The sequence below is a fragment of the Melitaea cinxia genome, chromosome 10 (assembly GCF_905220565.1).
Source record: "Melitaea cinxia chromosome 10, ilMelCinx1.1, whole genome shotgun sequence".
Classification (NCBI taxonomy): Eukaryota; Metazoa; Arthropoda; class Insecta; order Lepidoptera; family Nymphalidae; genus Melitaea; species Melitaea cinxia.
In genome coordinates, this window is record NC_059403.1 from 10,103,191 (window position 1) to 10,175,279 (window position 72,089).

At 34.9% G+C, this 72,089-nt stretch overlaps 4 protein-coding genes across 4 annotated transcripts in view; 2 read left to right on the forward strand and 2 right to left on the reverse strand.

Annotated features, from left to right (window-relative positions):
- Positions 1 to 1,825: 1,825 nt before the first annotated feature.
- LOC123656912 (ubiquitin carboxyl-terminal hydrolase 7-like) lies at positions 1,826 to 27,338 on the reverse strand. The gene is made up of 23 exons (XM_045592524.1): positions 26,912 to 27,338; positions 26,710 to 26,839; positions 24,252 to 24,373; positions 23,493 to 23,821; positions 23,247 to 23,410; positions 22,806 to 22,923; positions 22,329 to 22,470; positions 22,074 to 22,248; positions 18,106 to 18,298; positions 17,620 to 17,773; positions 17,004 to 17,140; positions 14,886 to 14,982; positions 12,120 to 12,356; positions 11,523 to 11,796; positions 11,188 to 11,279; positions 9,742 to 9,899; positions 8,685 to 8,792; positions 8,186 to 8,348; positions 7,976 to 8,097; positions 7,312 to 7,447; positions 5,520 to 5,678; positions 4,696 to 4,789; positions 1,826 to 4,422 (listed from the first exon to the last, which is right to left on the reverse strand). The coding sequence occupies exons 2-23, from the start codon at positions 26,786 to 26,788 to the stop codon at positions 4,307 to 4,309; spliced, it is 3,369 nt and encodes a 1,122-aa protein (XP_045448480.1). The 5' UTR covers positions 26,789 to 26,839; positions 26,912 to 27,338; the 3' UTR covers positions 1,826 to 4,306.
- Positions 27,339 to 29,566: 2,228 nt separating this feature from the next.
- On the forward strand, positions 29,567 to 45,482 carry LOC123657143 (integrator complex subunit 13). The gene is made up of 13 exons (XM_045592722.1): positions 29,567 to 30,058; positions 30,160 to 30,234; positions 31,566 to 31,711; positions 32,359 to 32,505; positions 35,462 to 35,552; positions 36,308 to 36,436; positions 37,287 to 37,397; positions 39,356 to 39,516; positions 41,330 to 41,470; positions 42,099 to 42,249; positions 42,645 to 42,787; positions 43,745 to 43,893; positions 45,054 to 45,482. Exons 1-13 carry the CDS (start codon positions 29,843 to 29,845, stop codon positions 45,284 to 45,286), a joined length of 1,893 nt encoding a protein of 630 aa, XP_045448678.1. The 5' UTR covers positions 29,567 to 29,842; the 3' UTR covers positions 45,287 to 45,482.
- Positions 45,483 to 47,271: 1,789 nt separating this feature from the next.
- On the reverse strand, positions 47,272 to 53,142 carry LOC123656985. Its single transcript, XM_045592591.1, has 6 exons — positions 52,828 to 53,142; positions 51,669 to 51,765; positions 51,052 to 51,363; positions 50,612 to 50,801; positions 48,071 to 48,212; positions 47,272 to 47,919 (listed from the first exon to the last, which is right to left on the reverse strand). Exons 1-6 carry the CDS (start codon positions 52,974 to 52,976, stop codon positions 47,811 to 47,813), a joined length of 999 nt encoding a protein of 332 aa, XP_045448547.1. The 5' UTR covers positions 52,977 to 53,142; the 3' UTR covers positions 47,272 to 47,810.
- A 14,784-nt stretch (positions 53,143 to 67,926) lies between these two features.
- The window catches only part of LOC123656846 (mitochondrial uncoupling protein 4), a 22,728-nt gene continuing 18,565 nt past the window's right edge, over positions 67,927 to 72,089 (forward strand). The window contains exon 1 of the mRNA XM_045592465.1: positions 67,927 to 68,234. The gene's annotated coding sequence lies outside the window, so the exon portion shown is untranslated. The remainder of the gene's footprint in view (positions 68,235 to 72,089) is intronic.

Sequence of the window (72,089 nt, forward strand, 5' to 3'; positions counted from 1 at the left end):
CCAAGTCAAGCGTGCGTAAAGAAATTTTAATAATCTGATTTTTCATTAAAGATCGCTTAAAGTGCGTTCAGCGAAAGGAGATACCAGACGTAAACAAACCAAATGTCCAATCATTCGTCTATGCAGGGTTTTGTAAACTTTTTTACAAACACAAATTTTTAAAATGCAAAATAAATTTATATTTTTATAATTATTATTCAAAAGCATTAAATCTTATATTATTATATTACCTAAACGTACAATTAGTTATTCTTGAATGTATATTTATTCTATGTATCGCTTCAGGACACGGAATGAAATAAATAAATGCAAAATCAAACAAACAAGATAGAAAGAGACAGACTAATTTCGTTTATTCCGTCGTCGCTAATGGGCATTGTTTACGTCTGGTATCTCCTTTGGTTGAACACACTATGGTATAGTTAAATGGTAATTTATTTTAAACGCAAATGTATATCAGTGACGTTTTACTGCAGATAATCAGCAAGAATACAATGAAAGTTTTCCTGAATGTAGCCAAGCACTATTTACGAATATAGACGAACATTGCTGCTTTATGGTTACGGCAGAAAAGAATGTAGCCACCCCCTCTCTTCCCATGGGTGTCGTAAGAGGCGACTAAAAAGCTGGCCGATGACGGGATAGCCATCCAACTGCTGGCTTTGAAATACACAGGCCAAAGACGGGCAGCAGCGTCTTCGGTGCGACAAAGCCGGCCCTGCAATCACCAGCGTGGTGACTACGGGCAACACACATGAGTTCACGCCATTTTTGGCGCAAACTTGTGAAGGCCTATGTCCAGCAGTGGACTGCGATAGGCTGAAGTGATGATGTGGCCTTGTTGTGAGCGAGGGCACCCCACCATTGTGCCGGGGCCCGGAGGTTTCGCCCAGGCTTACCGCCGTGGCGAGGTGGCGAATGCTAGCGCGACCCCCTCCCCCCACTCCCAGGCGGACGACTGCTCACACGCGGTTGTTTTTTTAGTCAGAAGTCTGACATGACCCTCTGGCGTCCCCGCGCCGGATGGTATCCATGATGGATTTTCCCCACAAAAAAAAGAAAGGCTGAAAATGATGATGATGATGATGATGATGATAATGATGATTGTCAGGAAGATAGCAGTAAAGAAAATGCAAGTTTTTCTGAATGTAGTCAATATTGCAAAACGTTACAATGAAAAGGAAATTTGAAAGTTCGCGTGCTGGTCTAGACAGTTTCAGAATCAACAGACAGTAGCTAACTATTCTACGATTTATTTTGGTAGATGTGCCTGCAAATGGATCCTGTCAGTTGATGAAGGTACTACTAGTTTGTTTACTGGACAAGAAATTTTTCAATTATTTTTAATCAAAAATCATACAAATTTATCTTATTATTATATTTAAATTGTACAAGAAAAAGAGCATTGATGAAATTGATTTGAATAATTTGTATAAAAAATTTTTTATTCCATCAGAGTGATTTATGTTCTGAACAATAATAAGTTAACATTAATTTGGTCATGCCTGTCCTCTGCTCTCATATATTTATTATATTTGATTTGGATTTTTTCTTTATAACATTTCCATATTTATTTTAGGTTTCTTTGTAGTCACGATAGTATATGTTACGAGCTTATGAAACAACTTTTCCTTTTGTATTCCATTGACTATGAAATTATTATTATTGTGCATAATATGTACATTTTTACAGTATACACGTAGCTGTCAAGCTGTCATGTTAGAAAATATGTAAAATTTGAACATTTTAATTTTATACATGCTTTCCAACGTGATATGTCGAGATCTCCGAGGGTTTAAAATCAAGACCTTTAAAATAAACCAAATTAAACAAATATAGGATTATATTCAGAGAAACATTAAAAATCCAACATTACAAACATTGGAATAATTTCCAATAGTTTGAGTACAGACTTGTCTTACATGGGGATCTAGATGGATAAGTAGTAAACCAGCTATGTCTATAATCCCATTTGTCCTAATTTATAAGGTTCGGCACGTATTCTAAACCGCTATGATTCTATATTCATCTCATAATACCTCAAACCTTGTTAATGAATTAGCGCAACCGACACACATAGTTAAAATTAAAATATAGTATTTTTGTATTGACGCAGAATATCAAATTAATTCGTATCACACAAATCATCTCTTACATAATGCAAATAAGTTATTTTTTTTAAGTTGTAAAAAGACAGTTAAAAAAAGGGTATAAATTAGTTGGTATTATCCCAAATTACTTAAAACGTCTAAGGCATCTTTACGAAAACTTACTGTAGTTTCTTAATTTATTACATCATATATATACATAATTTCGACATAATCATTTATTGATAAAGTAACATTTCTGGTCAAGTAAAAAAATTAAATAGTAACACAACTTCCGATGATGGGGCTCTTAGCCAGAATTACCAATATGGGCTTAATGTTACATCTATTATGTGCATGAATATGTACATTCAAAGACACTACCAACTTATTATCTATTCTATTTGTTATGTATTCATGTCTCCTTAAATGTACATGATTAGGTGATTCGGCAACAATATATAAACATTTTTAGGTTACATTATTATATATAGACTTAAAATTTGATAAAAAGCGTCAAACTACACAAGATTTCGATTTGTAAATCCGCCCTAATACATATCACAATTTGTTCATACACATTTGAATCGATATAATAAAACAAGTACTGTGAAGACATTATTGGCTAAACAAAAATAAACAAGTATTACTTTTGCTGCTATTGTTAAGTATAGTAAAATATCATTTTAGAAAGTGTTAAAAACTAGTTATTTTTAAGAGATGAACACTGTGAATTTTTGCTGTGAAATTGCAAGTACTACAAAAAATTATTAAATTCTAGTTTACTTGTCAAATGTGTATGTATTTAGATAATAGTGGTATTTTATATAGTTTCATTTTCTTTTGTTAACTTCCACTCAAGCATGACACAAACACCAAATTTTATATAAAAGTTCTATCGAATCGCATCACGTAATCTTATAAGTCTAAGTAGTACTATTATTTATGAATATTTATAAAAATGTTTTAACTTTGCCGAATACCAATCGATAAAACAGCGGCACTTAAGAGTAAAAATGTTGGCAAAGCCAGCATGCATCTGTATTATTTTAACTAAACCAACCAAATGATATTAAATAAGAAAAAAGTTATGATCAAGACTTTAACTAAATATTAAGAAGGCCATCTCACGCTTTCAACTGAATATGCTCAGGAATTACATAAATTATAAACATTAATGACACTGCTATTTTCGTCTATAAGCCATCCTTTTACTTTCATATAAAGATCGTCGTGAATGCTATTATTGCAACGGCTTTGCACTATGAATGTGAATAAAATAAATATAATTATTAGTACTAAACTTTTATACTTTTGCTAGCAGGACTATTGCAAGACCATATCATTATTATTATAAAGTGGTTCCAACCACATATTACGAGGAAAGCACTAAAAAAAGTCAAATATTGGTGTTATGGCTTAGATAGAGGTTATAAGGCTATTTATTATTCCTGGTGTTCACCCAGTAGTAAAATACATTTTCATATAGTTTTGCTCATAAGATAAATTACATTATTTTTTCATTTATTATAAATTTTACATTAGCTTTGTCGAATGACACCACCACTTGCATCATATTTTGTACAAATTACATTTTTGGTAAAAAAACGACACTTCCGTATAAAAATATAATATATGATTAGAATTCCCACCGGACTGAGAGAAATATGTTATTACCATAATGAAGTCAATATTTAAATATTTAATTTATACGAGAACCTATTGAAATATTTCATCATTCAAATTATATAAATAAAAAATCAAATTAAATCTTTTCATTAAATATTCACATTTATATAAAACATATGCTGTAGTTTTCACATTAACATACATTACTGTTTGAAAATATGAAAATATTAACCCACAATGGAACACCAATACGTACACCAAGAAAAAGCGTCGCCCCACGTCGTCGTATAAAAAACGACTACTGCAGGAAAATTGTTCAAAACTGTTACTATATTAAATCTATCGCTTTTCTGTAATCTATACGTAAATTACCAAAGAGACAGAAACAGTGCGAAAAACCATAACGTAAAGAGAAAAAATACAGTTAGTATACAGTGGGCGAATCGACAGACATTTAGCGATGGCGACACAATTTCTTGCGACAATCTCAAACAACGAAGCACGGGTCACGAAGGGCTGCGGATCGTCGGCGACAGAGCGTACTGCTATAAAGTGTATTTTACTGGGTGCGGGGCCAGCGCCAGCGCGGCTCAGTTGTATATCTTGATGGCCTTCTCGAGGTAGTTGACGCGCGAGCGCTTGGGCGTCTTGTTGATGTGCTCCAGGCCCAGCCACGGCCGCCCCGTCGCGTCTGGCAGCGACAGATCTTTATTACATTTTAGCGCGAGTTCCGGCGGCGCCGAGGACACGCCAAACTATTTATTATTTCGTTTATACGATGTGATTTTTAATACTTTTTTTAGAGAAATATTTACCTTTATGCCCTCATTAAACCATTTTACCATTTAGAAAATGGCTATTATTATAATATACATTTTTATATATTTTCGAACGCAAAAATGTTTTGAATCGAACTGCTAAATTCTGAAATTAGCGTTAAACAGTGTCTATGAATACATTATATGATTTGCATACTCACTTGCATTGGTGTTTGGTCTAAAATCGTTTATATTCATTATTGCTCCTTCACTTATGTGGTTAGGTCTGCCATTAGTTACTATAGCAAAATTGTACTGAAACAATTAAAAAACCAAACTTAGCTCATAATATCAATAAACAATTACAATTATATATTTATCAATAGCAAATACGCAAGTTTTTAGTTTTTGTTTTGTAGCTTTTAAAAATTGCAAGCCGTTGTATAATCACTTGCTCTGATTAGGTCTGATTTAGGTTAATACTGTCATATTAGTGTCAATTAATTGACAATGCAATGTAACTATAGTGCGTTCAACGAGCAGAGATACCAAATGTAAACAAACCAAATGCGAGGTCATTCAACTATGCAGGGTTTTGTAACTTTTTTTTTTTACTTACACAAATTTTTAAAATGTAAAATATATTTATATTTTGATAATTACTGAATTAAATATAATTATGTATATAAGATTTGATACTTCTTAAATAATAATTATCGAAATATAAAAATCACCTCGCGCGTTTCAGGTCACGGAATGAAATAAAAATAAATAATACAAAATCAAAGGTCTGCGGTCCGATTGTTTTCAAGGCCAGTTAAAATATCGTTCGACCTTGCAGAGAGACGTGCAACAGATAGCAAACAAACAAGATAGAAAGAGATAGACTACATTTTGTTTGTTCCGTCATTGCTACGAAAAAATGATGGGCTTTGTTTACATTTGGTATCTCTTCTCGTTGAACAGACTTTAAATAGTACATTACGTATATTTATAATTTCATTGGAGTATAAAAAAATTACAAGTATAAAGAGAGCATGATAACCTTTTCCCATTCCTTGTCCGGTATGTCGAGTTTCTGCTGCAGACGATCCTTGAGCGCCTGGAAGGGCTCGTGGTGCTTCACGCGCGTGTAGAACGGAATGCCGAAGGTCGCGTACACTTGTTTGTGGAAATGCGCGCACGGTACTAGTATCTCGTCCTCCTTAAAAATTATTCAATATACAAGTATTCTTTGAATGAGTTTACCTTTTTACCTTTACTAAATATTTTTTTTAATATTAAACAAAGTTTAAACATTACGATTTCAAAATGGAACTTAATCTTTCGTTATTCATACTTTCAACAACGTTTCTAAATAAATGTTAACAAAAATTATTAATTTTATAGTTATCACCCTCACGGATATTGAGCACTAACCTTCAACAATTTTTTTTTTTTATTTAAAATGTATTTATTTTTTAATTTCAGTACTGAACAAAACTAATTTGCGACCCCTACTCGATACGTAAAATGACCCGACTCAGACACCGCGCACTCAATAATCCTTCTCGACCTTAGCTTAAACCTACTACTAACTACCTACCTACATTCCGTTTTTTTAAGAAGAGTCTTATTTGGTAAACAAACCCCTATCAATCATAATTCACGTTTTTCCCACATTTATCACTCACTTTCACAACACATTAGCTTACGGACATTTGTAAAACTCCATTTACTATTTATTTCACTAAAAACAAATATCAATTTACCATTTTAAACACATTAAAACTACTAAAATACGAATTCCGAAAGTACACATAACTAATATTTTTGAATATGACATTTCAATATATTTTTTTAAAAGGCAAATAGGGCTGTGGTCATAATATTTTTAGAGGTGAATGAGTATAAGTGAATGAACAGCATGAGAGATAAAATAGGCCATGTTCTTTACCTATATTTTAAATTTTCACGAATTATAATTTCTTAAATAATGTTACCGTAAAGCGATTTGTTATTAATTTGTTTTTTGTTATTGTTTTCTTTTTCTTTTTTTTTTACGTTGAGCGCAAAAAAAAAATGCTTACAAAATATTGTAAATGTCAAACTTTTATGGTAAAGTGTTCATTGTAAAGGTTTTATTTTACAATATGAATATTTCTGAATATCAATTTCACCCTGAACATTTTTAACGCTATCCCATATAATATTAAAGTATACCACATAGCAATGCCATAAAAGTTTACTGTAGTTCACAAGAAAAAAATTTGAGACTTTAGGATGAGACTTAGGATTACCCAATGAGAGCTTCGTGAAGAACAATGATATTATTCCTTTTTTTTTAGATGTTAGAGAGTGTGCCGCCGGCGGAAGGTTTTTTATTCATAGTAAATACCATATAATGTGACAATAATATTAATAGGGTCGACTTTTTTTTTCTAGACACAGGCAGCCCATTTTGTTGTAAATTTTATTTTTAACGAAATATAAATTTGTTGCCTTTTATGCTCGATGCTCGATATTTATATTTATTTATTTTTTTAGAATTCTGTACCTCCACTAATTCTTAGCAAAAATATTCAATATATTATTAGGTTTTGAAATAATTTTAGCAATATGTTAGCGTTAAATATTTGAACATAAAATAAATTTTATATTCATCTATGGCGTATTAATATTGTTCATTCATTTGCTCTTTGTGTCACTTTACTATACTTAATAATAGCTGAATATTGCTCTATTGTCTGTGGTTGGAAGTACGTCATATTTGTTCACTTTTTAAGACTATTCCAAAAAAATAGAATATACAATACATCTTACATTAAAGCACGTCACCATCAAATATTAATTTATACCTGTAAGTTAATCTCATCCCGAGGAATTTCTTCTATTCTATACAGTCTGGGCGGCGATATGGTCACCTGATCCAGCGTGAGCTCGGGGTCTGGACCGGGTAGTACTTTATGACAAGATACTTCCACGATTCGTAATCTAAGAAGAAATATAAAATAAGCTTTTGTAATATAGTGTAACAGCTATGAAGGGCACATATTCTACCACTGAGCAAGTCTTTACAGTACTTTGATCTAAGATTAAGAACTTAATATGCTGTGTTGACAACCACTCTGTTGTAGTGGTACGAGAAGGTGCCTAAACATCAGCGGTTACATTTCCTGTCCGGGCACCTGTCCTTGTCTTCTTGGGTCTCTCCACCGTGCTTCAGAGATTGTCATGACATGTCAAGTTATCAGTTCCAGTTATTATCATAGACACCTGATAACCATCACTACTCGTAGTATATATATACTCATAGAATATGAGTATGTGGTGGTGGATAAAGCTCTGATCCTACTCAGTTCTCGTATATGGAGAAAATGGCCTATGCCCAGCAATGGGATGTTACATGTGGCTGTATCATTCAATCAAATTTCGCTGCCCCTATATGGATCGACAGACATACTATTCTTGCAAATATCTTTATAAATTAATGCACATTTATATAATAAACAAAACCATTACCTTCCAGAACCCTCTGGAGACATTTCTACAACTTTTGCAGCCTCTTCTAAAATATCCGCTACTTTACCACCTTTATTAGGATATAAAATTAATTCTTTATCTTCTTTATAATTCGGGCCAACCTGAAATTTCAAACAAAGTAATTTTATGTCGTGTCTAACTTATTAGTATTTCAACAAACAAACATATGTATATAATATATAAACTTACCCATAAACATTTAAATTGTTTTTTGTTGTCTAATTCATTAACTTTAATAGATAAAATCTGATAAAACAATTTCTTAGGGCACTTTGGTTTACAGTACACTAGCAAATCCTTAAGTATTCCATCATAAGAGTATCTGAGAGGCAGTCCTGGAGTATCTTTGTAACTGAAATAAAAGATTATGGCTTTCATAAATTAAAAGAACATAATAACTATGTTTCCTCTTTGTAGAAATAGTAAAATAGACATTGAGTCATAATTATTCATGTCCAGTTTCTAGCTTTTTGACATAAAACCCTAATTTATTTAATAAAATAAAATAGTCTTAAATACTCTTCATAGCATTAATTATGTACCAGAAAAAATGCTGTCAAACTAGATCCAGCCATTCGGGTATGATTTGGACAAAAAGAAATATCAATCATTATTGTTATTTAGAGATAAAATTGTCATGACCTATAATTTCAATGTCATTTATATGTAAAGATGAAAAACTACTTACTTTTGACACTTGAAAAATTGTATTAAGAAAGGATCTACATTAAGCCGTTGTCCGACCGCCCGCGCCATCTGATCGTAACGCATTTGCATGGACAACTCCATTGTAAACCTGTGAATTGAAGCAGATCAATGTTATAAAATTTGTAACTACAAACTAATAATAATTATATTTAAAGAGACTACCTTAATATTAGTTGTCTTTATTATAATAAAATATTTTAAAATTTAAGTTAAATTTTTGTAATAAAAATTTAATTTAAAAATGACTGTATTCCGCTACCTTTTTAATATTGTCTAAATCAGTAATAAATTAAGTCTATGAAGGAATGCGACAATTACATTTTTTTTAGAATAGAGGCATCAGGTGTAGAGGTATTGTAGGCGAACGGCGTATGAGCTACGGTAATCACTAATATCATCAGGTTGGCCGTATCTTGTTTGCTGACTTAGTCGTACAAAAAAAATTAAAAACCCAATTAAGTACTTTTAACCATATTCGTGGTATCAAAGTTATTTCATTGGAATAATAGGCTTGGTAGGCTACGATCAAAATCTCGGACATTTATTACATTTTATATAATAATAAAAAAGTAAAAATTATACGGCCAATGGTTTGTGGTTGGTTTTGTGGCTGTTACGCTGGCGGTTGCGGGTTCGATCCCTGCACATGACAAACATTTGTATTGACCATGTGGATGTTTGTCGTTGTCTGGGTGTTTGTGCTGTCTTTGTGAGTCTACCCACTATGCCTCGGAAAGCACGTTAAGCCGTCGGTCCCAGTTGTTATCATATACATCTGATAGCGATCGTTACTCATAGTAGGATATATATCCCCGCCAACTCACATTGGAGCAGCGTGGTGGATTAAGCTCGGATCCTTTTCCTACATGATTAAAGAAGCCTATGGCCAGTAGTGGGCATTACAGGCTGAAGTGATAAAAATTATAACACGCAACGTCGTAAGCGAAATTTGACTCAATAATACAATAAAATGTACTCCATCAGGTGAGCCATATGCTGTTTGCCGACCTATTTTATGTAAAAAAAAAACCACAGACCCGGGGTCGTTGGGCACGGTCTTGTCGACGAACTGCACCTCGACCTTGTAGAATATGTACTTGAAATAGTCCTGGCACGTGGGCAGCTCCAGCTCCTCGTGCCGGTTGTCGGCGCGCTCGAACACGATGATGTCGCCGTCCATCAGCTCGTCCAATACCTGGCCGCGTGCACACGACTCAACCCGAGCGACGGCACGATTTACGATGCCGCGGAACGGAATGGAAGCGTTTTTGTCATTGAATCCCTTGTTGGGCTTAGGTAAGAGGCATTCTAAATACATCGAATGAAATTGAAAAAGCTCAGCGTGTAAAAATGGAACGTGTTCCAGTGAGATTAGCTTTTATTATATTTTTTTATAAACGATTAAAAAAAACATATCGCGTTATACGAATATAATATATATTTCAGATAATATATAATATAGATTTTTGAGTAACAAAAAAAAAAATTTAACTTCCATTCCATTGTATACCGCAGTAATGTAAATCGAGACTTTAGCCAAAATAAGGCGGATAGAACCAGTTCATGCCGAATGATACATTATAACTACATTATATCGCTATTGTTTTAAAAGTAACGTACATAATTTGTAAAATAAATTAAATTTTTAAATTAATATATGTATTCATCTTATAATAGAATGGCCGATAATAATCTAAATAGACATTGTGTTTTATTAGTAAACCTTATAGATAAAAATTAAAATCTAGAGAATATTATGGTTTTATTTCAAATAATTTAAAACTATAATTTTAAAAATATTAAATAATCAAATAATTTTCACTTAAATAAATGATTTTATTTGTTATTAGTTTATGTACTGAATTATGAATTATAGAAGTAGTATTCTAAGAAATAAGAAGTTTCTAAAATGTAATGAGAAAACTTTTCATACAGATTTTAGGCTGATTGATAAAGCAATTTATGTGGCAATTTATGTGTGCACTTTAGTTATTATTGCGTATTATTAAGTATATGCAAGGTATTTAACATCAGCCATACCAATATAATTAAACTAAAATGTATCAATGTTCAATTTTTTTTTAAATTATATACCATACCTCAGGCATCTGGTTAGGTAGGCTAGAATCAGTTAATTCTAACAAAAATGAACATTAGCCTATGCAAAAGTATAGCCAAATGAAATTTAACATTATCTAATATGAAGAATAATGTTGAAATTTATTTGGCATTTTAGTACCAGTTACTAACCACAATATTTATATGGCCTTATCAAACAAAAAATTATAATGGAGCAAAATATGTGATAGAAATACTATTAAGTATTTATTTTTATCTAAGTTATTTTAGAACTTTATTGGATAAAAGAATTAACTGCAGGTTTATTAAACAACTTCTATATCTACAATTTAAATTATTTTGATAAAAAAAAATGTCCTTAAATCTAGAAAAAGGTTTGACAGAGTACAACTGATAAATAATACCTTTTCCAGGGGATCATTGTAGTTGTTGATTTTCTCGACAAAGTCTGGTTTGATTTCTTCATAGAGGACAAGTGGTGTGTCAGGTGGAAAACCTTGTATAGAGTAAATTATATTATTTTTTCTGTCTTTTTAACAGATAAATGTAGATAGAAATATAAAATAATACCTTAAAGCCATTTTTCTTTGTATGAGTAAGTATTGATAAAATTAACAAGCTTAAAAATAATACATTCATTTTATTGTAATAAAAAAAAATGTATTTATAAGCCTCTTGCCAAAAGTACTTGTTATGGGTATGTATGATGTTAAGGGTATCTTATGGTGGCACAACTCACCAGCTCGTTTATTAAGTATCGGTATGAGGTCAGTTGGTTTGCTAGCTATGGGCAGGTAGTGATGGCCGCAGTAGTGAATTCGCTTCTGCTTAGGGTCGTAGTACTTGAAGAAGAGGACCACGTCGTTTTCCTTGTCGAACGGTGGGAGTGCGCTGAAGCCGGAGTCAGGGGGTAACATTTCCAAGAAAATGTTCCATGGATTCATATTCTCTGATATATCCGCTATAGTCTTGCTTTGATCGTTAACCAGGTCAAGGCATGTCGGTCTACATGTCTAAAAGTTATTTTCAAATTAACATTTAATAGGTAAATTTAAATCTACTATGTACATTTTTCTACAAAATGGAAATAATAGCTGTCTCACTCAAAAGTATAATGATACTACCTTTTTGTGTATATGAGAGCAATGTTATCGTTTGGAATAGAGCAAATATATATAACTAGCTTAGTATAATCTTACAAAATATGTAACAAAAATCGAAGCGGCAGTTATTGTAATAAATATACATCTGTATATTTCGTGTAGTCGTGTTCTTCGCCAGTAGCCTACGGTTACGATAGCGCGCCGTCCCGGTAGTGGACGTGCAGCAGACGCACCTGGTTGGAGCGCGCGGAGAAGGGCCAGGGCCGCAGCTGGCGCAGCGGGTAGCGGAAGCTGTCGGCCAGCGTGTCCAGCAGCTCGGCCACGGTGGCCTGCTTGCGCACGCGGAACACGCGGTAGTGCGCGCGCTCGGGGTCGTACAGGTCGTTGCCCTGGTGGCCGTCGAACGCCTCCTCCAGCACCACGTTCACGTTCATGTACAGGTGCGCCTCGTTGCGCTCCTTGCGCCGGATCTGAGGAACAGTCGTCGCTGTTGAAGGCGCTGGCTCGCGAGCGTAACGGGGACGGGGCGGGGTTGTTAAACACTGACGGAGATTTTTAACGCACACTTACCGTGATATCAATTAATTTTAAGTTTTTATTTTTATACGGTGGCAAACAAGCGTACGATCCGCGTGATAGTAAAGAGGCGTCCATAAATTACGTGAGGTGTTTTTTTAAATTATTTGTCCCAAACTGGTGAGATGTCGTGAGATTTTATTCAACCCCCTCCCCCAACCCCCAATCTCACGTGAGATTTTTCAAAATGTGGGTTTCTTACGTAAACGCGTTGGATTGTTATTGTAAAAAGAAAAACATTGCTTCGTGCTTTTATTTACAACTAGTTAAGAGCCATTTCACAAAAATCGGTAACAATCCGCGAAATTGTAATATTTTGACGTCGTTAATCTCAGTGTTGGATGCAATAATGTAATTTATATTCTTGAAATATAATAGAGCAACCTTTGTTGTAGTCCATAGTCAGATCAGAATTTTGATTTATATTATGTGTATAAAATTATTAACCTTTTCATCAGCCTCCTCCCTGGGTAAACGGTCGCAATGTATACTTTGAAGTCCTACTTTTCAATAACCTCTACATTGAAACCATTTTAAAAAAATATCATAATGTGGAATATAATTTTGTTGTCCACTATCATAGATTTTTATTCCATTTGTATCTCTATTAAACGATAAAAAAAAATTAAAGTTACGAATATTTTCCAAATAAGTACAATTTTAAAAGCGATATTTCTCTTAGAAAACTAAGAAATTTTAACGAACTATCTTCATCAAAGTAAACTTACATCATTAAGGAATACAAAAAAAATAATTAAAAGATGTAATTATTTTTAATACATTTTATATTAAATAATAAAAAGATAGTATATATTGCCACGCATCAAGCCCGGTAAATCAGTCGAGCGCTAGCGCTCTTAGAGGTAAGGTCCACGCCAAATTCTGCGCAGCCGTCTCTTTCGCTCACACGCGCCAAGCGCCTGTTGTTATAGCGGATAAAACGAATTTGATACTTTCATAATAAAATATAAATAAAATAAACATATTACGAAAATGACTGTAAAATAATATAATGATAATTTCTGTAAACAAATGTATAATTTAATTTTCTTTTCTCACACTATCAATACAAATAGGCATTTCAATCTGTTTGTCTTGTTATTTGTTAATTAATATGTTTGTCGGTGTCGATGTCATTAAATGCTTTTTTATTCATATCGTAAATATTAGATTCATTCGTAAACTGAAAAAACTAAATCAATTTAAAAAAAATTGTTTCATAAAATTGATTTTTTTAATTTTATTTTAAATTTATTGACTGTTGTTATATAACATACTTGAAATTTTTAACAAATTAATTATGTAAAAAACATTTTATACCATAGTTATAATTTTTATTATACATCAGAAAATGATCACGATGGTCTTTTGGTTGTCACACTATACGTACTAGCACAAAGATTGCGCGGCTCGTACGATTCGCGCGATGCGACCAAATTTACCTAAACTTGCAGAGCGTAAAATTGTGAAATGGCTCTTAAGACTAGTTAAATTGAGCTAGTATTTGGTATAAAACAAATATAATGGTTTGACAGTCAGTCGATGTATAACGTCAAAGTATTAATGAAACTATTTTCTCTCGAATGAATTATTGAATGATCTTAATCGTATTACGATTACGCTTAAGATTAAATCTTAAGCATGTACAATCTGGATTAAATGGACCAAAATAGTATATTTTTTTTTGTTTCAATCAGGAAAAAATTGCGTGATATTTGCCGAGGTCCCCTCTCTCCAAGAAAGATTAGATGAGATTTGATTCGACCCCCCCCCCCCCCCCCTTAAACATGTCACGTATTTTATGAACGCCCCCTAAGCAGATATTGTAATCTATGGATGGACGGCTGCAACAACTGCTTGTTGCCGATCTTCCCTAGGAGCTCGGGCTTACATTACTCATCAGAGGAACAGAACACTCCTTGAGTGATTTTCTGTAATATTAAACAACTTACTCTATCGGGGTACTCCAAATTTTGAGCAAGATATCTCTGCAGTGCCCTAAATCAATAAGGATTTTTTTTTTACTTAAAGCTAATTACCTAAATTTATTTCCAACTTAAGAACTAAATATTTACAGATAATTATGGTACAAATCATGTCCGCGTGGAATTGTGCCAAGTATGCTGGCAGCATTTCCCTGTTGTATCGCTATGCTGCTTTACTGTGCAAAAAATGCACTGGCCCTCTTGTCACCAATAGAGGCAATGCGGCGAGGAGTTATCTCATTTAAAAAATTTTTAGCACTGCTACTCCAAGGTCCAAGTGTTTCGAATGCAAACGGCACAAAGATTTAATTTGGAATTAGTGACGAATATTTGTGCTATTTAGTCGTTTCTGCTTTTTCCGCTGCGGCTTCCGCTTTTAAGACTATTACCCTGACATGAGACGGAGCAAAGAAATTAGGTTCACAGTTAACTACGTACGGTTTCAATTCTTTTTTCCTCCGCTAATCTTTCGCTAAGCTCCGTCGGTATGTCTGCCTGCGTGACTTCCTGTAAAACAGTCTTCAGCTGGGAATCTCTGTAATGAAAAAATATTTCGAATATAATTATTGTAGCCTCACACGATATTTTAGTATTAAAATAATAACATCAAGATCCCAAAAGTCATCTCAGCATAGGTTCAAAATCAATAATAACAAAACGCGCACAACATACAATCTCGCTAAATGTTGATGACAGTATGAGATAAAGTTCTATCATTTGTATAACTAGCGACCCGCCGCGGCTTCACACGGATGCAATGTTGATACTAAATATAAAATATAAAATAAATATTTCCAGTGTAAGCGCAAAAAAATGTGTTTATTAACGGCATCACATTAGGAACCTCTAAAACTATAAGTGTTCTTCTACTATATTATGAATGTATTATACACATAAATCTTCCTCTGGAATCACTCTATTTATTAAAGAAAACCGGATCAAAATCCGTTTCGTAGTTTTAAAGATCTAAGCATACAGACAGCGGGAAGCGCTTTGTTTTATACTATGTAATGATAAAGAAATACTTGCTAGTTACAACTTTATCTTTCTTTAAAAACCAATGTCTTTAGTAAAAACTAGCTGTGCCCGCAACTTCGTCCGCGTAGAATTTAACAATAAGTTATTGTTCAGTTTGTAGAGATATAAAATCAATGAATTTTTTAAATAAAAGTAGCCTAAGTTACACCTTATTACAAAAGATATCTGCCAGTGAAATTCCCGTCAAAATCGGTTGAGCCGTTTCAGAGATTAGCCGGAACAAACAAACAGACAGACAGATAAAAATTGTAAAAAATGTATATGTACCGTGTATACATCCATATGCATTTAGTAAAAAGCCCTTATATAAATAGACACTCAAATTTTATTTATTTGTATGTATAGATTTTATTTGTATAAATCAGTGCCTCGTGTGGCAAATGATATAAGTCAAAATATAATTCATTCAGATATGCCTCTTTCGTGATTTTAACATGAACATTATCAGAAAAAAAATAACGATTTTGAGAGTTAAAGAAAAGGAGAGTGAGTTCAAATGTCGTCTATGATTGGCCGGAAACAATACAAAATAATTCCAGAACCCATATGTGCAATAATTCTCGGAATAGTTGACTATCTGATAACTTTTAAGTTTGAGCGCTGTACGCCAATTTAACATTTTTTAAATACTTTATACCACAGAGTTATACCTTTTTGTAAATTGTATGAGATGTAGATGTTTTTAAAATAAAGTTTCACAAGGTTACCATACATTTTTTTAAACCAGCTTTTTGTTTTTGTACCTATTTTTTAGTCTAATTTTTTTGTTGTTGTTGATAATTCTCGAGTATCATTTTAATTAGGAAGACTTACGTATTCTAAACTATCTTGAACAAAAAATAACAATAAAATAAAAAAGAGATATGGTGAAATTTAATATTTAGCTTACGTGGATGATATTTTCACCACATTTTGAAAAAAAGCATTACTCAAGAACTACAAAGCCTAGGACTATAAATTTTAGTATTTTTGTTCGATAATAAGTCTCACTACCCCCCATAACCCGTTGGTCTACTACTTATGGGACACCCTGTATATTCATATATGTCAAGTTGTATCCCTTTATTAGTAATCAATTGCTCTAAACCGTCCCGTAAAGCCCTAAATCAGTCCAATCTTAATGGACATCTGGAAAAACAAGAGCTAGTTTTTCAGTCAGATCCCAGCTTCAAATTCCCCTCCATAGATACAATACTCCCCTCCAACACGTTCGAGGCGTCCCTGCATTACTATAATGCTCCAGATCCCAAAGCATAACACCAATTTTCTACTTAATTCCTTCACTGTATGTGCTGCGACTCTTTGGAACAAACTTGTTAAAACAATGCGACAATTAAAGCACTTCAATAAACAACTTTAAGAATAGCTTGAGGAATCACCTGGAATATTTTCCAGTCACTTCTAGTGTTTAAGACCTAGAATATGTATTTATTATTTTTGTTTTCGTGTTGGATAGTCCATTTACCAAGCGAACCACTGCATATATGTGCAACAGTGCAGTCGGCGACGCATGCTCACCGGATGTAGACGAGCATGTAGGCGTTGGTGCAGTGGCGCACGGTGAGCGCCATGTCCTCGTCGTGGCCGCCGTAGTTGTACTCGATGGCCTCCTGCTTCGTGCAGCGCGACACCACGTCGTCGTCGAACTTGCACCACTACAAACAATCAAATTTTACTATAATGCACTCCGTCTCATCTGAGGCGATTAAAATGAGAAAGTATTCCAAATTCCTCCTAGATGAACTTGTGCAAAAGGTGCATACTCCTTCCGATAAATAGTTACCATGCAGACGAAAAGGAGAAAGGGGGTGAACCGTAAAGGCCTACTCGTAAAATAATATTAAACTCGCAATTCCTCAGTCACTTTTTTTTTAGCCTTTACCATGGTGTCTGCAACGTCAGAATATATTATCTGATTTTCAATGTCATAAAAAAGTAAACCACGTAAAGGTAAAAGTACTGATGTACTGTAAAGTATTTTGTTTAATTTGACGACTTTCAAGAAATAAACCATGTATATGATTGTGCATAAACGAGTATATTGATGACCGACACGAGATACAAAGAAAGTATCTTTAAGAGCGCAAAATTTGCTTAACGCGTAACACGTATACAGTCCGAAAAAGAGACACACCTTTCCGTCGCCCTTGGGGTTGATGAAGACGACGTAGTGGCCGCCGTGGTTGTCGCCCGAGTGCACGAGCACGGCGTGCAATGTGTAGTCGGCCGGCGTCTCCGGCTTCTCCTGCAGGTACGCGTCCAGGTTGATGTGCTCGTAGAACTCGAACCTGGGGAATGGGTAGTTAGCGTTAAACTACAGTGACACACGCTAAGAAAAACTTGAAAGATAATTCTGTACGGCTGATGAGAAGTATGTAATGGAAACTTAAACTTGTGTTATCTAATCTGTTCAAAAGACTGATCTACTAATCAACCAATATAGATCTGACACATGATGCATTATTTTTCACAGAATAACCCGCCACCCGTGACCATGGTGCCAGCGACGACAGCGCGATCGGGAGTTTAAAAACATTAGTCTCAGCAAGTCCAATAGAATAAAAAGTGTTCATAGTGACCGTGAAAGTTTTAAAAGTTAAAGTAGATCAGGCGGAGGTACCTGTCGTTGAACTTGACGGAGCTGTCGGTGATGGGGTCGTACTGGAAGCGCATGAGGTGCAGGTGCAGCACGGGCGGGAAGGTGGCGAAGATCACGCCCTTCTCCGCCTCCTGCAGCCCGTGCTCGCCCGCGTCGTACTTGTTCTCGCCGTCCAGCGTCTCCGTGCTGATGTAGTCCTTGAACGACTCGTCGACTGCGGGAGTCACAACGTTACTACGTACGTATTGTTATCGGCACCGATACTGAGCTTAACCTTTAACTTTACTTCAATATTTTACGGCAATGCATATAGATAGTTAAGGAGAAGTAAATACTTTTAAATACATATAATTTATTTTTAGGTTAGCAAGTTGATATAGTTTGTATTGTGTGTATATTTGTGTTTGCTTTTTCTGCTCTGGGGGTTGCGAGTTTGAGTTTTTTTGCATTCCCGGAGTTTGGGTGTGATATATCTGTTTATTTATATATATAAGTATTATACGTATCGTATTTATCCCGGCTGTTACCTATAACACAAATGTTAAGTTGCTTACCGTAAGAACAGATGTCCTTGTAGTTTTTTTAGATATTTATATTTATTTATATTTTTGTACTGTAAAAAAAACTATTTTGTTTGCGACCGCTGCACTTATACGCAATGCGATCCCCACTCCACCGGCCGCGAACGCACAATATCGATGCCGTTACCTATGCATAGGACAAAATTCCTCTAACTATATTCTTAATTTGTTTTTTTAACTTCTAAGCTATTAATTTCAAAATAAACAATTTTGGTTTGCCCTTCTATAGAGAGACGAATTGTTATCCTAAAGGCTAACAATATAAATAACAAGTTCAATTAATTTGTTTAGTAACTGATATTTCAAAGAGATGAGATTAGAAATGAGATCATCCGCGAGAGAACGAAAGTAACTGACATAGCCCGCACAATTAGCAAGTTGAAACGGCAATGGGCTGGTACAGCTGTCTTGCATGACCGATGGCCGTTGGAGCAGACGTCTCCTGGAGTGTAGACCGCATCTTGGCAAACGCAATGTGGGACGTCATTCGGCCCGTTGGACCGACGATCTACGTAAGATTGCCGGTGTAGGCTGGATGTGGATTGCGAAAAACCGAAATGTCTGGCACGGACTTGGGTAAGCTTATGGTCAGCAGTGGACTGCAATAGGCTGAACTGACTGACTAACTGTGTTGTATGATAAATACAGTGATATTTTAGATCATTATCACTCCAAATGTAGAATTATTAGAAAAGAACAAGAAACTATATCAATATCCTTAATAGATTAGAATATTAAGAATTATTAAGCTGGCTAATAAAATAGTTTTGAATTATACTGTTTTTTGTTTTCTTAATATTTTATTTTATAATAACATTACTTATGAAATTGCATTTTTTTATCAAAGAGAAGCCAAATAGTTTAACACAATCTAAACTTGTATAAGACCAAAGATAACCCAAAAGTGGGTAAAACTTCCACAAGAATTAGACATATTGTGCTTCTAAGATAAAAATATTACCATCACCTCTTTTATTCCCCAGCCAAATAAATATTAATAAAAAAAAGTACTAAAACAGAACTGTTTCTGTAACCTTATACATACATATGATTATTATAGTCTATACTAGTCATATTAAAACTTTCTTATATATATACATAAATAAACGTTTAAAACACACATACACACACGGTCATCTGCTCTAGTGTTCCGGATATCCGTATCCGCGGATATCCGCGGGAAAAATGAGATCCGTATTCGTATCCGTCACTTTTCTAGCGGATCTCTTACGGATCTTTTATTAATTTTCAAATTCAGTTGACAGGATAAAATGCTGCATAATAACTTAGATTATGTGATTAAGTAGTGTAATTTAAAAAAAATCCACTTCAGAGTATTTTTTTCTTTCTTAAAATCAAATATTTGGCACCTTTAATACTAAACATATATTCTAGTAAGTTACCATACTAATAGTATAGAACTCCAAGATACTAAATCAACTATCTTATTAGATCACTATTACACATAGAAAGTTATGACTTTATTTTTATAAATATACTAGCTGACCCGGCGAACTTCGTATCGCCTAACACAAACTTTATCGTACGGTATTAAAGTTCAAATTGACTTTTAAGTATTATCACAAATCTTTTGTATGAGAGTATAGAAAAGTGTTTTTAGTATTTTTAGGAAATTTAAAATCTTTTTTTTTAGAATTTTTCTCTCCGTAAGAACCATCCTCGTACCTCAAGGAATATTTAAAAAAAAGACTCTCTCGAGTTCTCGAGTTTTGCGCTTAGCAACACATTCAGCGACTCATTTTTTTTTATAAATATAAGAAAATGAAAAACAAATAACTTTTTTATTGAAACAACTTTTTCGGATTTTATCGAAGTACCTGGACCTGGTTGCTAAATAATTGTTTCTCGCAAACGAAAATAAAACCGAACAATTATAAAAGTAGTTATCAGATCTTGATCAAATTTAAATGCTTTCGATTAAAACAAGAATCATAAAAAATATTTTTAAACAATAAGCTGCTACTGCCCTCTAGTGGATAACATAGCTCAGTACGTTATACGATAGCTCAAACCGAAGTAGTTTCTAATAACGTTAAAGAGAAAATAAGTGACAACAACGACGCGTACGCACCGTCACATAAATACGCGACATCAAAGATTACTCATCATATCTCGATTAAATTTAAATTTAACTACAAGACAAACACTTTGATTAAAACAAAAATTATTAAAATCGGTGAAAAGTTATGCGGTATGATACAAACGTAAATCATAAAATACGTATTATTAAGATAAAACTCGAAAAGTACTTGTTAAATTTTAATGGGGCCACGTGACGCGTACCACCTTTCGATTAAAAAAAGAATCATCGAAATCGGTCCATTGATTAAAAAGTTATGAGGTAGCGTATATAAAAAAATACAGATGAATAGAGAATCTCCTCCTTTTTTGGAAGACGGTTAACAAAAAAAATACGTGCGCAATGAAAGTTGAAACCTGTCCTACCCATCGTTACGGCGGGCGTGATTTCAACTATCGTTTTCAGATCACGCGCCGACACCGATTGCGCGAGTAAATAAAGATCCGTATCCGTATCCGTATCTGCGGATCTTGACACTAAATATCCGTATCCGGATCCGTGTCCGTGGATATACAATTTTGACGATCCAGCACATCACTAATTTGCTCCTAAGGTAGGTAAGTTATTGCATGTTTTAGGTAACAGCAGGCTCGTATATACAATATGTAATATGTATATTATCTTTTATAATAATTGTACATGTATTGTAATATCTACATATAGAATAATATGCAAACAATCATAGATTATAGTTCGCGTCATGTAAAAAGAACGTTGGCCTTGAAGCTGCGCAGAAGCGATTTATCGGTTTATTTGGTGGTATGGGGTAGGGGGACGGGAGTGTTTGTCACGTGTCGCATGCTTGCCGGTGTGCTATTGGTTGGACAGTTCGACGTCGACTCAAAATATTATCGCGCACAAAAGTTTTAAATTACAAAATTCTCTATTTACTATTTATTTCACTAAAAAACAAATATCAATTTATCATTTTAAACACATAAAAACTATTAAGATACGAATATCGAGAGTACAGATAATTAATATTTTTGAATACGACATTTCAATAACTAAAAAATTTGTTATTGCTTTTGTTTAAACAAAAATTGTAATTTTGTAAAGTGATAATTATTATACTTATTTAGTCCGAATTATTCGCACTTGTATTTCTAGTATTTTTTAATGTACCTACCAATAACCATTATACGAAGCCGCGAGTGAAAGCCTAATTAAAAAATAAAACAGTAGTACTTTTGTACGCGAGTATACTCATGCGCAAACGCACCCCCTCCAGTTTCTTTCAGCGTTCTTTTTACATGACGCGAACTACACCTTACGCTTTAAACTATATATATTAATGTTGCACTCACTGTTTTTCTTTCCTTTTATGTTCAGTTGTATATCATAAAAAGTTTCAACTCTTGTGCTAGACACATTGACATTTTTGCACTTTATGTATGAAGTCATTTTGCCTTCAAACAAGCGGGGAACAGTGCCTTCAACACATGTACCTTTCATTTTACTTTCTAGTTTGTCTAAAAGTACCTGAAACCATCATTTTTCAAAGTATGATTATTTTATATTTTATTAATCACAAATACAGTTATATCCTTAAAATGGCTTACCCGCAAAAATTCCTGAACATCATGTTGCATAAATGAATCAAGTGTTTCCCACCCAAAACTTTTTGTAAGTTTTTTTGTGCCAACAGGTTTATCCGAAAACTGTAACTCATAGAAAACTCTTTGAAGGGCCAATGCGACTGATCTGAAGAGAAGAATACATTTTAGTAATTATTTTTACTTCAAATTTATAAATGTTGTTTCCGTAAAACACATTGTGAGAATATTAAAAATAATTCATACTACAAATTGAGAAGTTATTTGTTTAACAATTTGTTTGGCCGTAAGCAAAATTATTACAATCCATTTTAAAAAAAGAACTTTTAAAACTAAATAGTTTATTTGGTAGGATTATAGGATATAAATCAACAGGAAGTGACTGGACCAGTACACAAAAATATTGATAAATCGCTCAAGTAATATAATTTATGATAATCAGCAGAGAATATGTAGTTTATTATATAAATGTTCTTTATATACCTAGTACTATCATCCGACTCTGTAGGCATTTTGTAGACAGCCTTTCTTAACTGGTTCGTAAAGTATAGTGTTTGCAACAAAGAATTCATGTAGCAAGTTGCTCCTTGATTTTTCAATCCTGTAAATTCAAATTTTATTTAAAATATTAATGCTTAATGTCACATTCAATATTAATTACCATTTATACTATATTATTACTATAGATTTATTTTATGGAAAAATTTTCTGAATTTTTATAATGAATTCTGAATATTTAAATAAATGTATTTGTGTGTATGATGTGACATGTGACGTATGTGTAGTTCTAAATAAAGTGCTAACAACATATAATTAAAATTTATGAGAAATAATAAAACAAAGATTATCTTATTGACAAAAGATGTATGTATTACTTATTTAAAAATGTCTTACAGATGTAGAAAAGTCTAAATAAACACTTACCGACATAGCCGGTATGCTTCTTAGAATCCCACGAAACTCCATGGGGCGCCTCAGCAGTAACATGAACTTCTAAAGTAATTGTGTCATCCTTTACATAACCTTTTTCAGGATCTAACACGTCGTTCCATGACATAAAATGCGAAAACCCCCAATCATTCTCCTTACTGTAAAAATGATTACATAATAGAAAAATAATGTGGAGATAAATCAAATTTGAAATCATTATAAGCCAGTTTTCTTACAGACCTATAAAACAAATGTTGAATTTTCCTATAAAATGTTTCGACTTCTGGTTTATGAGAGATCAGTCTTAACTCAGCCATTGCATAACAAGACCAGCTAGACGACTCACTTTCCCCATTACACTGTAGGAAGAAACCCAGCGATTTCTGTTGTTGACGGTCAGGAGAGGGGGCCTGTCGTGGCATGACCATGATCTTCCATGGAAGGTTACGAACATAGCATGGTGGTGAAAGCACGGAGTCCTTAAGATTTCTGAAGTTGGGAACCGTGAACCGAAAAGTGGCCTCTGACCTTGCCTCATCATCTTCCATTTCAGCATCCAGACAAGCCAGCTGTAAATAATTGGTTAATTAATAAATAAATATCATAATACATTACATATTTTTAATATCTTTGTGGTCATTATTAAATTCTTCTCCTACATGGAGAAAGATGCATAGACGCATAGGCCCAGCTTTGGGATGTTACAAACTGAATCGTGAATCATTAAATAGTAATTGCAGTGTGGGACTCCCGTTGGACCAACAATCTACGTAAGATTGCCGGTGTAGGCTGGATGAGGATTGCAGAAAACTGGGATATCTGGCGCGAACTTGGGGAGGCCTATGTCCAGCAGTGGACTGCAATAGGCTGAACTGACTTAATTTTCCTGTCTTATCATCTAATTAAGTATCAAAGTATAATTTTAATATATTTAAACAATCTTTGTTTAATTATTAAAGTAATTAGTTGAGCATAACATAAAAATGATAATAGACTTACAGCCATATCAGTTGATGATGTCTCTTGGTTCTTCATAACATCACTTATGACTACACCTCCATTGGGTCCTTTCATTAAATCTTCAACCCAAATCTTATCTTCAACGGCATCAACAGTTTCAACTGAAACAATTTTACTTTCCATTGAATTATTGTTAAAAATTAAAGTTATTATTTAGAATATGACCTCATATATACTGTATATTTTAAGAATTTTAGTTAAAATTTTACATAGTATTAATATCTCGATGCATCTATTGTTTCGATGACAGTAATTTTGAAATTCTTGGATAATTTGACAACTGCCATAGTAATCCTTTTAAAATAGCTGGCAGTTTTTAAAAATAACTACAAATACTTTTTTTGTTTTTTGTTCACAGGCAAATATTTATGTAATAATTGTTTTTACATTTTTTTTTTTCATATAATTTAAAAACAACAATGTATAATAACTGAGTTTTTAGTTAAGAAAAAAGTTATCGATACAATAAACATAAAAAAATAATGTATTTGTGTATGTATGTATGTATCTATGAATGTTTGTATGTGTGTATATGTGTATGTATGTATGCAAGGTTGTATCTGTTTATGTATGTTTATATTTTTATGTTATATATTATATGAATTTATTTGCTCATGTATATACTAAGCCTACTAACTTTACTTTATATTTCCTCCCTTTTTTGTCTTCTTTATCTGAATTTTTACTAATACCCAATTTTGCACACCTACAAACCTCTGCTCTTGTACGTCCCTAAAGTTGGCTGGTAGAGAATGCTTTTAGTATTAAGCCCGCTTTTTGTACAATTCTTTAATGTATTGTGCAATAAAGTATCTATACATATAATAAAATGGTAGGAAAGTCAAAACTGTCCATTTAATTTTTTTTTAAAGAATATTTGGGGTGTGATCTACAATCGATACCGAAGTCAAAAATATAGTTTTTAGAATTTTTGTCTGTTTGTCTGTATGTATGTCCGGGATAAACTCAAAAAGTATTGCATAGATTTACTTTAAATTTGGCAGAATATTATTAAGAATTCAGGTCAACATTTAGGCTACATGATATCACGCTATCACCTACGGCGAACGAGCAGTGAACCTTTAATTCTTCAACGCATTCTGTAACAACGTGTAATCTAACGACGCATATTTGAACGTTGTTGTTATTATGTTAATAACCATGCTATAAGCTAGCTTCATACTATAAATAAAGTCATTCTATAGTATATTTAGTATCAGCATTGCACCCGTGCAAAGCCGGGGCAGGTCGCTAGTTAATAAATAATAAATAAATAAAAAATGTAACAAAAATCATATTTATATTTCAAATTGTTGCTGTAAACAATAAAGAAGACATAAACATGTGACTGCAAATTTTTATCAAGATTTTTTTATCTCTCTACCTACATAATCAAATAAATTGAATGTATGAATACACAACAATTTGTGACAATGCCTATTGATATTAATATTAAAATAACATTCATATTAATTATAAATATTTAGAGATATTTTTATTACAACCTGTAAGATTTTAATTTCATATTATAATTATTCAGTTTGTGCAGTCTTTGTGGGTCTCCCCCCTTGCCTCGGAGAGCATGTTAAGCCGTCGGTCCCTGTTGTTATCATGCACACCTGATAGCGATTGTTACTCATAGTAGGGAATATATCCACAAACCCGCATTGGAGCAGCGTAGTGGATTAAGCTCTGATCCTTCTCCTTGCATGGGGAAAGAGGCCTATGCCCAATAGTGGGATATTACAGGCTGAAGCGAAGCGATTATAGTTATTCAAATAAAGAAAACCATGCCAGCTTTGTATTCATACCTACTGAAGCATACTTTAACTGGTTTGTTGATGTTGAAACCTGTCATTAATATAGTAAGTTAGTTCTGTAATATATTTTGATCAGTTTATTTCAACTCTCTTTACTCCTTTTTTCTCAGAATGTCAATGTTAATGTGATTTTGTCAGTCTATACAAAACTGTCATAATTTTGTTGGATTCTAATATGGGTACTGATATTTAAAACACATGCTTCTTGAATTATCTTTAAGTTAGAAAAAAAAAAGGTTCTAAATTTAGAATTGAACAACTTGCACTTTTTTGACAAAGGAAATTTTTTGATTCATTTAAAAAGTGGACAGCTTAATATCAAACAAAACTTATATAATTATCTAATACCTATAAATTAAAAGTAAGCACAAAGAAATACATACATTATATACGATAAAAATTTAGGTTAATTGTGAAATCAACAAAATGAGAAATAACGAAATAGATAAAGCAAAGAAACGAAACATTAGATGTCACGATGTCATAACAAATAAGCCAATTAAGAATAGATTCATGTCAAAGAATGGTACATTATAGTTGCAGTGAGGCATTTGAAGGTTGGAAGATGATAATAAACGAACTTTTCGATTTTCACAAAATAGGAATCAACAACATACCTTCTTGAGTTTCCATTTCTTCGACTTGGTTCACATTAGGGTCGTGCTGCGGCCTGTCAGGAGCAGGCGTGTGATTCATGTTAGCCGGGCGCGCCACCGGGGACTGTCGCCCACAACTTTTTGAGATTTCCTAAATCAATTGCTCACTTTAGCCAACCATTACTTGCACGAATCATATATCTGTCTATTGCACTTTACCTACCTTTAATGCCAAGGGATTATTCCCTTTGGGCTTTCTAAATATTCGCTGAACGAATTTCAACGGACCTTTCTCATCAACTCGAACACTCTGCGCACCTGGATTTTTATTTTTCTTAGAAGATAAGGTGTTAATTTTCGAAGAGTGTTTACTAGCGGCGCGGCCGATGTCTGCAAATTTCAACAAGAGCTCGACAGCAGTGAACGCTAATTGCACATTCCTAATCTAACAATCATTGCCAGAATTACATTGATAGCGCTATATTTCGGCGAAGTACAAAATTTCACTATTGTTTCCGACTTAATATATATTTTCGTAAAAATAAACAAAATGGTGGACGTCTAATTTAATTTCTGGCTTCGAATGTGTGGCCCGGTTTGATCGACGAATGCACCATTTTATCATTCTCTCACATTCACTGTAGTGATGTCCAAAAAAAAGTATGCCGATTTTTAAAAACCGATTTAGTTTCTATTTTGTACTCTCTCCTACCTCTACGATAAATATATCTAATTATATACCTAATTATTATAATTGGTGTTTGAAAGATATGAGGCAGTGACAAACTGGAATATCGTGATTGGAGATAAACAAATTTAGCAGGTGAATGAGTTTGTGTATTTGGGTTCAAAGTTTACAAGAGATGGAAAGTGTGAGAGTGATATTGAAAGAAGAGTGAATGCAGGAAACAGGATGAATAGAGCTTTGCACTCATTTATAAGCAGTCGGAAGGTGTCTAACAAGGCTCATTTGGCTGTGCATGAGGGGGTGTTGGTTCCGACACTCATGTACAGAAGTGAAAATTGGGTATGGCAGAAGAAACATGAAAGCAGAATATATGCAGTTGAGATGAGAGCGTTAAGAAGTATGATAGGAATTAAACTGAGTGACAGGATAAGAAATAGTGAGATAAGGAAACATTGTGGTCTGAAAGAAGATTTAGTCATAAAAATTGAGACAGGTATGCTCAGATGGTTTGGTCATGTCGAGAGAATGAGTTAAGAACGATTGACGAAAAAAGGCGAGTGTGAATAGAAGGGTTGGAAGGGGTAGACCTAGGCGGACGTTTCGAGACCAAATAAGGGACATCTTGAAAAAAGGCCAGGTTAAGAGTACCATAAACCGAAGAGCATATATGATGTGTATAATGAAAGTAGACAAATGAAAGAAGTATATAAGGATCGCAGCAATATAAACAAACCGGTAACAACGCTATCGCTCGGCAATAGCAATTTCTCGGAAATAGCTTGGATCAGTCACTCCACCGATCCGCATATTGTACGAGGGCGAGCGGCCTGTGTTGGTAAACAAGTCCGGAACAACACGACTGATAAAATACTTACATATGAAAGGTAACGCCATCTTTTAGTAAATTTAACGTGGCAGATATCTTTTGCAGCAAAAAACAATTCGGCATTTTTTGAAGGTCGTTGATTCAATTGTGCAACTAGATTTAGTCTAGTTGCGCGAGCAGTGCGGCTGCAACTAGTGTTATTGTACGCTTATACTTTGACAAAAAGGAACGCTTGTGTGTGGCTACTCCCCTTTGTGTTGCTCTATGCTTGGAACTTACAAAGCCGACCGATAGCGTATGGTTAGGTCAAAGTAATACCACGAAAATACGGCAAATAGTGTTATAATATCATACGGAGCTGAGACGTGAACACTGACGAAGGGACTGGTCTATAAGTTTAAAGTCGCTTATTTATTTATTCAACAATTTTTATACGTACAAAATTATATAAATCAAATGTTTGTCATGGAGACTCACCTATACGTACGTAACGTATTTAATGTACAATGGAATGGGCTATGCTTGGGGTTTTTCTCAAAGACAGGATTAGAAATGAGACTATCCGCAAGAGAATGAAAGTAACCGATATAGCCCACAGAATTAGCAAGTTGAAGTGGCAGTAGGCTAGTCATCTGTGTCGCAGGACCGATGGCCGTTGGAGCAGACGTGTCCTGGAGTGGAGACCGCGTCTTGGCAAACGCAGTGTGGGACGTCCTCCGGCCCGTTGGACCAACGATCTACGTAAGATTGCCGGTGTAGGCTGGATGAGGATTGCGGAAAACCGGGATGTCTGGCGCGAACTTGGGGAGGCCTATGTCCAGCAGTGGACTGCAATAGGCTGAACTGACTGACTGACGGGAAGAGACGGGGTAGCTATATTCTTTAGTTTGTCTTTACTCTATAGTTGTCTTTACTTTATACTTTACTCATGGAATTATTATGTACTTGATACAGATAAAGACAAAACCAAATAGAATATTGGCTTTATTCAAAAATAAAATAAGACATAGTAAATAATTAGGTATTGATAATTTGACAGTATAACATTGATGACAATACCACAATATTATCTAATATTATAAAGAAGGTAATTAAATAACATGTAACCTTCATGATTAACAAGGAGATCAATTATCATCAGCAGTAATTCCATGACTTTACTGCCGTAGATCTATCACGAATTTTACTGTCTTATAATCTGTGGTCCACTTTTAGAAGTTGTCATTATTTGTCAAATATTATATTAGGCCGTGAATCACTAGTCAATAATCAAAGAGTAAAATAATTTGCCTTCACTAGTACTCTGTTTATATACCATAGTAACTAATACTTAATCTGTATTATATATTCTTTGTACTCTGTTTAGTTGTCTAAGTATTACTATACTAGTATACTCTGTGTTGTGTACTGACTGATACTTACTGTATTAGTTTCACACGTTATATTGAATTTAAAATATTAAAAGCTCAAAAAATATCGGTTTATTGATTTAATTTTACTACTTTTTTTTAAAAACATTTAATAATGTAAAGCTTGCAATTTAAAGCCATAGGCGTACTTAGAAGATAAACAAATACCGGAAAAAGTGTAGTTAATAAAATGCTTGCTTAAGTCGAAATTTGTAAAAACAAAACAAAAATATGTTTCCTACTAATCATAAAACCATATTTGTATTAGACCACACTCCATACTTTGGTATATCATCGGACAATCCAATTGATTTCGATGTTTCTAAAAGCCGGGGTCCTGGATATGTACCATTACCACCAGTTTGTAAATCCTTATGGACTTGTAGTGTTGAAGCTGCAGTGGAGTATTGTCGTATTGTTTGGGATTTATTTCCTGAAGGAAAACTGGTAATTTTAATCACAGCTTTTTATGAAATTCAATTGCATATTTTTTGGTAGGTAATCTTGTTTATATTCATTTTATTTATTTGTACATATTAATGTTTTAGGTGAGATTTATTGTAAGTGACTCATCAGCGCATATATTAAATACATGGGCATTAACACAACAAAATCTGACTCATGTAAGTACATATAACATAAGTATTTCTTTCTTAAGATTTATACATTTTTTTCCTATTTAAAACAAAATTTATCATAATCGTGTGTCATTATATGTTTTTTTGAATAAATAAATAAATGACAACATTTACACATGGTTGTCTGTTCCTAAGGTAAGCAACCTAATGCTTGTGTTATAGGTATCAGTAATTTTGTGGAATACTTAACCCTTACACATTTGCAAAGCTCAAAGCATTGGTTCATTTAAAAAACTTCTAAAAGACCATTATCTGTCTCTTAATATGACTTAATTATATATATATATATATATATATATATATATATATATATATATATATATGTGTGTGTGTATTAATATATATATATATATATATATATATTTGTATTATTTGTATCTTATTTTGTTTGATGTACGTTTATTATACACCACCTACTTATTTCTTGTTTTTTTTTTCCCTTAATCCTAACCCTAAGGTTACCTGGAAAAAATCTATCGAGCGATAAGGCCGCTTCATTGTGCCTTATACTTTTTTCTATACAATTCTGTATTAATTACTCTATGTGGTGTACAATAAAGAATAAATAAATAAATAACAGCTGGCTTATATAGCTAAATATTGTTTCTTAATGTATACGCGAATTCGACTTATTACAATGAACCATGGTTATGAGAGGAAAGATTTCAGAAGTGAAAAAAAAAATGTAATGAGAGGACTGTCCTCCCGTGACCATGGTTGCTGTAAAGTATCCGAAACGTCGGGCATTACAAAAACTTAACTAAACTGCAAAAAAATACGAAAAAGTTGTTTCATTGTAATAGCTAAATATTTTTTTTACATATATACAGGAAATAATACATATATAAATATAAAAATACAAATATTACACCAGACTCAGGTGGAAGGTGGTGGTGAAGGTGGAGCGGAAAGCAGGGCTACTACAAATTGCACCAATGGACTAGTCATTTGGTAGCATTCATTGTTGTTTAATATGCATATCTGCTACATCAATTTTTTATTTATATGTATAAATTATAGGCTACGGCCATAGTCTTAATAAAAATTGTTACAATTCATAGTGGTGTATTATTTAGTGTATTATAATATAATCAAATATTGAAATAAATGTATACTTAAGTTTGTATTGAAGATACAATAGTCATAACTAAAGTTATAGGTATAGAAAAAAGAAAATTAATTTCTGTTTATTTTTTGTTAACATTTTTTTCTTTTTTGTTAGACTTTTTGTTTCACAGTAAACCTTAAATAAAAAAGTAGAAAAGACTCATTAAGCATATTTTGCAATCATAGAATAAATTAATTAATATTTTTAGATTCTTAATGGATTGTGTCTTGTGGGTCCCGTACGCCGTGGCGCTGGTGGTGATGTTGTGGGATTGTGTGCAGCTATTGAAGCTTTAGCTGAACCTTCCCCCACGCAATCTGCTCGTCCTCCCTCGGAAAGGCATTTTCAGAATCGGTATATAATAAATTATTATTTATTGTCAGTTCTAAATCATTGCATAAGCTATAGTATTTTCAACCAATTGCAAAAAAGAGGAGGTTCTCAATTAGACTGCATTTTTTTTGTGTGTTTATAACCTTATAACTTTTTACTGGGTGGATTTTGATTTTTAAAATTCTTTTTTATCAAAAGCTTAACTCTACTGTATGTATTAATTTTTATAATTGTTTGTTTAATCATAAGCTGGTGCTTGTCATTAAGTCCTATTTAAATTTGATTGAAAGTTTTTGAATTGTCATTATTATTGCGAATTTAATTGATTATTTTTTTAACTCGCTACTTTATATCGGTTACTTTTATTCAGTTCAGTTTATTTCGGTTTTCTTTTCGTTTTCGATCGAGCAAACACAATTGTGATGGCCTAAATACAGGTTAACAAGCATACTTATCACCTGCTTTTCCTTTAAGCTTCAAATGGATATTTATATACAGAGTACAATTTTAGCTAGTTCAAAGTTATTCTTAAGTATTTTTGATTCTAGAAATGTTCCAATAGGTATTTTTTTTCTACCCCATGATTAAAAAAATTGTATTGGTATAAAACTATATAAAAAATAAAATTATTTGTCACAATTCTAAGGTAATATTACTGATATTTACAGTGGCAGAATAATATGCATAACAAGTGCAAGAGACGATGATTCGATCAGAAGCCTAGCAGAAATAGCTCTTAATACTTTAATTCAACAAAATAAAAAAGCTGCAACACCACAACCCCCAACAACAACTGACGCATCAACAAGCACACAGTATGTACCTAATACAATTATCAGTCTATACAAATAAATAAAATTGGAGTATCTATTTGTAATATTAAAATAACCGCTTTTTCCTAAATTCATATGGATATATACAGGGTTACTTGTAATATGTCACGATCCTTTTAAGGGGTTGTTAGGATTATGGGCAATCACAGAGAAATATTTTAAAAAATCCATGCTTACCTATTTTAGATTTTTTAAATTTAATTATTGTTGGTGAAAAACCCCCGAATCTATCACTTTAAGGGCATTAAAAAGAAATTAGTTTGTTTTACAAACTTATGACGTACTGAAAAAAAAATCTATGAACGTGTATCTGCGTGTTATTTTTAAAATATCTGCACTTCCGAAGCTACCCTAAACCCTAACCCTGTATATATACACATTACATATACCAAAATGACATTTATTACAATTTTTGTCTGTCTGTCTGTTTGTTCCGGCTAATCTCTGAAACGGCTGGACCGATTTTGATGGGACTTTCGCTAACAGCTAGCTGGTGTAATAAAGAGTAACTTAGGCTAATTTTATTTTAGAAATGTATTTAGTTTATAACTTTGCGAACTGAAAATTAACTTTTTTGTTAAATTCCACGCGCCGACGTCACAGGCACAGCTAGTACATATAATAAAAATTTAACGGGTTGCTGTCTGTCTCATTTAAGACATATGAGAAAAAATATTATTGGGACCTTTATCAACGCAAATAGCACCCAAAAAAGATTGTCAGTATTTTTTTCTGTTTGTCTGTGCGTTTGTGCATGCTAATCTCAGAAACGGATTTTCCGATTTAAATGTAGTTTTACTAATATATTGTGCCAAGCTTATCTTAGTTAATCATGGGGTTACGGGATGCTGCCTCCCAACACTACACATGGCAACGTTTAATAGACGCACTTTACCGCTGGACCATCACCTCACCGAACTTAAATTAGGACTGAGTCACATTAAGTGGAGCATACTGGGGCTGTCTGAAGTCCGAAAAGAGGGTGAGGAGACGATGATTCTGGACTCCGCGCACTTATTCTTCATACGTGAAGGTATCCGTTTCCTAAGATTGCGTCGGTTTACTGTTCCACAAGACTCTTACTAGCAGCGTTGTAGAAATCAGCAGTGTGTCGAACCGGGTAGTGTGCCATATACTTAAACCCACTGACAGGCACTCCTTGAAAGTGATATAGGTATATGCACTAACCTGGGCACACTCTGACTATGAGGTCGTACGTAGCCTTGTATGAGGATATATCAAAAGCTATACATGGTACTACGTCGTCCTTCTACAGAGTTTTTATGAGAGACTTCAACGCTAGTGTTACAAAAAAAACTTACTTAAAGTTTGTTTTTTAAAACGTGAGTATAAGACCGCGATGAATCGAAAATCGGACCACATGGATTGGGGCGCAGAAATCGCAGGTGGCAGATGTTCGTCAACTTCCTCGACTCGGAGGAGTCTTTTTGATGAACTCTTTTTTCGAGATCCGCCTATGGCAGAGCCCGGATATTGTGACGAAGAACGAGATAGATTTCATCATAGAGGATAAGGCATATATTCAAAATAATAGGTTAATAGATTTAATACCGGCAGCGACCACTGGCTGTTAGGAGCTACTCTGAATACAGGCCTACGCAAAGGGCGGAACTGCTTTATGACATCTGTTCTCCGACATACACTGCCCCAAATGTGACTGCAGTTCCAAATGAAACTCCAAAATCGATTCGATTCGCAGAAAACCACTAGTGACCTGGACGAAATGAACGACAACGTGGTGAAGACAGTGTGTACACTGGGTTGCCGACACTTTCCGCCGACGAAATCAACGAAGCAGTCCAAACATTCTCTCGAAGCATTGGATCTAGTGCGGCGTAGGAGCGAGATGCCTACTACTCAAGCAGCTTCACCGGAACAGAAGGCTCTTTCCAACAGGATACGGAAACTTGTACGAAGAGATCTCTGCTGTCCTAATAGATATTACAACTCTTATTGAGCAGAATAGGAGCTCAAAAGTTTTCCGAAGATCATTAGGGAGAAGCCTTCTTGCGAAGCTCAAAATAGTAGATGGCAGAACCGTATGCTCTCGCCTTCAGACCCGAGAAGAGGTCGAGAAATTCTGTGGACAGCTGTATTCGTCGAGCGCACATAAGGCTGAGACTCAGGACGCCGAAGATTCACCTGCACCATTGTCGCGTTATTTTTCTGAAGACATCCTGGATATCGAAGTCGACGATATAAGTGCGGCGCTCGTGGAGCTTAAAAACGGGAGGGCCCGTTAAGTTACGACTGAGGTCTGCAAAAGAGGCGATAGGTGTCTCTTGAAGAATTACAGACTGGTCTTCTGATCTACGTCTATAAACTGTTTTCAAGGTTCGTTATCAATCGTCTCGCCACGAGACTCGACGGATTCCAACCACCGGAGCAGCCTGGGTTTTGAAATAATCCATACTGTTCGGCAAATTATACAAAAGACTGAAGAGTATGATTATATTCTTAGTCGCTGTGTATGGTATTTGTGAACTACACCTCTCCTCCCCTTCCCCTTTGACTCAGAACTTGAGCTGTTTTGGACTCTCTGCAGATATATCATATCGACTGGCGATATATCGAGGTACTGAGGTGACCAGTGAACGAGACTCAATTTCCTTCGTCGCGAGGTAAGACAGGGGGATGTAATGTCGCCGAACCTGCGCTGAAGGAAGTCTTTAAGACGTTGCTTGGAGGGGGAGGAGGCATCAACGTCAACGGCTAATACATCTAGCACCTTCGTTTCCCCGACGATATCGTTATCTTTGTAGAGATGTTGGATGTCAGACAGTCAGGCACAGGCAGGCAGTTTAATTATTTATCAATAAATATAAATAAGCAAAATTTATTTTATACTTCACATCACTTACTTTTTCATATTTAAAATCCAGTGGAATATAAAATTGTGAACATTTAATGTTTACAGAAATCTTGTAGTACACTACTGCCACTTAATAATAATAAATGTTACACCAGAGAAAGCAGACACAAGGGTTAATAATCAACAAGTGACAGAGGTAAGAATCTGGGAATATTAATATATAAATCATAATCATTTCATAATATTATTAGATATTTAAATTCAAAATGTAGGCATAAGAAAATTGAGATCTTAGTATCAAGTCGATCAATTTTTATTTATAACACTACACAAATACTTATAAGTACATATATAGGAAAATGTGTTCATATTGATACTTATTAATATACACCTCTCTGATTAAAATATTTGTAAAGATAATAATCAATTATAAGTAGTTTACGCTTACGCTTCAGCCTGAAATATCTCACTGCTGGGCACAGGACTCTTACCCCATGTAGGAGAAGGATCAGAACTTATCCACGACGCTGCTCCAATGCGGGTTGGCGGATATATTTCCTTCTGTGAGTAATGATCTCACTATTAGGTGTAACATGGTAACAACCGGGACCGACGGCTTAACGTGCTTTCTGAGGCACGATGGGGAGACTCAAAAGGACTGCACAAACTCCCCGAGCACGGGAAATATCTGTATGACCAATATAAATGTTTGTCATATGCGGGGATCGAACCCGCAACCCTCAGCGCAACAGCCACAAACCAGTGTGTGACTTTAGCAGAGACTATTCCACAAAAAATATCTTTCTCTAGACATTAGGTCTTAAGCTTTGATTGTAATTTCTACAATTTGTTGGAAATAAGTAAAAAATACTTTTAAATATTGCTATTATTTATATATTTTTTATGACGATATAGTCATTTGCCAGTTTGAAAATTCAGATACAATTTCAGATGGGAGGAGGCCTAATGAGTGTAGAAGTTATAGTGTGTCGAGCAAGCGCCTTAGCCAGTTTATTAGGTCGACTGGTTCTGCCACATTATAGGCTAGCTATAACAACTGTTACGGGTATACCTATGAAGGTAACAAACTCAAACATATTATCAATTTGCAAATATTGTTCACATTTAACAAATTGATTTTAAATACTAAAGAGGACTGAACAAAATTGTGGGTGGTCTTGTTTAACCCTTAGAACATACAAGAACAGACGTTTGTAGGTGTGGAATATACCTATAGTGCGTTCAACGAGCCGAGATACCAAACGTAAACAAGCAAAATGCGAGATCATTCAACTATGCAGGATTTTGTAACCTTTTTTTACTTTACACAAATTTTTTTATATGCAAAATGTATTTATATTTTGATAATTACTAAATGAAATATAATTATATATATAAGATTTGATACTTCTTAAATAATAATTATCAAAATATAAAAATCATCCCGAGCGTTTTAGGACACGGAATGAAATAAAAATAAATAAGACAAAGTCAAAGGGCCGTCCGCGGTCCGAATGTTTTCAAAGCCAGTTAAAATATCGTTCGACCTTGCAGAGACTTGCAACAGATAGCAAACAAACAAGATAGAAAGAGATAGATTATATTTTGTTTGTTCCGTCGTCGCTACGAAAAAATGATGGGCTTTGTTTGCGTTTGGTATCTCTTCTCGTTGAACAGACTTTATAATATAAGATTTTGTTGTTTAAAGGCTGTTTCAACTTTGTGCTCACTGAGCCTGTCTAGACATCATTTTAGACGCTGTTGTAGATTAATAGAATGTTGTAATTGTGCTGGCTTAAGTTAAAGGCATCAAAATATTTTTTTTTACAATCATTAATCACACGAAATATTTACTACACTATTTCTCTATTATTTATTAAGCATGTCTAATTATTTTGAAAATCAAGTCTTTTAAATTCAAATGTTCCAGGAAGAGCAAAACGCAAGTTCGAGTGCAAATTATGACGTAGAAATCATACATTCTGCTGAAGCCCATGCTGGATTAAGAGCGACACAGACAGCGCAAGAAGCAACTGAATCAGTATGTTTTTAAATTAAGACTTCACAACATACAAAATAATTTCAATATGGTTAAATTTGTTACCAAATTGTTGTGCTATTATTACCATTTGCTGTGTATATGTTGTCGTACTATTATGCATGTCATTGCGGGTGCGTGTGCGTGTTCGTGTGCGTGTTCGTGTGCGTGTTCGTGTGCGTATGCGTGTTGTGTGTGTACGCGCGCGTGGGCGTGTGCGTCTGCGTGTGTGTGTGTGTCTGTCTCTCTCTCTCTCTGTGTGTGTGTGTGTGTCTGTGTGCGTGTGTTTTGATAATTTATTAGATTTTACTTTCAATTTCAAAAATTAATTTTCCGATTGAATGTAATAAACTCTAAGCGCATCCCAACGATTAGGTAAACAGTTACCACTTGCGGATGTAAGGGGGGAAGGAAGGGCCGGAGCGGCGCTAGCGCTCTTGAACTTGAACTATTTAGTTAGCCGCGGCAGTCGGCGCGGCGACTTTGATGCGCCCGCGTCATATGATTTTGTGTGCCATTCGTATTTATTTTACTCGTATCGATCGATGTATTGTATCTGTACTAAAGAAATTTTATAACCATGGCGTACCGCTATTCTTATGTCGAATACACGGAAATGGTGAGGATGCTGGCTAGGTGTGATGACAATGAGTCAGAAGCCTGTCGGCAATATGCAGCTAGGTATTCGAACTTACCTACACCGAGCCTTTGTGATGCAATTATGTTGTGTTTCAATTTCGTCGACGTCTGCTACGTAGGGGGTCGACCGCGCGCGTGAACCGCGCGGCATTCTATCGTATAGATGAAAAAACAATAAAACGGTCATGCGATGCGCGGTACATGATGTGCAGTGTCCAATTGTCCCCACGCGCAACAACGGCTTACGACTTACGGCAGCGGGCGCCTACAGCGATGAATAAAATCGTAATAATATCGTGTACTTATTATTTTAAATTACAGAACCAAATAACATACTTTAAAGAACAAATTTTATAGCACCTAAATAAATAATATGTTGCTCCCGTGTATTTATTATTTTAAATTACAGAACCAAATAACATACTTTAAAGAACAAATTTTATAGCACTTAAATAATTTGTTGCTCCAACGCCATCTATCAAAAATCGAGAAAACGTCGTCGATAGACTAAAATAAGACTAAATTAATAACGTCAAAAAACTAATAAATTGTTTTCTAATAGCGATAGATGGCGCTAGTTTATTTACCATTTTGATATTATATTTTAATCTTTTTCTTATTTACTGAATTTTTTGTTCAATTACAATAAAACATAGCCTATAGCACTCCTGAATAATGTAGCTTTCTGTTAGTGAAAGAATTTTCATGATCGGATCAGTATTTGCGAAGATTACCCCCTACATACAAACAAAGTTATAAACTTTACTTCTTTATAATATTAGTATAGATATACGGTCAAATTGAGTAACCTCCTCCTTTTTTTAAAGTCTGTTAAAAACTAAATTCGTCAGGAATACGAGTATATTGCATTATTTCTTATGTCGTTAATTTTTTTTCTTCATTTATGGCTATTTTAGTAACCTCACGTTTTTTTTTTGCTAATAAATAAATATTCCACTCTATATTTACTCTTTCACACTATATTGTTTATTATTTCAACATATTTTTTATATAGTATAAATTGAAAGAAAGAAAGAAATTTAACACATGTTAAGTTGAAGTTGCCTGGAAGAGCGAGCTTCTGAGCAATAAAACCTTATGATATTTTGTTATGATACTTTTTAAAAATCAATCTGATATGTATTATTTCTGTTTTCGTGTACAATAATGTGTGTTGTTATGTTATCTCCACTTATATTTTTTGGATTGCTTACCTTCTTGCAATCGGTGGTTCAACTGAAGAGTAATCGTAACGAAATCAGGTCACGCTCATCTAATGTGCAACACACGAATGCCGCATGCCGCAACGAAAGGTTCCGCAGGTGGTGCTGCGCTGGTGGACGCCGCGCGGCGCGGAGGGCGGCGCGGGCGGCTGCGGCGGGCCGCTGTGGCGCGTGTCGCCCGCCGACGTGGCCTCGCGCCCCTCCGCCTGCCTCGTCAACTTCCTGCTCAACGGCCGCTCCGTCACGCTCGAGGTGCCCAGGTGAGCCCCGACTCGATATTCTTATATGACACTTGATTGCCGGCTTGGCATATATCCATATTCCCTACTATGAGTAACGATCGCTATCAGGTGTACCTACATGATAACAACCGGGACCGACGGCTTAACGTGCTCGTGGGGAAACCTACAAGGATTCGCTTTCGGGTGTACATGATAACAACCGGGGCCGACGGCTTAACGTTCTCCGAGGTACGGTGGGGAGACCCACAAGGATAACACAAACAACCAGACCACGGCAAACACCTGTATGGCCATTGAACCCGCAACCGTCTGTGCTACAGCCACAAATCAGTGCTGTGACTGTTGCGCCAACGCTTCGTCAACTGTTAAACTAACAGAGAATAAATTATTATATCGCACATACATGTGTTTTACATATTATACACATTTATTTATGTAGCTTAATTATTCCACGTAACTTTTATTACTATTATATTTATTAATACTTATTACAGTGTCTTAGTTTAATACATTAATATAAACCTCGGCGACAGCTTCCGGGAACTTTTTGACCGCTGTCTGCGGTCTGGCTAGTTCTCGGGGGCCTGGAAGAAGGGTCGGCTCTGCCTACTTCCTAAGGCAGGTCGGACCCCGTGTCCCGCGTTAAAAAAAATGTAATAAATAAATATAAATGTAATTAAATTAAAAGAGCATAGAATAAGAGAATATTAATTCTTTCTTAACGCGACGAACTAAATACACAGATAGGTAAATATGTATATAAAAAGTTAGCGATCAGATTTGATTGGAGAACAAAATTAAATTAGACTAATGTAGAAAGTAATTTAATACAAGGAATCACAATTTTAAGAAAATTTGCAAGAACAAACAACTTTATCTTCGTTTAATGGATTAAACGAACGAGTTTAACACAACCCGAAATTATTTTAAATCTACACTATGGACCGAAATACATTATTGATTAATCTAGTATTAATTTTAAACTACACTGAGCTCTGTCCCAGCGCCGCCAGCAGGCAGCTATATTCCGGGGAACTTTCACTGCCAATTGTATGGATTGTTTTAGAGACTCCAAATTATAATGGGATTTAGAGCAAGCCATACTCTATAAAACTGGTCATAAATCATTATCCAGCGAATTAAAGATTGCAAGAAAAATTATTAAATAAACTAACAAAACAAGTAATAAACGAATAAATTATGAATATTTCTAAACAAAAAATATTTCAATAAATCGTTTGAAAATTCTTCTTAAATAAAATCGATTATTATTTCAAATCGAAATGGTAACTGGTGAGGAAGTCACTATTTTCTTTCTTGAATTGTCAAAAAGAAAACAAACGAATGGACGGAGTATAGATGTTATCTTCATCTCCCGAGCTAAAATCTTTTGCTTTCGGACAGAAATTCTTCAAATTTTCTCCCTTCTTGTTTTGATCGCCTTTTTCGTACGAACACTACGTGTACGGGCAGATCTTTCTCTGTTACAAACAGAGGAGGTTTTATTGTACCTATCAATAGCCCGGTACACAAACATTTGACTAATACCAAGTGTATGGAGAGTTTTAAAAATGTATTTGGCTCCATACCTACTTTGTGTAATGCAATCACAGCGCTTCGGTTCTCCTTATCATCACACTCCATTATAATATCACAAAATATGTTATAATGTATTGGCGCGAGAGTGAGAAACCACAATGAACAATCATATAAAAATAACAGATTCCAAATTAAAATGTAATATTTTGTTAATTTTTAAATGTAACAGTTTTTGTGTCCAGACTATGTACATATGTAACAAATAGTCATTTAGTAATGTGCCCGTACGAAGGAAAGGCGGCGGGCGGTCGGCATCGCACGTGCTGGCGGCACAGGGCGGCGAGCTGTGGATCGGCGCGCTGGGCGGCCGCACGCCCTACGACGACCCGCCCGCGCTCTCCGAGGGCGCCGGCGGCCGCGTCACGGACTATAGGTGAGCGAGTTTGAAGTCGTTTCGACGAAGCGGTCACTGCACTGGCCGTTGCGCTTACGGTCTCGGGATCGATTCCCGCTTACGACAAATTTTTGTGTAGTCAATACAGGTTTTTGCCGTGACCTGGATGCTCATGGTTCCGGATCCCCGGCACAGCAGAAAATCCTGCTCGTTGTTCGTTGTTGAGTGTGAAGCGTTTATTTATTAATGTACTTCAAAATATGTGGCAATCTCCTTTCCTGTGTTATGATATTCGCATGTATGATAAAATACCACAAATAATTTTGCCATAGTCTCAACATTTTAAGTTTATTAAAAGAAATTAATAGACAAAGCTTATTATCTGTGCAGAATTACATAGATGATAAAGATGTGTGAACTTATTGACAAAATATTTCATGCAAGTTATTACCAATTTTATACTAAAACGCAGTTTATATATATATATTTTTAAATAACTGCGGCTCTTGTCAATTCTTCTTTGCAGAATCTACTTTCCTTATCGGTGGTTTTAATCGCTGGTTCATTTTTAAAGTGATAATCACTTTTATAATTCACAGAAATCGAAATAAAGTTGATTTCTGTGAAAAAAAAAGCCATCTAAAACTAAGTATCACCCCCTTTTCAGAATCAAAGAGTTCGGCGCGTTGATGCAACAGAACAAGCTGCACCCGCTGCGCGGCGCGGGCGCGAACGCCCGCTCCCGCGCGCGCCTGCAGCGACACACGACGTACTGGCCGCTGACGATTTCGTCTACGCTCATATTTAACTTGGGATCAGTACGTTTTATTAACATACATTTATGCTAAGTTCCTATATCCTAAAAACTAATCGTTTTCTTACGTACCGTTAAATTGCAATCACGACCGCTCTGAAATCAAAGCAAATTAGTCGTTTTTTTTTTTCAATATAAGGTCCGCGCGTTATACTTTAAGACGTTGAACAGACGGCCCTCTAGTTTCTTACTTCTTGCTTATGATATTATTCGTGCAGAAATTTTAGCAATCGTAAACTTTCGTTAACGCTCATAATGTTTATAATATTAGAAACATCACTTGCATAATTATGTTAGTTGTTACTCGACAGAATTATAGATTCGTCTGTTCAATACCTTATGTCAAACTTTAAAATAAATTAATAATAATAGCCTATTAAATACATACATTTTATTAAGGTAATGGAACCATTAACGCGACTAGTGGTACAAGAGTCGCTAACGGAAGACGAAGTCGACTCATGCCGCGGGGTATTGCTGTCTCTACTTGGTATGGAATCACGTCATGAATTCCCAGCTGCACAGCTACCTTCTAATTTACGGTTAGTAAATAGATGAAACATTTTATTTTATGGTTTTGACTTTTTTATTTTAAGTGACCAAACAACGCAAATGTAAAATTATTTTTATTAATAAATAATTGAATTTCGGTCATATTTTTGAAGTGAAAATTTCTTTTGGCGTACCGCACACACATTTTTTCGTACGTAGTATGTTAGGCTGGTCCGTCACGCTCTGAGCTGAAAGGCTAAATCTGGTGAACTCAGGACCGCCGAGTGTACCCGAGCGAGAAAGATACAGACAGCTGCTCTTCGCTACTGAACGGTGAAAGGCTCGATCGGGTGACTCGGGACTTGTTACGTTATTGTTTGATTGCGATTGCCAATGAAGTTTTCACTTCTGCCGTGCGGTCTTAGGCACACACTCTATTTATTTTACATATCACGTATATCAGTTGACTCATGTGTCGACTCAGGTGTCTTAATAATTACTTTCTATTTATCTCCTTTTGATCAGTCATAACATACAATTTTACATGTTGTTAATTTGTCCCGTTAATGTCAAGATAAGAGATTTCAAACAAACAAAATAAGAAACTATTAAGCTTCATGGCAGTAGTTTATGCCATTACGTCAAACTAATTGCATAACGCTTATATAATTTGAAGAGGGCTTTACGTTGGCTGCCCTGGTTGTTGTCGTAGACACCTGATGAGCGATCATTACTCATAGTAGAGAATATATCAGCCCACCGGCAGTGAAGCTGCGTAGTAGATTAAGCTCCGATCCTACTGCACACGGAGTAAGAGGCCAATGCCCAGCTGTGTCGCTGTTGTCAGTCATGAAAAATAAATTGCTCTGTTGTAATTGGTCGCTGTGCACTTAGAATAAGCAGTATGTTCCGTTTTGTAATGAACATTTTGGTGTGAGTAAGTGCGGGTAAATCGATGAACGAATAAAGATCTGATGTGAGTGTGACGGGCCCCCGCTCCGCCGCAGGGGCAAGTCGCCGGGGCGGCGCGAGGAGCAGTGGCGCCAGGTGTGGGGCGAGCTGGAGGCGCTCGTGCGCGCGCACGCCGCCTCGCCCGCGCACCGCGCGCTGCTGCGCACGCTGCTCGAGTGCCGCTCGCACAACCACGGCGCCGAAGGTCTTCAGTCTTTTATTTTCATTCCATCGCTGTATTCTATACGTTCGTATCAGGTAGGGCCCAGCAGGGTATATCGTTTTCGAAATCTGGAGTAGCCCGTCTATGGAAGTATAAAAAATCACAGCTACAAATAATATTGCTCTCGAGTAGGGGTAGTTGGGTTCCTGTGGTGAGGTAGCCAGAGTTCCTGGGGAGGGTCGGCAAAGTGCTTGTGATGCTTCTGGTAACCGCTTACCATCAAGTGACCCGTAATCTTGGTTACCGACCTAATCGCCTAAAAAAATAAAAATTAAATAATAACAATTTGTACATTCCCTACCGCTTTCACTTCGCCGTGTCCAAACGTTGTCTGGAAGAGATCCGCTCTTCTTGCGATAAAACCACCTTTGTACACTGATCTTTATTTGTAATATGTTATTGTGTTGATTGTTGTTGTGTACATGTGTATTAGATGATGAGTATATTATTATCATATCAGTGGCAACAATATCTAGGAAATGCAATGGCAATACAACATCCATATAATGACATGACGTACTATCGTCTTGCTGAAATTTCTGTTTAACCTGCGGATATTCTTATATAGCTGCTTTGTACCCAATCTATCATTATTTAATTAGACTTCAAAAGCTCTTCAATAATTTTACAAATTGTAATTATGGTGGTTTTTAACAGTAAAATTATCCGATTGGAATGTAGATTCCACTGAGAAAAACTGGCATACTCCTGCTCTTCTTCTTTACTATTTTTAAACTTTCTATCAGAAATGTAACTATTTACCGGACTTTGCTCAAGCTATAGTCATCGCAATTGGTGCATATAGCCATGGCACTGATGGTGAATAGAATATCTTTATCTAGAGACAACTACCGCGCCAAAGCTGACTTATCTACGTTATTCGATTTACCTGTGTTGGTGCTTTTCCCTTGGGAATGAAGTTTAGCAAATGTCTAGTGTTTAATTTATACGTACTATGCAAATTAAAAAAAAATAGGTGATTTGTCCTTTTTCTAATCAGCCATGAGGCATGAATTTTAAGAAAAGGCTATCATTAAATTAATTATGTCATTACATATTAGAATTCAGATATATTGATAATAATCAGCAAACAAATTTATATCATCATCAGCTTCCATATATCTTTAATTTATTTTCAGGAGACTCATCACGAGCGACAGTCATAAGGGCTACGACAGATTCGCCTCTGTCGCCAGTAGGTTCTGGCAACGGCAACGGTAACGGCGATGTGTGGGCTCCGCGGAACGTGCTTGACGCATTGCTCGGGGCCCCGCGACCGCCGAGACGACCGGACTTCGCAGGACGGATGTCCGCCGGCAACCGGGTAGCCACGCTGTACTCGCATTTACAACAAGATGTGGAAACACCACATTGATTTAGAATGAAGTTATCAGACTATGCCATGTATACTGAAGTTCCATGAATGTACGATTTTGTTATTGAGTAAAGTTGATAATATTATGTACACATTATTGACTATGTGCGTGTAATAGACACATCTTTTTGAGATGTTATATGAATGAAACTTGAATATTTTTAAACAAGAATAAAATAATTTTATTAAATTGCAACACTTTTATTATTTTTTGACACCGTGTAACTACTATCTATATTTTATATAATTCAATCTGCAGGGACGCAATTCTAGTACGATTCATTGAACGTACGTGTTAGCGACATGGTGATAAGATATACGGCGCCGTAAACACCTTAACACTGCTTGCATTGTAAAAACAATAAATAATTAACGTGCGTCAATTACTTCATCGTTGAAATAAAAGTAGTTCAAGTAGGCCTTTACGTAATATGAATGTTTCAAAATGTCTGGTAGAGAACCTGTTATTTATTTTTACAAAAATACTAGCTGACCCCACAAACGTTGTTTTGTTATATATGTTATTAACCCCTTTAATCCCCCCTGTCCCTTATAACTTAGGGGTATGAAAAATAGATGTTGGCCGATTCTCAGATCTACCCGATATGCACACAAAATTTCATAAAAATCGCCCCAGCCGTTTTGGGGTAGTATTATTAAGTATTATTGTGATACGAGAATTTTATATATAAGATTAATGCTAAGTTATTATTCTCTTACGAGGCAGGGCTGCCAGGTGCACAAAAAGTGTGATCGTTCGCCAACTACAAAAAAAATCGTATGCCAAGGAAATTTTGAAATAAAAAAATCGTATAGCCCTTTAAGACTAAGTACTAATTTCTTTTATTATAAATTATCAAAATTCGTTTAGTTTTAGAAAATAAATGTAATAAAACTATTTGTTACACTCATACAAAATTTTCAGTGGTCATATTTTTTAATAAAAGAATTTGTCGGGTTAAACTTCGTAAAATTTTCGTTTCTTCTTAATTGATTGCTTAGCTAATAATTTGCATTTACGTGTATCATTGGATAAACTGTTTCTAAGTTTTGTTTTGATTAAATAAACTTCGCTGAATGCTCGTTCACAATCTGCACAGTAATGGGGAAAACATAACAAATTTAAAGCAAATTGAGCCAGTGTTTTATAATTTTCAAATTGTTTTTTATTTCAAAATGTGTTTTTTTTTTCAAGTCGCAATTAATACCGAAAGAGAAAATATCTATGTTATATATATTAGTTTTGTTAGAAAGCAAACAAATACAGCTCTTATATGATTATTCAAAGAGACTTCATTCAAGTAAAAGATCTAGGCACGCGTTAGTTAGTTGGCGTAGTTCTCCTAAATTCATGCTTGCCGGTGGATGACGTTTTTTTAATTATGAAATGCTTCCAGGTAATAGGAATATAAAAATCGTACATTTTGTGTACGATCTTGGTCTAGCGATCGTACATGAGTAAAAATGCAAAAAAAATCGTACATCTGGCAGCCCTGTTACGAGGTTATGACATGTCAAAAATTCGACATGGTGTCTTACTTTTAAAGTGTTTATTCATTTGGATTAATAACAAGTTTTCAACTGTAGTATAGCATGGCTCTACAGAAATTTTAAAGCGTATAATTATAGTGCTACCTGCCCTTGAAAATTCCATCAAGTTTCGTATTTGAGCTTACAAAACAAAACAAACTTACATTTACTGAATGAATAATTAATACATATTGTTTTATTCTCATGGTAACAATGAAAGTAATATAAACGTGAGAACTAGAATTTAACGATTAGCCAAAATTGTAAGTCATTGTTCTTGAACAAAATGCATATTTATTAATCTTAAATCGTCGGCTATTTAAGTATAAATTATAAAGAAAATATTTTTAATGTATATTCATTTAGGCACTGATATAGTGTAACATCTTAGGCCAGGTTAGCTATTTGAAGATGCGCATCAGGGTGTAAGTTAGAAGTAAAATAAAAATGCAACATTATAAAATTAATATCTTATATTTGTTCAATAAAAACTACATTGTGGGCCCGTGTGCCCGGCGCCCGGGTAACACGACCTTTGTATTCTCTTGTTGCATATATACTCTGCGGGCAGACTGTGTCATAAGGCAATGGAGTGAGTGTGACGGCCTGTTGGCGTCAAGGCATCTGGTCCGGATCCAGCGGCGACGATCCCTCGCCGCCCTACTCGTTACGATTATTGGAATGTCACGCGCGATGCAAACTTTCGAACGTTAATATCCTTACAAACGAAACCTAACTAGGCCTCGCCGCGAGTCGCTCCGCAATACACTCGCGTCACATTGTACAAACACTCTCGGAGCGCCCGTTGCGAGTCCATCTAGACGCATCCGAAACTTCAATACCCTATAAAACTTACAAAATCGACCGGTACTCTTAAAACTTAACGCTATGTTTAAAAATTAAACGGAATTCAAAAATAAATTACCTAGGTACAATATTTTAGTCTAAAAGCTATTTATAGGCGCTCGAGGGTCGCTCGGTGGGTGCGCGGGTGTCAGTGCGTGGCTTCCCGCAACTTCTTGGCGACCGGCGGCGCGACTGGCGGCGCGTCCAGCGAGTCTCCGAGCGAGTTCTCTTCTGCTGAACTCGCTTCTTCCATTTGTCTACACCGAGGAACAACATGTCAATGTTTTATATTATCATTTCCTTTTTGAATCAAAATAACAGTAAATAACTACTATACTGAGAGGTTGACTATATTTTGTTTGAATTTTCAATGCGTAAAACATTTATTCGGCATGAAATATAGAATACCTTTTAGCGCGGGGTGTACTAAGAGCGGAATCTGAGTTGTCAGAAGGCGAGGCAGGTGTGGCAGGTGACGCTGCTTTCGCGTCCAATGAATCTTCTGTGCATGAGGTTGTGTCGTCGTTAACCGATTCTGCTGCAAGTTTACCTGAAACAAAAATATTTGCGATTCGTAAATTATGTGTAGGTAGGTACACAAAGTTTCTTATTTTTAATCTAATAACCAATTAAATCAATTAAATTTAGATTGCATAATTTAAAAAAATGTAATGTCATAAAAATGTTAACATTAAGCCTTAATTAGGCGCATGGGGCCACGGCCATTTCAAACTGAAGAATATATATATATATATATATCTTTGAATATATATCTTTGAAAGATTTGAGCGCGCCCGCGCTCTCTCCTAGCTCTATAGCTTCCTAACTTCCCTCAGGGTAGGCAAATTAGTCGCTTCCAGAACATCGACGCATACGCACTTGTCGCTATGATCTAGAGCGCTAACCCCATGCGACCACTTGTGATTTTTTTTCTGGTGGAAGTAAGTTTTTATTTTTATGTTTTTATTTCGATTGTATTCGTAATTGGTATTTTTTTTAAATTAGTATATGTGTATTTTTATACCGGCTTTTCCGACTTTTCCTTTTATTTTTAATTTGTAGATTTCTGAAGTGGCTTAATGACAACAAGTTATTGCAGATGGAGGTCTCCAAAGATGAGCAAGAAGTTGCTAGTTCTGCTTCGGAATACGAATTTGTAAACAACACCGCTGTGAATAATTCCCATGTTTCTAGTAGTAAAATTGAAGAGTTCGAAGATAGTCAGGCTATACCTGAATCATCCGGTATGTAAAAGTGGTGTCAATTGCAATGACCAACTTTGCGCTAGTTATAATGTTGGAAGAAGAACAAAAAGCTGGCTATATGTTATCATCTTCTAAACTTATCTGGCATTAACGCATTTGTCATACACAGATCGATTGCTAATAAGAATATTACACATACACATTAAAAAAAAAAAAACGGTATCAGCACTTGTGAAAAGTCACTAAAAGTACCGTATTCAGAAGCTTGCTGTCCCTACGTCAACAAAAAAAAAACTTTTTTATAATCCAAACTTTGTTTTATTTATTTCTCACACTCCTTTCTCAGTTTTTTTTTGGCGTCACAAGATTTTCTTAATGCACCTAATTAAGGGTTAATAGTTCTGTTTGCTCGCAAACGAAAAAAAAAAACCGACTTCAATTACATCGACGAGTAATACAACGTAGATCGACGAAAAAATAGTCAAGTAAGTACGCGTTGTCAAAGACTACTCAAAAAGTATTTATCAGATCTCGATAAAATTTATATGTGACCACTTGATAAACATCAGCTTTCGATTAAATTAAAAATTATCAAATTCGGTATACCCAGTAAAGTTATTGCGGATTTTCGAAAGTTTCCCTCGATTTCTCTAGGATCCCATAATCAGATCCTGGTTTATCCTTATCATGGTACCAAACTAAGGATATCCCCTTTCCAACAAAAAAAGAATTATCAAAATCGGTACATCCAGTAGAAAGTTATGCGGTATAATACAACGTAGGTCGACGAAAAAAGCGTAACGTAAAAACGCATTATTAGATATAACTCGAAAAGTAGTAGTTAGATCTCAAATAAATTAAAAAGGGAACAAATGAAATGACACACACCACCTTTCGATTAAAAGAAAATTTGTGGAAATCGCTCTACCCAGTCAACTTCTGAAGTAACATACATTAAGAAAAAATACAGTCGAATTGAGAACCTCCTCCTTTTTTAGAAGTCGGTTAAAAACATGCAAGCAGGCAACTCAATCTTCGTTTTTAGTTAAACTTGTCTTAATTCACATCCAACTTTTGTATAATAAATATCAAGCATTTCTATGCATGCAATTAAAAAAAAATACAATTGAATTGAGATCCTCCTCCTTTTATGGAAGTCGGTTAACGAATAATTTTCACTGCATTAGATTTCTATATCAGTCTGTTGTTTCTGCCCTGCTATTAAAATACACAGTATTCGGTCAGCATTTGTCTTATAGTTTAAATTCAAGTTATAATTACAAAGATTTACAGAGTTTTACTTCGTGCAATGATAGACAAAAAAAAATTGAAGTTAACAATAGAATATGTGAGTTACATTAAACTGATTATCTCATATTAAGAGAAAAATAATTTAAAGTACAACTTCTTTACGCACAATTGACTTGGGGAGTAAGCTGGTGAATGCGTGACGAGAGCGTTACGAAAACTGTGATCGGGCGGGGCGGACGGAAGTTGATAGGGAGATAAAAGTTAGTGAATATAGAAAGAGCGTGTTACGTTTCGTATTACTGTAGGAGCTAAAGAAGTTTGACTTTAGTTGTGTGGTCTAAAGCACACTCGTTTTTTTATCAACATTTATCTATATTGTTTATCTACAACTATTGTTGTTGTTTTTGATTAACAATTTTTTTTTTTTATATCGAACTTATTTAAGTTATTGTAAATTGTTTTAGAATATATTACAACTTATTGTATTACATACCATTACCATTGGTGGATGGTGGTTCAAGGTTACTCTCGTCACTTGGTAGTGGTGAACCACCATTTGAAGGTACTGTTAGAGTTGGTTTCTTGCCCAGCAGTTCTGGTTGCAAGTCTGATACTATGTTGTGTGTCCATAAGGCCAATTCAACCATATGTGGTGACCATTTTTTGCCGCAGCCATTTTGTTCCTGTCAAATAATTTTTGTATATACCATTTTATATTTAAAAAATTATGGGGAGTTTTCCTTTTGATTTTGTAAAATTTATAAAAAATTTCTGTCATTATTTATATGGGAATAATTAAAATAAAAATAAGTCTAAATAATAGTAATAAATGTTATTTTTTTTTTTGTTTTTACACAATTTGTATTTTTATTTCAAAAAATACAGAAACTTAAATTATTAGACATACTGATGTATAAAATTCTAAGCACTTACCTTATTTAATCTATCACAGACATTTCTAATATGCTTAACAAAATTGAGGTATTCCTTGGCAGTGTAATCGCTACCTTCCATTTCTGGTATAGCTTGTATACATTCGTCAGCCATAAATGGTGCAATTTCTGGGCTAGCCGCTGCTAAAAGAGCGGAGGCTGTGGCTGTCCCCACTCCCTTGAGATTACTAAGAGCTGTCATCGCTGATTCAATATTTGGCAATTTCCGGAAAGCTTTTTTCGTCTCTTGCATTACTGCTCTTGGTGTGTTTACTTTAATAAGATATGACAATTGTGGATAGAACTTTCCTCTCTAGAAAGAATTAAAAAACTCATTAAGATAACTTCAATAAAAAATAAATATGATGTAATTATTATCATAAAAATAAATAGCTTGTATGTTAAATGTATTATAATTAATTAAATATTGTTTAAAATAGAAAAAAAAGAGAGTAATAAAAATAGATGTTAACCACCTCTATCTATATATTAATAATAATTAATAATTTATTTTTTAACATATTTCGTTAATTAAATTTAAACTGATTTATCTATCTTTGTAAATAATACAAATTCTAAATATATAGGTATTATTAGTTTTCACACAAGTTTACATACCGCCTGTTTCCATTTCATGAGTTGCACCAATTCTTCGTGCAACATATGTGCTTCTTTACCCCTCGACTTGATTTTCTTTGGTAATTCATTCTGATACCTGTACATAAAGTAAAATAATATTATATAGTTTCACTGAGAAAATGAGCTATAAAGTTGTTAATAAATAAAGAAATGTATAATTGTACATATGCATAATATCTTATAAGTTCATTAAGAAAATTAGTTATTATTTGATTTATATTTTATGTTGATATCTAATTTTTAAACTGTTAACACTACAAAAATAACAAATTTTAAATTATAAATAGTGTCTGATCAATTATTATATGAAAACAGGATTTGCCTTTTAATAACTTAACCTCTTAAGTTACGTATTCACTAGTCTTTAAAAGTAGTTAGCCAATTAAATTTTCTTAACTAAATTGTTGGTTAGGCTTGCTTCTAAAAATAAACCTAATTGATTAATATTGATTTTGGTATTCTGCAATTTAAATATTAGAGAAATTATATAAAAAATAAAAAGTCAGTTGAAAAAATAGTTTGGTTAAGTAGAAACATGATGACTCATTCAAGATATTTTAAAGAATATTCTTATAAAAATAATAACAACACATAGGAATCAATATCCCAAGTTACTCAAACTTCATTACTTATCATGACCAATAAGCTGATATACTCAAAATTGTTGACAAAATATTATTTCAAAGCTAAATGGCATGGCACCATTTTGAACGGATGTGAGTTGAATTCAACAAAGCAATGTATTATCTCAGTAGTTATAAATACAACAACGTTTTATGTACATTCATAAGCTTTTTATTAAATAAAAAGAATCCTTTGAGTAAGCGATAGAACGCTCTTGAACAAGTACATACATATTAAATGCATTTTTACGAGCGATGATAAAGTAAGGACAGCCACCATTTTATAACGCCTAAGCGCGGCGATATTTTCCCCCACACTGGCTTCAGGAAAAACGATAGTGTCAATTTGACATCGATCCCACGTGACGCAGTGATTTTAATGAGCCGTCCGCGGACTAGAGATGCAGTCCGCGAGGGAGGTAGCTATCAAATCAGTTTGCACGGATACACACACAATACAAGTTCATTGACACGCCACGGCCGCATTTTCTCCTTTGAAAGACGTTCACACTTACCAATTGTCCAATTTTATGAGTTCTTCTGGTTTCTTCGTTTTCTGTTCAGCTTTTAATTTAATAGCTTGTGGGTATAACTTCAAAACACTGTCAAATTGTTTTGCATCTGCCTCCAGAAAGAAAGTAGACGTGTCCTTAACGGTAGCCATTGTGAACGTTCTAAATGTACAACACTGCTCTGCGTACCTATTTAGTTAACTATAGCGCCGAACTCGACGCGGCGGCAGCACCTGGCCAACTGGGCGCCCTCTCCCCACTCGCCGCCATCTTGTCGACTGAACCTCGTTGTGACGTTCGATATTATTACTATTATTATTTATGTTTTTTTCTAGCCTATTTTATGTTATTTTAGTATTTTATACTGATACGATAATAAAAATTTGAACTATTTACTAATGTGGGAGTATTTTTTTAATGAAATTCAACTTTTCTTTGTTAGATTGAAACAAAAAATATGTACTTACTCATCGTAGCAAGGTTATATCGGACACACTTCACAACATGGCGTTGTATCGTAATTAGGTCTTCGTAGAAGATATCGCAATACGGAAAAATTGATTTCATAGTCTTAAAACAAAATAATTTTGATTTAATGAAGTGAATGTTATAATTTGTCACAAAATAAACACTAAAGTACACAAATATGTTAGTCACGTCGACCTCGGCGCACTATCAATTTCCTTAAACGTGACGCAACACACGACACCGTTCTACCGAAACGACTTTGGTAAACACGCATATTTTCCGTTGCAATGCAGTACACACTGAGCTCGGAGTAGTCATGAAGTAGTAACTAGCCGTGTACATAAGGCATTTAGGTAGTACGACGTACATATCACCGGGGTGGAACGTCACCACACCAATCGGCTTTGTTGTTTTGATAGATCGCCACGTGTTTTGCTCCCTCTTTTTAATTTTGGTTTAAGTATATCCGTTTTATTAAGATTAGCCTTTAAGCGGGCTTTAAACGTAGCTGTTAGTAACGTTTATTAGCAGTAAATAATGCGTCATAATTCTTTCGAAGTAGGTACTTATTTGTTTCTTCAACACTATTTTCTTGTTCCTTTCGCTGTTTTCTTTTCTAATAAAATGATACAATTGTATAAGTTTTCTTTTATAAACTGCATGTTAAAATAGAAGTTGTGGGCGCTGTGGTAAATGTAATATTAATCTTATAACAAATCGTTTAAAAATAAAAGTTTATAGTACATTATTATTATTTACAAACACTATTTTATCGCCAGTATTTTTCTTACATTAAGAAAATTAATATTTTTTCTTATGATCATTTATGTTTTAAAATCTAGTGGTTTTTTTTAAACTCAAATAACAAAACCATGAACTCTCTAACGATTGGGAGGTGCAGCAATGTTTAGGGGTTCGGTTCTGTCCATGACAATAGAAGTATAATGTACCTAAACATAATAAAAATGTAATAATTTGTAATTATCATTTGATATACCTATGTTATGTTAATTATCAGTAAATAAATAGGTGGGGGTTATAAGAGAATGATATTTTATATTCTTTTCTTAATATTAGATAAGTTATAATTGTGTTTAAAGTAAATACGCGTTATCAAAGATTACTAAAAAAGTAGTTATCAGATGTCGATCAAATTTAAATGAGACCACATAACAATCATCAGCTTTCGACTAAAACAAGAACCATAAAAATCGGTAGACCCAGTGAAAAATTATGCCGTACAATGTAGGTGGACGAAAAAATAGCCAAGTAATTACGCATTATTATATATAACTCGAAAAGATTATTGTTAGATCTCAGTTAAATTTAAATGGGACTACGTGAAACGCGCCACCTTTCGATTAAAAAAATTCTTCGAAATCGTTCCACCTAATCAAGTTCTGAGATAACACACAAAAAAAATACAATCGAATTGAAAACCTCCTCCTTTTTTGGAAGTCGGTAAAAATAGATACATTTTATTATATAATGAATTAAATGCCCAATATGTAACAATAACAGTCTCTTAAAAATAAAACTAAGGACGTTTGACTATTGTAGTAGACTGTAACTGAAGGTCTCCGGGGCAAAGATTCTTCTTCTATTAAAAGAAAGGAATACAGTTTTGTCTTCATCGCCATTCAACTGCAGATACGCAGAAAATACATTATATTTTACATGTCTTAGAATGCCCCTTTCGTGTAGGTTAGTAATAATTGTGTTTGCTGGCAAATGAAAAAAACCGACTTCAATTACATCGACAAATAATACAACGTAGGTAGACCAAAAAATAGTCAAGTAAATACGCATTATCAAAGATTACTCCAAAAGTTGTAATCAGACGTCGATGAAATTTAAATGTGACCACACGATAAATATTATCATCATAAAAAACATCGGCTTTCGATTAAATTAAAAATCATCAAAATCAGTACTCCTGTAAAAAGTTATGCGGATTTTCAAGGGTTTCCCTTGATTTCTCTGGGACCCCATCATCAGATCCCGGTTTTCTTATCACGATATCACACCTGGGATATGGGATATCTCCTTTCCAACAAAAAAAAGAAATTATCAAAATCGGTTTAGAAACGACAAAGTTATCCCCGAAAATACATTAAAAAATATATATACGGTCGAATTTTTTTGAGGTCGGTTAAAAATGGAACCGAATGTCAAGCACGAGATTTCTTTTTTGCACTAATTTTGCATTATTTTTATTTGTTTTTAAAGACCGTTTTAGATCTACTCTAATAAATGAGTAATAAAAAAGTACATTGCTCCTTCATGAAGTAAACTTTTTTTTTAAAACATTTAACCTAATATTAACTTAAAGTATCAATCAACACGATGTCATTTATTTTGTAGAAATTACATCAATATATATATACATGTTTTCAGGAATCTATGTATAGTATCTAATGGTTTCTATATGATATAAGTATTATATTACATTATATGCTTTATTGTACTTAAAAAAAGAAACAAGTAAAAATCATATTTAGAAAGAAAATTGGCAAAGGCGAACTGGTAGAGGTCTTTTCTAGAGATATCTAGAAAAGACCTCTACCAGTTTACCCTTGGCGATGAGAATTTCTGATATCGCGGGGCACAGAAGTGCAAGAGTGATTAATAATTATTATTCATAATTCCAGCCTATTGCAGTGCACTGCTGGACATATGCCTCCACACGTTCGCGCCAAAAATGCGTGAACTTATGTGTGTTGCCCTAGTCACCACGCTGGACAGGCGGGTTGGTGACGCTGTTGCCTGTCGCCTGTGTGTTCAAAGCCAGCGGTTAGATGGTTGGACGGTCGGCTTCTTAAATTCCAAGGTGGTAGTGGAACCTTGTTATCCCTTAGTCGCCTCTTACGACACCCATGGGAAGAGAGGGGGTGGCTATATTCTTCTTTGGTGCCGTAGCTACACAGCATTATTATAAATCTATAAACTTATTCAAAATTAATAATATAAAATACTTATTATACGTATACTTGACTAAATACACACTTACATGAACATGTATATACATACATAAAATACATACATACAGGTATATTAAATTGAAGATTTTTATACCTTTGACTACGTCTAAAAATATTTTATGTTGAAAAGTCTGTATTATGAGGTATGTTATCGTCGAAAAAATAGCCCATTATAACTACATATAACCCATAGAAACAGTAAGTGTCAATTAATTTTATAGGTATCAAAACTCACGAATCAAGCTGTATCTCTAAAATCTATCTTACGAAAATTGTAACCCTCCTGAATGAAATTGAACAGTTAACCACAAATGGATTGAGAGTACCAGTATCTACACATCACTATGACCAAGAAGTACGGTCACAGAAGTTTGAAGCCTTATAAGCTAATCTTCGTGATTTTTAAGTTAGAAGTTTTAAACTTGATTGGTAGGCATTTGTTTAAAGTTTATAAGTATACGGAATATGAGCATACGGAACTAAATTATAAATAAAACATTGTATAGAACATGAATAATTTATGGTTTGTAATCGTGGAAATTGTTGTAACTTATAAATATCTAATTCACCTTTGAAGATGCGTCGGAAGATAAGAAGTCGAAGGAAAGGATACAAAAGTTTTACGAACATAAATGAAAATACTTATAGCTTGAAATAAATGAAAGAAACAAATTTCTCATTTAAAGATCAAAGGAACATTTCAAGCGAAGTATCTAATCCGAAACAAAGGATCGAATAGTAAAATTTATGTTACTTCTTAATATCTTATATTAATTTAATTTCTACAATAAAATATAATAAAAACTCTTTGTGTATCAAATATAATTATACTTTTTAGCAAAAACTTTTTTTAAGGCTCTTAATTTAGTTTGTTAAAAACATTGGTAAACCTCAAAAGAAAAGACGTCGGTAACAGCAATATTATGTATAATAATTATATTAGAAGTAAATTAGATTTCTATTCCCTCTGTAGTCTTTTACGTAATTAATCGCCTGTAAGAAAAGGTTAATGCGTTGTATTTGTGAAGACATGAGCGATTTTAAATTTATAGATGCTGTTTATTTAAATATAGAAAAGTTTAAAGAAAAACTTTTATAATAAAATAATAACGTTTTTGAATAATCATGTTGATAATTCGTCACAAAAAGAAACTCATGTAAAAATAGCTAACTAATTAGCTGAGGGTTTTAGCCCATTTTATGTCCCGCCTCCCTTGTTGATTTATGTTGAGGTTCAAGCTCTTGTTCTCGCCGCCTCCTTGTCTAACATTACGAATATTTTACTATGATAAATAGAAACATAAAATACTTCCGGATTTTATCTTTAATAAAATATGTACACCAAGGAACAAACATTTTGATTTGTAAGTGTAGTGCCCTTCAACTGTTATCATAGAACCACCTAAATCAATAAAATCTAGATTTAGCTCCCAACAAGCAATTTTGGTTGTGGTTACCAGACTATACAATATACAATATTATAATCGACATGTAACAAAAATCCTATTTTCACCAGACCAAGAGAAATTCTCTATTGAACATAGAATTTTGAATGTTCGAAGGTGCATACGTAAAATAATGTTCATATATTACCTGGGCCTTTTCAATGATACATCAAACAAAAACATGAATTAAAAAAATTAAAATTTATTTATTTATTTAAAATCTAAGTGTTGACTACGGAGCTCTAACATTAACGTAGCGAGTCTCGCTTAGACCTCGTTATGACATCATATTTTCGTTTGAAAAAGAATTAATCGAAGATTTTGTTTGCAAAATAAGTCAGCGATTGGCGCATTCATTTCGTTGACTTGAAATGTATGAAATTGCATACATTGTCTTCACACTTGATTAAATTAGTCACGTAGTAACTTTGATATTTCTATACATCTTAAATGCGTGCTCAAATGTACCTACTTATTCGTTTGTTACTTTATCATTTTGTGTAAGTCGGTTGTATAAATGGAACACTAATAAAAGTATAGAGCACTAGTTATAGTCTATTCGTACCTACATAAGGATAAACTTTATCCACAACTGGTAAACCGTCCCAAAGAATTTTCAAAATTGTTGACTTCATCGTTTGCGTCGATTATTTAATTCATAGTCTCGCACCGTCGACAGAAGTTTAGCGATGACTTCAAAAAGCATCTATTTATTTCTAATTCATTGTCAATGAAAACTTTTCGGATCTAGCTTCCAATGTACAGAATTGTCATGCATTGATTTTAGCCAATTTTAACAATAATGCAGCATAACAGATTGGATGAAATGTATTGTTAATTTGTAAGCGTAACAGCAAGAAAAGACGAATAAGATAAGAAAGAAAGCAGCAGGAAAGGGACATCGTTAGGCTTCCATGTTTTTTAAATTTATACATGTATGTAGGTACTTCCTGTTTATATCTGATCTAAAACTGTTATAAGATTGAAATGATACTAAGAATTCATGCCCTATATGCCTATGTTAGATTCGTTTAAAATAATCTTATAAAATATCGTTTTTTTTAATTATAAAAACTTAATTTTATATGTAAAAAAAAAGATTTGTGTATCATTAGTAGATACATTATATATATACACTATGCTAATATATTATGTAGAATGTTGTAAGTGGTCATTATTGACAAAATCATCAATATAGCAAGAGCTATAACGATACCTATATCATAATGAAAAGCGCATATATTAAATCATATAACTATGCCAAAAATTGCTTAGTAGATTTATGGGTTACAGCGTTAAAATAAAAATATATCCGATGTAGGCAACCCCTCGCTGGTCTTTTACGTTGAACAAAATGTTAGTTCCATGGGTAGGTTAGGGGTGCACAACTGCATACTAACATGCAAGGATGCTGCGATACAAAAACAGATGCCATAGAAATATACCGTCGAGGGTTGATACAAAAAGTGAGTATGAAGGGTCGAGCGAACACGTTCGGGGCCTGGGGTACGCTGTTTAATTTTTTGTATGGATTCCTGGTGTGCAACAAAATAGAAATTTTAGTTGCTATTGAGTTAACAACGTTAGGAGAGAAAATAGTAATTTTAATATTTGTTATATTATTTAAGATATTTTCTGTAATAATAATGGAAAGGGTTTGAGGACTCTCATAGGATGCAGTTACGTAAAATTTACAAAGTGGCTAAAGTAAATAATTGCGTTTGGTCGCAAAAATTAATAATCAAAGATTACTCCAAAAGTTGTTATCAGATCTCGATGAAATTTAAATGTGGCCACATTATAAACGTCGGCTTTCGATTAAATTAAAAATCATCAAAATCGGTACACCCAGTAAAAAGTTATGCGGATTTTCGAGGGTTTCCCTCGATTTCTCTGGGATCCCATCATCAGATCCTGGTTTCCTTATCATGGTAACACACTTAGGATATCTCCTTTCATATTATATCGTATATATATATATATATACTGTCGACTTGAGCAACCTCCTCCTTTTTTGAAGTCTGTTAAAAAGTTATATGATTATAATAAATGTCGACGAAAAAATAGTCAAGTAAATAGTCATTATTAGATATAACTAAAAAATTACTTGTCAGATCTCAATTAAATTTAAATGAGACCACATGACCTGCATTACCATTCGATTTAAAAAAATCATAGAAATCGGTCCACCCAGTCAAAAGTTCTAAGGTAGGTAACATAGTTACATAAAAAATACAAACGAATAGAGGCACTCCTTCTTTTTTGGAAGTCGGTTAGTAAAATAGAAAATATGTGTTCATTCAATAGTTTTAAGTTGTGTCATATTATATACTTAGTAGTGAGTGTGAGTTATTAGAGTAATGTCATTGTTACTTGAGAATGATAAGGGTATATTTCCAAGGAATTAAAGACGACAAAGGCTGTGAGACTTAAAAATTTCAATTAACTTAAACAAATTGTCTATCTACCTTTTCATGTTTCTAATTATTATTGGTCGTTTGCGATTGGACTCACACGTGGTTGATTTTTTTTTTAGTTTTTAATTGCATTGGTTCCTTTATTATTAAGTTTTGTGGTTTTATTTTTAATGTAATTAATATAAAATATTTTTATCTATAGAGAATAGCCAGGAAATTAATTATTCGTGAAAATTTAAATTGTTTGTTATTGGAACCTTAAAAGTGCCTTTATATGATCTTTGAATTAATGAAATCGTGACCAGTTTCACTCATCTTCACTGATGACATAGAATTATTCTAGTGAAAGAATTTTTACAATCGGTGATGTAATGTGATTTTTTTTTCTTTTTATAATACTCAGTAGTATAGGTATCATTCATAATAAGTAATTTAGTTTCAATATTTTTACTTACCTACCTCAACTTATTTTTTTTGACAATAAAAAACCATAACGGGTTTAATATAGAATTGTTTTAAAACAAGTTTAAACACAAATACATAAGTAGATGAAGATAATAATTTACAAAGCTACGCTTTCTACAAAATGTCACGTAAATTAAAATCTCTATCTAAGCAGCTCACAGTCAGAGCCGAATCTCATATACCTATGTCTGTGGAGCCGAATTATGTTAAATAAATTGAATACACTTACGCATTTTGTTTGTACAAAATTATATTTCAGACATTAACTTCTTCGAATAGTCCTTGCCTTATTAATATTCTCTTAGTAATAAAAACACCACATTGAGAATTAAGATTGTTTCTACTTTTTGCTCCAAGGTCAGTGAGTCGACTCGCAGACTGTATAACAAACCGCAACAAAAACCTTGCGTATATGATGGACGAACGGAAATATGAACAGGTTTTCAAAAAACAGATCTTCTTTCGTTTCATTTAAGTCTCTAATGCAATATCATACATTTCGATCGTTAGCCGTCCCGCTGGAGCGTCCTTGCGCTGTCTACAAATTAAAAGAAATTTTAGGGTTACTCTCGTAGTTAGAGGGGTTATCTTTTTGTTAGATTGGTGTTTATTCTTAACTTGTTGCTATTTCGTTTTATAGTATCAGCTTGCTCAACTAACTAGCTTACCAACGTAATTTGTTCAAAAGAAATGTTAAGATAGTCGTAGATCCAGAGTTGCTTTCAAACTTAAAACTTAGAGGAGGTTAGAAAATAAAAAATAAGGGAAGCATGTATTTTCAATGTAAACTACTTTTGAAGAACTTGAAGCCTCGGAATTGTTTGGTTTTATATTCTTGTACACTTGGTACTCGGAAAACTTACAATCTAACACAAAAAGATTTTTCAATTCGAACCAGTAGCTCTTAAGATTTTCGCGTTTAAACAAACAAACGCTTCAGTTTTCTAATACTAGTCTATTTAGATTCATATATTCATATTGAATAATCAAAATACTTACATGATATATGATGATATGTGCTGTGTGGTTACGGCACTAAAGAATTTAGCCACCCCATCTCTTCCCGTGGGTGTCGTAAGAGGCGACTAAGGGATAGCACAGTTCCACTACCACCTTGGAACTTAAAAGGCCGACCGATGGCGGGATAGCCATCCAACTGCTGGCTTTTTAAATGCACAGGCCGAGGACGGGCAGCAGCGTCTTCGGTGCGACAAAGTCAGCCCTGCGGTCACCAACCCGCCTGCCCAGCGTGGTGACTACGGGCAAAAACCCCCATGAGTTCGAACTTAAAAATAAGGCCCTCAGTTCCCGGCAGCCCCACTATTCCCGGCTACGGCAGCGGCCGTGGTAACGGTGGGGTAGAGGGTGCCAAGAATCACCGGGGTACGGGAGGCTGCCATAGAAAAATATTCCTGGCTACGTATAATGGACGCACGCTACGGTTGGACCATCACCTCACCGAACTTGAGGTAGAACTTAGTTACATTAAGTGGAGCATACTGGGGTTGTCTGAAGTCCGAAGAGAGGGAGAGGACACGATGATCCTGGACTCCGGGCACTTGTTCTACTTCCGTGAAGGTGATGGGCTTTCCCAAGGTGGCGTCGGTTTTCTGGTTCACAAGACTCTCACTAACAACGTTGTGGAAGTCAGTAGTGTGTCGACCCGGGTAGCGTACCTTGTACTTAAGCTCACCGACAGGTACTCCCTGAAAGTGATACAGGTATATGCGCCGACCTCGGCACACTCTGACGATGAAGTCGAAGCCTTGTATGAAGATATTACAAGGGCCATACATGGCACTACTTCGACCTTCTACAGCGTTGTTATGGGAGACTTCAACGCTAAAGTGGGAGTACAAGGCCGCGACGGATCGAGCATCGGACCACACGGATTGGGGCACAGGAATCACAGGGGGCAGACGCTTGTCAACTTCCTCGAATCAGAGGGGCTCTTCTTGATGAACTCATTTTTTGAGAAGAAGCCCCAAAGGAGGTGGACATGGCAAAGCCCCGATACTGTGACGAGGAACGAGATAGATTTCATCATAGCGGATAAAAGGCATATATTCAGAGATGTCTCAGTGGTTAACAGGTTTAACACCGGCAGCGACCACCGGCTAGTACGGGGCACTCTGAATATATGTCTCCGAAAGGAGCGGACCCGCTTGATGAAATCTACTCTCCGACCTACGCTGCCCCAAATACTATGTGGCTCCGAGCAGTTTCAGTTGGAACTCCAAAACCGATTCGATTCGCTGGAAACTACTAGCGACGTGGACGAGATAACCGACAACGTGGTGAAGACGGTGTGTACACTGGGTCGCAGGCACTTTCCACCAACAAAGCCAACGAAGCAGTCCAAACTTTCTCCCGAAGCCTTGGATCTGATGCGGCAGAGGCGCGAGTTGCCGGCTGCTTCGCCAGAACAGAGGGCTCTTTCCAAGAAGGTACGGAAAATTATTCGCCGAGACCTCCGCTGCTCAAATACGAGAGAGGTTGCTACTCTGATTGAGCAGAATAGGGGGTCCAAAGTTTTCCAAAGACCATTGGGGAGAAGCCTTCTTGCGAAGCTTAAAACAGCAGATGGCAGAACCGTCTGCTCTCGCCCTCAGGTCCGAGAAGAGGTTGAGAATTTTTATGGACAGCTGTACTCGTCGAGCGCACGCAAGCCTGCGACTTGGGACACCGAAGATCCACGGGCACCATTGTTGCGCCATTATTCGGAGTGTATCCCGGACTTCGAAGAGGATGAGATTGGTGCAGCGCTCGGGCAGCTTAAAAACGGGAGGGCCCCGGGGGATGACGGAGTTACCACTGAACTCCTTAAAGCCGCAGGGCGACCTGTCCTGAAAGCCTTGACAAGACTATTTAACGCCGTCATCCACCGAGGTACCACGCCGGAGGCGTGGTCCAGGAGTGTGGTGGTGCTGTTCTTTAAGAGAGGCGATAAGTCTCTGTTAAAGAATTACAGACCGATCTCACTTCTGAGCCACGTCTATAAGCTGTTTTCGAGGGTTGTTACGAATCGTCTCGCCAGAAGACTCGACGAATTCCAACCACCAGAGCAGGCTGGGTTTCGAAATGGCTACAGCACCGTGGACCACATCCATACTGTTCGGCAGATTATCCAAAAGACGGAAGAATATAATCAACCGCTGTGTATGGCATTTGTGGATTACGAGAAAGCCTTCGACTCCGTCGAGACCTGGGCTGTCCTGGACTCTCTGCGGAGATGTCATATCGACTGGCGATATATCGAGGTACTAAAATCTATGTACGACGCGGCGACGATGACCGTTCATGTCAATGACCAAAGAACAAGACCTATTTCCCTCCGGCGCGGGGTAAGACAGGGGGATGTAATATCTCCGAAACTGTTTACGTTATGTTTTTAAGACCTTGGATTGGGGGGAACGGGGCATCAACGTCAACGGTGAATTCATCTCTCACCTTCGTTTCGCCGACGATATTGTCATCTTTGCGGAGACGCTGGATGAGTTAGGCCAGATGCTGGCCGGCCTAAACGAGTCCTCCCGACGTGTCGGTCTCTGTATGAACTTGGATAAGACGAAAGTTATGTTTAACAACCAAGTCATACCGATACCGGTATCGGTCGATGGTACCCTTCTCGAAGTTGTTCAGGATTATATTTACCTAGGCCATACTATCCAACTAGGCCGCAACAACTTCGAGAAGGAGGCCGATAGGAGGATTCGGTTGGGCTGGGCGGCGTTTGGCAGACTCCGTCGAGTCTTCACTTCGAAGATTCCGCAATGCTTGAAGACAAAAGTTTTCGAGCAATGCGTCCTGCCTGTGTTAACATACGGAGCCGAGACGTGGACACTGACCAAGGGACTGGTCCACAAGTTTAAAGTCGCTCAACGTGCAATGGAACGGGCTATGCTTGGGGTCTCTCTCAAAGACAGGATTAAAAATGAGACTATCCGCGAGAGAACGAAGGTAACCGACATAGCCCACAGAATTAGCAAGTTGAAGTGGCAGTGGGCTGGTCATCTGTGTCGCAGGACCGATGGCCGTTGGAGTAGACGGGTCCTAGAGTGGAGACCGCGTCTTGGCAAACGCAGTGTGGGACGTCCTCCGGCCCGTTGGACCGACGATCTACGTAAGATTGCCGGTGTAGGCTGGATGAGGATTGCGGAAGACCGGGATGTGTGGCGCGAACTTGGGGAGGCCTATGTCCAGCAGTGGACTGCGATAGGCTGAAGTGATGAGTGATATGATGATAATTAATGTAATATCTTTATATATATTTTTCACTGTTAAAGCGCATTATTAGTATGTAGAAGAAAGCTAAATATAATAAATTTCTGAACGCACGCATTTATATTTGACAAGCAATATACATTTTTAAAATCATATAATCAATCATATAATAATAATCATAACGATTCGAAACCTTAAATACGGTTTTTATTTTGAGGAGAGAGTTTACCGTATTGACGTTAAATACGAGTTACGACAGTTACGAAACCCATGCATGAATGAACATTTTATATTAGATTTTTCTTTTATTCTATTTTTCGTCAATTTTCCAATATTTTTAATACTTATTATCCTATTCCAGCCTAAGAAAAACCCAAAAAATTAAATACATATCATAAAATTGAATGAATGTCTAGCCATTCTTGAGAACTATAGATGTATCACACATTAAAAAAAAAAGCGTTGATTTTCTTTTTTCTGTATCTGGCTCAAATGACCATACGCTGGTTTTCTTTTTTCTGTATTCGGCTCGAAGGACCACACAATGTTGAGGTTGCAAAGCTTCTTAAATTAAACTTCAATTGTTTCCTTGTTTCTTATTTCATAGATTCTTTATTTTTTAGTTTCTTCTTCTGGTTCTTGTTTTGAGCGCGGTGTTGTTAGAGATGTTCATTAGAGAGTGACTGACTGTTACTGGGTAACGCGTTATATAGCGTTTCCCACACGCTAGTATCTGAGATATATGTGATATGTGTAGACCAGTACTAGGTCCCTGACTGAAGTGTACTGAATCCTGGGTATATAAGTCTTACTAATAATATAAAACGATAAAAAATAGGAACTCTAACGACATACCTACGAAATACCTTAAAAATAGTAGTCTATAATTCTATATAGGTATGTTACTGTAATTTTTTTTTTTTAATGTTAGTTTTTTTTTATAAAGTTATGTCCACAGGCTTATAATGTCCATGCTTTTGTCATTCCGATTATTATTTTTGTTAGTGATCGTTTACTTGGTAGACTACTGCAGCTTACATTAAGAAAACTAATTATTCTATCTTAGTATCCCTAATGCAGACGTGAGTCCACCGACCAAAATTATGCTAACTTAATTGATATCTTACATGCAAAAAGACATAGTTTTTTTATGTTGTTATTTTTCTTTTTCTAATTTTTTTTTTATTATATTGCGCCTTATCTTAATTGTTATTGTCTATGTTTATATATAAAAATGTTAATTGGTAACATTTACTGCCTATTTAGTATTTACGGTTAGATATTTTGTCTGTATAATTCAGAAATGATGTTGTATAATTATTTATTTTTAATTTCGGATACAAGTCCTGTTTTTCTATGAGACCGAGTCACCAAATGCATCTGCAAAGGAAAGTCGACTCCATAAGCAAGTTACTTTACTCTTTGGTCGACTCACGTGTTAAACATTAAAGTGTGCAGTAGCTAGCGATGTATTACAACAGAAGCAAGTAGCAAATTTCGTATGGAGTGATTCATCTATTATAATGTAACTACTATCTAATTAAGTAATATGTGATTAAGTTTAGGTCATTTCAAACTGACAACAAAAACACGGACAAGTATAAATATTTATAATTGTCCACATCTATCAGTTAATGCTATATAGGTAATGCTAATAGACTAAGGAGTAATATTGGAGTTACATATGTAATGTACCTAGGTATAACATATTTGTACGTTACTGTATCTGTAGGAATGGTGAATATAAGTACACAAATGTCTTTGAAATTCTTTCGTATAGGTAGGTATCTCCATGATGATTTTAGTTCTGCTCATGAGATACATTGAAAAAAAGAAATATTGGCGCTAGATAATAAATGTTTTTGTGAGTATGAAATCTACGTTATAAATTTTATACTGTCGACCGGTAATTTAAATCTATTTCGGTTCGGTACGAAACCTATTTAAAAGGCAATTTCATTTTAAATAGGTTTCGTACCCAAAGGCCGCTAAAAGTACAGAAAAACAATTAACATAAGCGGTTATTATATATTACATTATTTTAAGTACTTTTTCTTGAATCTTCAAAATCAATAATGTCGGAGAATAAAGTAAAAACAAGCGAGTAATGAATTGATAATACTTTAATTGATCTTCATAATACTTAATTGAAATGTCTGAAAACAGTATTACAGCAGATTTATACGAATTCCTTTTGTATCTAACAATGTGTTTGTAAACATTCTACGAACAGTGCAATCGACGCGTCCCATCTGGCGTTGTCGGATCGAATGATACAAAATGCACATTATTGATTGTGTAGCTATGTAGAAATAAACAAATTGAACTTCCTATTATGCTTTAAGGTACATAATAGTAATACAAAAATATACCTCCGAAAGTCATAAAATTCTCATTTGTTAAACGATGCAGGAAATATTATGCTATAACGTTTGTTTTTTATTACCTAATTGTCGATGTAGGTAGGTGTGCTTTAGATTTGTTGTGATGGCTACATAACTATATGTATCCTAATTAGAGTCTTCTATATTTGTATATTATAATGTGGTCACCAAGCCGCCTGCCCAGCGTGGCGTGGCGTGGTGGTGACTATGGGCAAAACACATGAGTTCACGCCATTTTTGGCTCGAACTTGTGGAGGCCTATGTCCAGTAGTGTGCTGCGATAGGCTGATGTGATGATTTTGATAGTTAATCTTCTTTCTAGGATAGTATACAGTAGGATTGCCAGTTTGTTAAACTTAGTAGCCTGACAGAATAGCCAATTAGCCAGTTTGGTTCAACACGCATTCATAAAGCATAAGTATCTCCAGCTTACAAATAATAAATCAAGTCTGTGATTAGTAGTAAAAATATATTTACTTGACGTTTACAGAAATTAATAATAATAATATGTAAATCTCTGTTATCACCATATTATAAGCTTACGCTTTGTGGAGGTGCACGAAATCAATGAATGTTTTACTGGAGTTCACTTGAATGAAATGACGTCATCGCATAGTAGTCCAGTGTACTATATAGTAGGATTGTGCATATATAGATAATTGAGCTCTTTCTTTTGGCGTCGGATATTCTACGGTGTTTGAAGAGAATACGAATAGTCACAAGTCGGTAGCGATGTGAGTCGGACGCCAGCTGTTGTTATGCTGTACGCTTCTTGTCTTCGCGCTCTTTCGCGCCACGAGCGGCGAATTTGGGCCAAGCACGAGTACTTTGTACCCTTTCTGACTCGCTCATAATCGTATCGGCCGTCCTCTTCAGCATTTTCACTCTAGAATCGTAATATAATAGTATAACTTGTCATTGATGTAATCACTAATCAGTTCAATGTTTACATTGTGCTCGTATCAACCTATGAAATGTCATTACGCTCTGAATAATCGGTCGCACCGGTGGTTCGGTGTTAGCAAGGTAGGTAATAATTAATTGATTTTTAAAAATCTTTAATTCGCGTTCCGTAGATCTTTTTAATTAAACTTACCGTTATTTATTTACGTTCAAAACATCGAACAATAGATACCTATATTGCTTAATTTATATTTTAGTGTCGTCATTGTCGACAAAAAAAAATATTACAATAGTTTAATTTTATTATAAAATTTTAATTATCTTTCTTTATTTAGTTGACTTTTTAGTTTTTAAACATTGAGTTCTATAATTTTTTATAAAAATAGACTATCCAAGTTTCTTAAATTAAAAAATAACAATAAACAGCTGATATCAAGGACTGCAAAATTGATAAATGAATCAAAGTGCGGTTTTCATTGCTGTCATTATATTAAAACATTTTCATTGACGTTGGTGCCCTATAGAAGAAATAAAATAAGTAAATATTTTTAATATTAAACGACATAGTCGTGAAATATTATAATATGTAAGTATTATTCTGATCTTTACTGTTACATAAATCAGTAATAAGGAAGTGATTACCGTTACGTAGATTAGTAAAGGAGAAAAGGGATAGGTTGAAACCCTTGGTTATTAATTTAAAAAAAAATTAAAGCTATATATTACCCTAACCATGAAGTTTTAACAGCGTAAATGTTTTTAGATTGTTACATAATAGAGAACTAAGCATTGCTGATAAATTCTAAATTATTGAAATTTTAAATCAGTACGACTTGGAGAAGTTATTTTGTCCTGGTTTTGATTTTTTTTTCAAAAAATCGCTACATAGTTGACAGCACGTTTCTATACCCAAAAAGAAACAAAATCCTTTCTTTTCTTGTAGTTTTGGATGTATGATGATGAGTTATACAAACGACTCTTTAACTCTTTAAATTTTTTTAAATGCATAAAGCATTAAAACCCCTGAAAGAAATCATGTTTTAATACCTATCAATATTTATGTCAATAATATTTAATAAAAAAAATCTGCGATAGACTTGATAAAACAAGTATTACGCCGTATCGTGATCGAATAAGGTAAGATTCGAAATTTGACATTGAAGCGTACCTACATGCTAAATAGGTAGTTGTATAATTTCAGAACGTTGTATAATATGTTGCCACTTGACATGTACAAAGAGAGGTAAAACTAAATTTTTCAATTAAATTTTATAAAAATAGCAGATCGCTTTTAGAAGGTTGCGGTGCGGGGTTTATTATTTTACAATCCCACCAAATAAGCTAAATAAATACTAGCTAGATTATGGTACCTAACGCATAAGATGCGCATGCGCAAACAATCCTCTCTCTCTTGTTTTGAAGACTCAACATTTTTTAATATCGTATCAAAAATCGACCGTTTCAGCTGGGATCGAACCTGCATCTCCCACTCACCGTGTCGGTGCTTTAGCCAATTAAGCTATGGAACAATGTACCAAAGGGGGGTAACGGGTGTTAGGTCGAAATTTTTGATATGATGATTTTTTGGTTCTGAGCGACAATAATAAATCAATATTACGGACTCAAGACTCGTCATCATAATGGTTTTTTTACAGGGTTAAAATACGATATAATGTGCTTTCGGAACCCAGAACTAGGTACTTGTATATTTTAAAGATTTTCCGTACATCTACATTAAAAACAGAAACGAATATTAGAGCGATACGGATCCAAATAGATGTTAGAGTCGTGTCGGTAATAATGAGTCGAAAAAGAATATTATTTCTTACACCTATGCTCTTTATCTGATCTTGTGTTGGACGTGAAACGTGATTCAAAATGATTTTGACTAATACATATATACCTTGAATAAAAGGTTTAGTAACATAAATTACTTAACTCTAAATAGAGAATCTATGAAATGTCGAGCAGGACAGCACGTGTTACAGAATGCGAGATAAATAAAGTTTGTCTTAAAATGAACCTGAATTCTGCCACAACATGATTGATAATAACCATCTACAACTAAACAATGCAGTATTAACTGGCATAATTACATTTAAATGTCTTTAATGCTCAAAAGTCAATGTTCGAGACACTTGAGGGTAAATCACGAACATAAAATATCCCTAAATGTAGCACACTCTATAAAAAGAAAACATCTGAGCTGACTGACGACGATCAGAATAATAAGGCAGCACAGTGGTAGTAAAGTACACATTGTGATTGCTGTTCTCTCTCTCTTGATGCAATTATTCAAAATAATATAATTTGCAATTGGTAACTTTACCTGGTATTGTTGAAATTAATCTTTTCCAATGCTCCATCGGGTGAGCTTTTAGATTTAAAATTTAGAATAATAATGCCATACGGGCTTTTAGGCCCAGCCCAACCCCGTTCGTGGCTACTTAACCACTCCCGTGTGTCTCAATGTGATGGTTTAAATCCTATCAACGTCAATCACATGGATCATGACAATATTTTAAATACACAGGGCGTTTAAAAATATATCCCCTCCACATGATGTTATGATAATTTATTTATGACTACTATAGGTTAATTTAGTTTGGCACATCAGCTTTTCTTCGACCAGAAATCGACCAGAATTTAAAGTATCTAATATTTTTTTTTCGCCACCTAAATATATTATTACATACATATTATTAAAAATGTGTTCTTTAACTAGAGATTACTTGCTAGAGTTTGTATCTACATATATAGTTTCTATCTTGTTAAAATTTATACTTACAAAATGGAGTTCCCATTGTTTTGTTTAGATTAATTGTAAAAAAAATGCTTTCAAGGTGTTTATTGCTGTAATCTATACAAATAAATAATATTGGAGTGCCTGTTTGTAATATTAAAATAGCCGCTTTTTACTAAATGCATATGGATGTATACACGGTACATATACAAAAATAACATTTTTTACAATTTTTTTGTCTGTCCGTCTGTCTGTCTGTTTGTTCCGGCTAATCTCTGAAACGGCTGAATCGATTTTGACGGGACTTTCACTAGCAGATAGCTTAGGCTACTTTTATTTTGGAAATTTATTTATTTTATCACTGCGAACTGAACATTTTTTTTCCACGCTGACGAAGTCGCGGGCACAGCTAGTAACAAATATTCTTCTCTTTGGCCTTATTCCGTCTATTGCAGATGATTTAGATAGTGTCAGACAGACAATGTGTCGCCTAGGACACTCTTCAGGAAAACGCAAAGCTGCCTAAGCTCTGCGCCTCCCTCTCGACCTCACTGGCTAGGCCCACAGGAAAGACGAGTCGATACGTGTGGAGCAAGTTCGGCTGCAAGGAGTCTTTCGCATTTTAGAACTATCCCACGAATGCTTGACGGAGACCTCATTCCGGGTTTCAAATGAAGTTTTCCTATTTTGAGCCAGGTTTATCCCTCGGTCGCCTTTTACGACCCCCACGGGAAGATACGGGTGGTGCTATTCTACTCGGTCGACACCACCCGGCGTAGTAACAAATATATTAGTCGGTTAATTGCAAATTATCAATTTTTTTCGACAACCACCCTGGTGTAGTTGTGCGAGTAGCCTACAATACCAACAGTTGGGTTCGATTCCCGTCAGGATGTATATTTGTATTTGTACAAATATTTTTTTTCCGGTTTGGATGTCTGTCCTTGTGGGTCTCCCCACCGTGCCTCGGAGGCACGTGCCACGTTAAGCCGTTGGTCCCGGCTTTTATAATAAATACCTGATGGCGATCGTTATTCATAATAGGGTACATTTCCGCCAACCTGCAGTGGAGCAGCGTGGTGGAATAAGGTCCGATCCTTCTCCTAAATGGAGAAAGAGGCCTATGCCCAACAGTGGGACGTTACATACAGGCTAAATGCGAACGCCATTATTTAGATTATTAAATTTTACCTTTTATATATTTCATCATTTAAGTTAAACGGAAACACCAATTG

Bases quoted from the DNA above. Each gene is read 5' to 3' on its own strand.
- LOC123656912 (XM_045592524.1), bottom strand. From the start codon at position 26,788: ATGAATCACACGCCTGCTCCTGACAGGCCGCAGCACGACCCTAATGTG. The intron at 23,411-23,492 runs GTCTGTAAGAAA...TCATTTTTACAG, and splicing joins ATTCAACATTTGTTTTATAG to TAAGGAGAATGATTGGGGGT. The intron at 4,790-5,519 runs GTTATCATGCTC...TAATTGTTTCAG, and splicing joins CGGACAAGGAATGGGAAAAG to TACAATTTTGCTATAGTAAC.
- LOC123656985 (XM_045592591.1), bottom strand. From the start codon at position 52,976: ATGGCTACCGTTAAGGACACGTCTACTTTCTTTCTGGAGGCAGATGCA. The intron at 48,213-50,611 runs GTATGTAATACA...TTTTTGTTTCAG, and splicing joins ACCATCCACCAATGGTAATG to GTAAACTTGCAGCAGAATCG. The intron at 47,920-48,070 runs GTATTCTATATT...TCCTCGGTGTAG, and splicing joins AGTACACCCCGCGCTAAAAG to ACAAATGGAAGAAGCGAGTT.
- LOC123657143 (XM_045592722.1), top strand. From the start codon at position 29,843: ATGTTTCCTACTAATCATAAAACCATATTTGTATTAGACCACACTCCA. The intron at 30,235-31,565 runs GTAAGTACATAT...TAATATTTTTAG, and splicing joins CACAACAAAATCTGACTCAT to ATTCTTAATGGATTGTGTCT. The intron at 35,553-36,307 runs GTAAGAATCTGG...ATACAATTTCAG, and splicing joins ATAATCAACAAGTGACAGAG to ATGGGAGGAGGCCTAATGAG.